The sequence below is a fragment of the Elgaria multicarinata genome, chromosome 14 (genome assembly GCF_023053635.1).
Source record: "Elgaria multicarinata webbii isolate HBS135686 ecotype San Diego chromosome 14, rElgMul1.1.pri, whole genome shotgun sequence".
In the NCBI taxonomy this organism is placed as follows: Eukaryota; Metazoa; Chordata; class Lepidosauria; order Squamata; family Anguidae; genus Elgaria; species Elgaria multicarinata.
The window spans coordinates 25,931,725-25,992,672 of NC_086184.1; the positions used below are offsets into that span (position 1 = coordinate 25,931,725).

The 60,948-nt window shown below is 45.6% G+C and overlaps 1 protein-coding gene across 1 annotated transcript; it reads left to right on the plus strand.

Moving 5' to 3' along the window:
- Nucleotides 1-21,898: 21,898 nt before the first annotated feature.
- On the plus strand, nucleotides 21,899-60,440 carry LOC134408723 (galanin receptor type 1-like). Its single transcript, XM_063141117.1, has 3 exons — nucleotides 21,899-22,588; nucleotides 39,267-39,332; nucleotides 60,123-60,440. Exons 1-3 carry the CDS (start codon nucleotides 21,899-21,901, stop codon nucleotides 60,438-60,440), a joined length of 1,074 nt encoding a protein of 357 aa, XP_062997187.1.
- The last annotated feature ends 508 nt before the right edge of the window (nucleotides 60,441-60,948 follow it).

Consider the following 60,948-nt stretch of genomic DNA (forward strand, 5'->3'; position numbering starts at 1 on the left):
CATAGAATCATAGAATTATTGAGTTGGAAGGGACCACAAGGATCATCCAGTCCAACCCTCTGCAATGTGCAGGAAAACCAATTAAACCATCCATGAGGGGTGGCTGTCCAGCCTCTTCTTAAAAACCTCCAGAGATGGAGAAGCCACAACCTCCGTAGGTAGACCGTTCCACTATTGTAAAGATGTTACCATCAGGAAGTTTTTTCTTATATTTAACTTATACCTGTTATTTCAGGTCCTGCTTTCTGTGGGTGTGGAAAATAGTTCTTGACCACGTTCCCCGTGACATCCTTTTATGTACCTGAACCCTTCTAACGTGTCTCCCCTCAGTCGCCTTTTCTCCAGACTGAACATCCCAAGTTCCTTCAGCCTGTCCTCAAGTCCTTGTATCATCTTAGTCGCCCTCCTCTGAACCTGTTCTAAACTGCCCATGTCCTTCTGGAAACGGGGCGCCCAGAATCGTACACGATACTCCAGGTGTGGTCTCACTAGTGCCGAGCAGAGAGGAATAAGGACTTCACACATCTTTGATACAATGCTTCTTCTAACGCAGCCCAGAACTGCATTAGCCCTTCTAGCGGCTATCTCACACTGCTGACTCATGTTCAGATTGCTGTCGATGACCACACCCAAATCCTTCTCCAATGTAGGGCTTCCAAGCCATCTTGTATGTTTTTCCTCCCTAAATGTCTTCCCAGTCTTCCACCCTGTCCTAATCAGATGGCAGTGTCATTCTGTCATCATGGGTGATGGCCACACCTCCCAGTTTTGTGTCGTCCACAAATTTTAAAAGAAACCCACCAATCCATTATCCAGGTCTCTCCCCTGCCAGCGCTCCGCAGCAGTATCCACTTACTCTACCATAGTCTGTAGCACACTGAATTTTGGAACCAGCATGCTAGTAAATGGGCTATGACATTTTCCTCCCTGCATGATTATTTTTACCAAGCAACACAAAAATATAACCAGCCTCAGTTGGCAGATCAATACGAAAATATAATAGAAAATGTTACCCATTAAGACTGCTCCCTCTTGTTGTTTTTAATAATACAAAAGTTTTGTTGTTTTATTCTGCTAGGGACAGTTCTAAAGGATTTTTTAATTTTATTTCACAACAGTATCCACTAGATTGCCATATGAAAAGATTGGAGGAAATAATGGAAAAGGCCAGCAGTGAAAGAACAACTATTAAAACCTTTAGGGCTCATAGGCACATTTGGAAAATTGAGAAACTGTCCTAGGCACAGCCACAAAATGGTTGCCGTGGGTAGGCATGGCTAGTCATGAAGGACACGTAACCTCCCAGGGGCATTCATGGGAAATTAAGATGGCAGCGTCTGAAGGCTCCTGCTTTACTTTGAAGCAATCCCAGATGCCCGTTAGAAAATAAATAAACATTTTAAAATGAAAATTGGGAGGAGTAGGGTGTGTTGGTGGGCACCAAGGAAGGGGTCTGGGGCAGATTGGTGCCCACAAGCATCATGTTGCCCCAGGTGTAGATCATGGATGGGGAAAGTGTGGTCCTCCAGATGTCATGGACTTCAGGTCCCATGATCCCTCACCATTGTCTATGCTGGCTAGAGTTCCAATCCAACAACATCTGGAGAACCACACATTCCCCATCGCTGGTGTAGCTGATACTGAACTAGGTGGGTCAGTGTCCTGAAATGATATAAGGCTGATCCCTAAGTTCCTAAGGACTGAGGGGCAGAATCAGGTGGAGGTAGAGATAATTTTATTTATTTATTTATTTATTTATTTATTTATTTCATTTATATACTGCCCCATAGCTGAAGCTCTCTGGGCAGTTTACAAAAGTTAAAAACAATGAGCATTAAAAACAGATATACAAAATTTCAAACCACCAAAAGTTTTAAAAACAATATCCATTTAAAACAACTATTCTCGGGCCAGCCAAAAACTTAGCATATGCTGTTAAATGCCTGGGAGAAGAGAAAAATCTTGACCTGGCGCCGAAAAGATAACAAGGTTGGTGCCAGACAAGGCTCGTCGGGGAGATCATTCCATAATTGGGGGGCCACCACCGAGAAGGCCCTCTCCCTTGTTGCCATCCTCCAAGCTTCCCTCGGAGGAGGAACTTAGATGTTGAGCTTAGTGTATGGGTAGGTTCATGTCGGGAGAGGCGTTCCATCAGGTATGGTGGTCCCAAACCATGTAAGGCTTTATACATTAGAAACAGCATCTTGAATTGGGTTCAGAAATGCATAGGCAGCCAACACAAGCGGGCCAGAATCAGTCTTATATGTTTGAACCTTCTGGTTCTGGTTATCAATCTGGCCGCTGCATTTTGCACAAGACAAAAAATAATAAGAAGGAGCAAGAATAATTACATGCACTTGAAAGTTAGGGCAGGATTAGGGTGACCAACTGTCAGGATTTCCCCGGATTTGTCCTGGTTTTTGTTCTTTGCATAGTGTCAGGGGGGATTTTCTATAATTTTCAATAATGTCCTGGAATGACACACCTTACCCTTTAAGGCTGCCATTAGCATGGCAGGAGGGAATGACATGCTTTCTTGAGGCACATCATTCCCCCACCCTGAGCTCCAATTGAAGTCTTAAAGGGGAAAGTGGGTCATTCATGGACATTATAGAAAAGGCCCCAATTGGAGTGGATGGTGGTGGTGCAGAATGAAATCCTTTCCCCTCCTCCACTCCAATCAGGTTCTTTAAGGTGGCGGGGGAATAACGTACTTTCTGCAGGACTCAGAAAGCTGCTTCCCCCCCCCCACACACTAGGTGTCCTCTTTTTTGGTTTCCCAAATATGGTCACCCTAGGCAGGATCCAAATAGATCTACCAGCTACAGGTATTAGAAGTCCCCTTGGGCAAGACACCCTCAATGGGTCCCTCCTTCATCAGTGTTTCTACCTTCTCACCACCATTGTCACCGGCTGCTGTTGCTCCTCCTCCTCTTCTTTCTCATCATTGTTTGGCAAGCGGAGAGCTAGAGAACAAATAGGCTGTGGTATCTCCTCTTCCTCCTCCTCCTCCTCACCACTACCTCCACAGTGTGGGCCAGAGCAAGTGGCAGGTGGACAAGTACAGGTTGAAGGAAGATTTTAGATTGTAAGCCATATGGCAGATTGTCTTGTTTTGTTTTATTCTGTACATCGCCTTGAAAATTGATGGTGCTTTATAAATAACAACAACAACAATGTCAGAGGGCTTTTGTCAGTAGGTCCCTGCTGGAGTTTGGGCCCTCATGCCTACCATTGATGCTGACCGTACATGGTTGCCATAGATATTAGGGAATTCAGTGCTGACTGAGTATAGTCTACACATCTGGAAATAATAATAATAATAATAATAATAATAATAATAATAATAATAATGATAATGATAATAATAATTTTATTTTTTACCTGCCTCTCCCTCTGGATTGAGGCGGTGAACAACATCAAATATAAAAAATACTATACGTAAAACTGATTAAAATCACATAAAACTAATACGTTAGTCAAGTAAGAGCCAGGCATCTTAAAATTCGACTGCATAGGCCTGCTGGAAGAGGTCAGTCTTTACAGCTTTTTTTTTAATTTCAGGAAGACAAGCTGGCGAAACATTGTTCCAGTTGACAATGCACCTCAAGGTCTTGTTGCTGCAGAGCAGCTGTTCTTCCTCCAGATTGCTAAAACAACTTTTATTGTTAAAATCATAGCCAGCCTTTCCCAACCTGTGTCGTGTTTCTCTTTAATCTCCTGCCTTCTTGGGAGACAATAACAAGGCCTGCTTTGTAATCCGCAAAGCTTTATTCAAGCAATAAACATCTCTTCCTGCCTGAAGAGAGTCTAATCTCTTGGAACTTTCCACTAGGCAAAACTACGCAAACTAAGTGAGACGATTGTCCATTCAAGAAGAAGAAAGTCTTTCTCAAAATGTGTTAACTTCAGAGAGACTAGTTCTGAGACAGCTTCTGATGGGACGACAGCCGGGCTGACTTTCTCTCGCCTTCCTTTTGCTCCACCCATTTTAGTCTGTGACGTACTCTAGGATCGGCTAACTTGTCCATGCTCTCTCCTTCAGAAGAATGTTGGCTTCCTACTGACTGTGTATTATTTGCCCTTGATGAGATAAGCTCTGGAGAGGGTTCACCACCAGCTGGTGAAGAGTTCGTGAGATCTTTCTCCAGCACTGATTCAGGCTGGCCTGTGTCTGGCGCCGACTCCTCTACATCAGAGTCTGATTCAGATTGATTACTTGAAACACCTTCTTCCAAACTAGGGGGAGCAGGGCTAGACATGGCAACCTGGTTCTCTCCAGATGTTTTGGATGTCAACTGCCACAATCCAATGGACAGGAATCCTGGGAGTTGTAGCCCAAAACATCTGGAGTGCACCAGGTTGAGAAAGATTGTCATACACTCTCTGTGTCACCCTACCTCCATATTATCTTGAGAAGCAAACTTCCCAGGCTGTTTGACATCGACTGCTGACATTCAGGGCTGGTGTCAAGGGTAGGCATGGTTGGGCACTTGCCAAGGGCCCACACCACAGCAGGGCCGATGGCTTGCTGGCTTCTCTCCTCCACCACTACAACCTGCTTGTTCACCTGCCTCTCACTCTGGCCCAGACAGCAGTGGTGGGGAGAAGGAGGAACAAATGCCTCCTTGCTCCCTGGCCCTCAGCCTGTCAAGCAAGGAAGTGGTAGTCATGATGAGAAAGATGAGGAGGAGCACATGCAGCTGTTTACAATGGTGGTGAGAAGGTGGACTTAGTGAAGGAGTGGTCCATGCAGGGTGTCTTGCCTAAGGACCCTGCAAAACCTGGAGCAGGCACTGCTTACATTAAAGAGAAGGAACAATTACATGATATGAAGAAGAAGACACACACACATAAGAGAAGAATGAATGGCAGAATGACTGACAGCAGGTACGTGGAGCTAGAGTGAGTGATCGGTGGGATGGGAAAGTCAGTTGTGTAAGAAGAGAAAGTTAAAGACAGTTAGAGGAATCAGAGGAGAGAGAGGGAGTAAGAGAGGGATGATTTGGAGGATGAATTGAAAGGCTTGTGCAGCCTTCTCCAGTTTGGTGCCTTCCAGATGTTTTGGACTTCATCTCTCATCAGCACCAGCCAATGGTTAGGAATCCTGGAAGTTGTCATTAAAACATCTGGAGAACATGAAGTTGGAGAAGGCCAGGCTAGTGGTTAGGGGTAGCTGTCAAAGAGGGGAGCCAGTCGTAGTAGGTGAGGATGTTAGAACTAGTATTTGTTATTCTGTGTCAAATCATTATTTGTCCTGGTCGTTATTTTCCATCCATGGATATACTGTACTTCTGGATTTAAATTCATGATGTATGTTCTGGGCTGGGGGATTCTGAGGGTAGCAAAACTCTCTGCAGCTCAGTTGGTGGTGCTGGATTATTTTGTGGGGGGATAGTAGGAGAAGTCTCAATTACTGTAATGTGTTCAATGTGGAGCTGTTGTCAAAGAGTGTTTGGAAACTTCAGCTTGTGCAAAACGTACGGGCAGAGCGTTATAGATAGACCACATAACATTGGTGTTAAAACAACTTCACTGGCTTTATAGTTTTAGGGAAGAACCAGCATGCGGCCAGGATATCTGAAAGACCACCCATTCCTGTATTAATCTGCCTGGAGTCTTTGTTCATCTTCTGAGGTCGTCTTAGGTGACTCACCTCCTAGATAGGTGAGGTTTTTGGGGTCCTTCTATGTAGCAGCATCCCTGTGGTGAAACTCCCTCCCCAGGGAGTTAGCTTGGCTCCCTCATTATTGGCCTCTGGGGACTGGTAAAAATGATATTGCTTTGCTGAGTTTTTTGTGATGAATGCCAATCCTTGATTTTAGAGGGGTCACCTGTTTTGTTGTAATGTCTGTATTTAGTCTGCCTTTTGTGATATTTGCATTTTACCTTTCCATGGTTTTAATGTACATCAACTAGAGCACTCATGAGTGGAGCGGTGATTACAGAATTCTACAGGTGGCCTAGCAATAGATTTTAAATAGATCCAGAAAAGAAAGAAAGAAAGAAAGAAAGAAAGAAAGAAAGAAAGAACAATCTGAGAAATTTACTTTATGACTTCTAGGGGCCAAAGACTACAACATTGGGCCTTGCTAGACCTACCTGTTAATCCGGTAAGGAGAAGGAGTGAGGCCGCGCTGCAGCTAGCGTGGGCCGTCGCCCCTTTCTACACGTGAGACGCGACGGGGTAAGGGAAAGCCCTGTCGCGTCAGCCATTTTAAAAAAAACTTAAAGGGGCCATGTGCGCAGGAGCGCACCAACGATAAGGTAAGTCTTTTTTTTTAAAAAAAGGGTTCCCCACTCCCCCCCCCACAATGTATGATGCCCCTCGCTCACTCGTCCGCTCACCCCCTCACTTGCCCATCCATCCGCTCGCCCCCCTTGCTCACTCACCCGCTCGCCCCCCTCACTTGCCCATCTGTCTGCTCGCTTCCCCCTCACCCGCCCATCCACCCCCCACTTGCCATGTCCACCCCCCGCTCACCTGTCCACCCCCCCACTCGCTCACCCGCTCACCATGTCTGATGCCCTCTCCGCCCCCTGTCCGTGATCTCCCCCCCCCCCCAGCCCGATGGGCACAGCACGCCTATGGAGCAGCCGGGAAAAGCCACGGAACTAGCTAGACCTTCCGCAGCCCTGGGCCCAGCCTGGGGCTGCGGAAAAACCGGGCCACAAGCGGATCCAGTTATCCCGGGTCAAGGGAGGGTTTAGCCCGGCCTGACCCTGGGATCCCCTGTGCGTCATCTGCATGCACAGCAGGGAGCCCGGGCCTCCCACCGGGCTAAACCCTTGTCTAGGAAGGCCCATTGTTTATAATTGCTTTAAGATGTATGTTCCCGTGTGTGTTTCATGTTTTTGTGGTTTTAAATTTTGTATATTGTTTTTAATTGTTTTAATTGTATGTAAACCACCCAGAGAGCTATGGCTATGGGGCCATATAGAAATGTAAAAAATAAATAAGACTGCTAGGAGACCCCCTAGAATAACACAATGAGAAAGAAAAAAAGGGAACAGGGATGAAATTGGCAGAGACAACAATAATAAACGGTTAATAATAAACTGCCCTAGGTAACAGCAATGGCAGCATGGAATGCCATATACCGGCTGAAATCTGGGAGAATTACCTCCGTATCGCCTTTAGTGACAGCCACATATCAAATTCTAATCTGAGACTGCCACCTGACTCCCCTAACTGGCCCAATGTCGATATCAGCACAGTAGAGGACTGAATACTACAGTCAAAGTCAGGTAAGGCTCCTGGACCAGATGGCATCCCCTGAGAGATGCTGAAAAGCAACATGAGCTAGTGGACTGCCCTGTTAGCGCCTCTTTTCTTCTTAATAAATAAAACCGGGTTAATTCCCGCAACTTGGCTAAAAGCCATTGTCATCCCAATATATAAAAAAGGACCCAAAGATGACCCATCCAACTATCGGCCTATTAGCCTTTTATCTGTAGTTGGTAAGGTCTATGCCAATTTCTTGGCCGTGAAAGTAAAAGCATGGATCCTTGATAACAATATCTTGGGAGAAGAACAGATAGGCTTCAAAGCAGGCCGCTCTACTCTTGACCATTGCCTGGTACTGGCTCACCTGGTTCATAAATATTCTACACCCAATGGAGGCAAATTATTCACTACTTTTATTGATCTTAAATCTGCCTTTGATTCAATATGCTGAGCCCATCTCTGGAGCAAACTGGAACAGCTTTCTATCGAAAGCAGGCTTTTGTTCCTGATTCAATCTCCGTATCATAAAACATCTGCCCAGGTTCGTTGCAGTAGACAAGGACATCTCACAAATGAGATTGTCACTTCACTTGGTGTCAGACAAGGATGTGTTCTTGTCCCCATTTTGTTCAACCTTTATCTGGCAGACCTCCCTGCCTGGTTGGCGTCATTACCATTGCATGCACCCAAGATCGGGTCAACAAAAGTTTTCGTTTTTCTCTATGCTGACGATGCCGTTTTGATCTCCCAGACTTGACTGGGCCTCAAGAGACTATTAAATGGTTTTGCCAAATATTGTGAGAAAAAATTGTTGACAATCAACTATTCGAAAACCAAAGTGGTAGTTTTTGCCAGGAGGAAGGTAAGATTCCCTTGGTCCATGGGGGGAAACAGAATCAACCAAGCTGACGCATATAAATACCTGGGCATATGGTTTCACGAAGCTCAAACCTGGAGGGCACATGGCAAACACACCAAGACCAAAGCTGGAAAAAAACACTCATAATAATTTTAAAAAACAAAAGATAAAAAGATTTTTGAAAGACTTAAAAAGATAATAACATGTTTTAAAAGATAACAAAAGATTTTAAAAGAAAATATTTTTTTTTAAAAAAATAAAAGGATAAAAAGATTTTTTTTAAAAGAAAAGATTTTAAAATAATAACAAGATTTAAACAGATTTTTTAAAATAGCAGACAGAGAAAAGCATAAAACAGTTGTCCCCAGTTTACTCAGCCAGTCTATAACATAGCTTCCACGGAAAGCACACGCTGATTAAAAAAAATAATGTCCGGCTAACATTTTGTTCCAGATTCTACTGCTAACAGCTGTGTAACTGGAGGAGTCCTCTTAATCATTCTCCCATCTCCATAGTGAATATGTGGAGCACTTTTGCCACTAAAGCGTTGTGAAGTGCCAGGCATTATTTTAAAGTGCTTTTGTGAAACTCCAATGAAGGGGAGCAGAGTACATAATCAAATCCAGGCAGAAAAATAGCTTTTCAGAAATTGGAGACTCCTTTTGCTCAGGTAAATAGCTTCGAAAAAGCCAACGCTATATTATGGAATTTTCCAATCAAAATTTGTTTTATGCATAGAAGCTGTTGGGGCCTGTCTGCCTTGACATTCTATTGTAAAGGGGAAATACATAGAAAATAAACCTGATGGATTAAGCCCAAGGTCCATGCAAGCCCACAGTGGCCAACCGGATGTCTTTGGAGGCCACGCGCATAGAATCATAGAATAGCAGAATTAGAAGGGGCCTACAAGGCCATCGAGTCCAACCCCCTGCTCAATGCAGGAATCCACCCTAAAGCATCCCTGACAGATGGCTGTCCAGCTGCCTCTTGAAGGCCTCTAGTGTGGGAGAGCCCACCACCTCCCTAGGTAACTGATTCCATTGTCGTACTGCTCTAACAGTCAGGAAGTTTTTCCTGATGTCCAGCTGGAATCTGGCTTCCTTTAACTTGAGCCCGTTATTCCGTGTCCTGCACTCTGGGAGGATCGAGACGAGATCCTGGCCCTCCTCTGTGTGACAAGAGGGCAATAGCTGCCCCTCTTGCCCTGCAGAAACTGGTATCCAGAGGTGTACAACTTCTGAAAATGAAGGCTCTGTACACCTATCAAGGCAAATAACCATCAGTACCTGTCACGACCCACTCACCTCATGGCTTTTAAAAAAAAAACCTTTCTCTTTAAAGGAACTCAACCATGAACGCAGCCAGTATATAGCTTCCCACTCTGTGGATTGTTTTCCCCCCTTTTTGTGACCACCTCTGGGCATCACCTTGTTCTCTCCCACTGATTCTGTGATTCTCTGCCCCCTTTTTGCTCCCATAGCAACCAACTTGGCACTTTGTGTACCTTTTATTCACCTTCTACTCTACCGCTGCCATCATATAAATCAACACCTTACCATAGGTACTTAAAGAATCCAGTCCAGAGTGTAACAAAATAACTTTTATTTAACAAGAAGTAAGTTCATGCATTTTATCAAGCTTATGGTTTCATTTGTTTCAGTACTTAGTTGTTACAACAAAGTTTTCTTGTATCCTTGCCTACTCTACTCTTTAAAGTCCTAATCTCACTCCTCCTGCTCCCTCTTATTCCCAAAACAATAAAATGCAGACCCTACACTGATCTATCCTCTACAGCAGACTGACCCCGACTTTCTAACTACCATCTCACTTCAACTGTCATTTCCCCTCACACATTCAAATCCAACAGCCAATCAGCATCCACTCTAACATCCTATCCACTCACTCCCCCTCCCAACAGAATTAACTACTTACCAGACTTATCATATGAAGACCAAACAACATTTACATAACAGATAAATGACATAAAATAGTGAAACATCAAAGTAACGGCTAAGATTGACTACTGCAAAGCATTGTATGTGGGGCTGCCTTTGAAGACTACTCAGAAACTTTAAGTTAATTCAAAATATGGCCACTAGAACATATCTCACTTGTATTCAAATGACTTCACTGGCTTCCTGTCAATTTGAGGGAATAATTCAAAGTGTTGGTGCTTACCTTGAAAGACCTATGCGGCTTAGGACTCAGGTACCAGAAGGAACACTACTCCTATACCAACTTGCCCATATATTGATCTTTGGAGGATCTTCTGCAGTCTCCCTGCCTCATCAGAGAGTGGGGCCAGATCTATACCTTTTGTCAAATCATTATGAATGTGGAATAAAAAGCGGAGGGGTGGACACTTTGAATGCATAAAATGGAATGTGGGGCATCATCAGATGAATGTTTTATTGCACGCTCATTACTGGGCACTCATGGATTTTCACGGGTCCCTCTCACATCATCGTTTGCCTCCCACGTGCCTCCTGCCCCTTCTAGCCTTCTTTGTGTGACAAAAAAATACCCTGGTAAATCCAAATTATTTTTGAGACAGAACTTGCAGCTGTCTGCTGCTGTATCCAGGAGAAGCAGCGGAATCAAAATGGCCCACTGAATGGGCTATGTGCATGTGGTTTACTTCCTCTTTCAAAAGAGGAAGTAATGAGGGACAAGTGCACTGGAGGAGAAGTGATGGTAAGGAAACGTGATTTCTCCCTGTGTGATGACGCTTGTGGATCATGCCCCAACAGTTACCAGTGAACTTCAATACTGCTATAAAGCAGTTGTGTAGATCTAGAGAGAGAGAGAGAGAAAGAGAGAGATTGTCAATTTGTAGAATTCTGTTGCCAGAGAGGCTGACTCAGTGCCAACATTATTCTGTTTTCAGTGCCAGAGAAGCATGTTTTTATTTTAACAGGGTGTTAAAATGTATTTAATGACTCTTTTGAAATAGGTTGCTTGTTTTTATTTCTGTTTATCTTGTTTTTGTAACCTGCCCTGAAAGCTCTGCTAAAGGATGGCTTAGAACATTTTTTAATCCACCAATACAAACAAGCAGCCCATTCGCCTCCATGGATTTGTCTCATCTCTTTTCGAAACCAACCAAATGAGGAACTGCCTCCATGATGATGCTTTCAATTCAAATCTGTGTCGTGTGAAGAGGGACGTTTCCTGAATTTACTGTTGTGTCCATCACTTTCATTGGGTTACCGGCATAGCACTGGGTGCCATGACGGAGGGAGAAAAATGGTCTCTCAATTCACTTTCTGTTTACTCCACTACAATATCCATGTCTTCTGTTATTATTATTATTATTATTTATTTATTTATTTATTTATTTATTTATTTATATAGCACCATCGATGTACATGGTGCTGCACAGACCACACAGTAAATAGCAAGACCCTGCCGCATAGGCTTACAATCTAATAAAGTTGTAGTAAACAATAAGGAGGGAAAGAGAATGCAAACAGGCACAGGGAAGTGTAAACAGGCACCGGGTAGGGTGAAGCTAACAGTATAGAGTCAGAACAAACTCAAAGTTTAAAAGCTATAGGGAAAAGAAAAGTTTTTAGCTGAGTTTTAAAAGCTGTGATTGAGTTGGTAGTTCTCAAGTGTTCTGGAAGAACGTTCCAGGCATGAGGGGCAGCAGAGGAAAAAGGACGAAGCCGAGTAAGGGAAGTGGAGGTCCTTGGGCAGGCGAGAAGCATGGCATCAGAGGAGCGGAGAGCACGAGCGGGGCAATAGTGTGAGATGAGAGAGGAGAGATAGGCAGGAGCTAGACCGTGAAAAGCTTTGAAGGTCAACAGGAGAAGTTTATATTGGATTCTGGAGTGAATTGGAAGCCAATGAAGAGATTTCAGAAGCGGAGTAAAAGCCAAGAGGGAGAACGTCCTTTTGCTAAAAAGATATGCTAGAAAAATGGAATCACCCAAAACTGCCTTCTCAAAACCTGGTGCCTTCCAGATGTGTTGGACTACAGCTCACATCAGTCCCAGCCAGCAGGCTTGGGATTATGGGACATGTAGTCCAACACATCCGGCAGGCGCTGGGTTTGGTGAAGGCTGGACTATGATAGGTTATCAATAGTTCAAAATATACCTGAGCAGCTGCAGGGTGTGAACAGATCTAGATCCAGGAGTAAGCAAGGGCTCCTGTTGAAATTACTTTACTCAGCTCTCTATTCAATTATCCACCTAATATCCAAATAAATAAATAAATAGTACAAATAGTTTACTTAGAAATCCAGCAACAATGACTTCTATCACTAGTGGTGTGTTAATATGTGTGTGTGCATGTTTCTAACATCAGCGCCCATTCAACAAATGATATTGACAGATCTATCCATGCGAATGTATCATCTCGTATGACAAGGATGAATCATATCTGCACATCATGCATAAAAATCATGACAGCATTCTGTCTGGCCCACTGTCCTCACTGAGCTTCTGAGCAGGCAAATTTTAGCTAGCTTCCATCTACCATCTTGTAAACAGGCTTAGTTATACCATACTGCAAAGAAAATATTGCATTATTCGGGTTTAAATTAGCCTTCCCCAGCCATGTACCCTCCAGAGGTCCGGGATTTCAACTCTCATCAGCCCAAACTGGCCTGGTAGATAGTCGAGAGTGATGGGAGTTGTAGTCAAGCACATCTGGAAGGCTGTCCTAACTGGCTTGGGACCAGGTTATTTGAAGGTCCATCTCCTCCAAAGGGGGGAACTTTATTTTTGTATATTATAGTGGCAGCGAGACTGTTATACGCACAAAACTGGAAAAATGAAACAACACCAACAACAGATGAATGGATGTTGAAGATGCTGGAATTGGCAGAGATGGCAAAACTCACAGCAATAATGAGAGAAAGAGCAACAACTATGTTTATGTTGGAATGGAAATCTTTGATAGAACATTTGCAAGAGACAGAGAAAAATGATGTATTTGTTTGTGGATTTTAGTATTAAGACGGGGAAAGAAAAGAGAAAAGAAAAGAGAGAAGTAAATTTCATTGATATATCCATTGTAATTAAAGAATTAGAGAGAAATGGAGTATGATTCCGTGAATCCAATGTATGAGATTCAGATAAGTCATAAGAAAGAATTGAATTTGATTAACATATTAATAGTAATGAAGTTAGTTAGCATTCCTGGCATGAAGAGGGCCAAATATATACTTTAACCTTATCCTTAATTTTTTTTAATTGTATTTTAGTGTAGTTGTTTTGTGTATACCTTTCTTTGTATGTGTTATAGGTGGTGTAAAGATTGTGTGTTGGTGATGTTTGAAATAATAATAAAAAAGAAAAAATTGAAAAAAGAAGAAAAGAAGAAGGTGCCTCTCCTTCCAAATGCTTCTCCACCCAATGCAACCATAATTGGACATGCAGCCTTGCGTTCTTTTGCCTTCGGGGGTTCTGTTGGCTAGGATGCAGGTCCTTCTCCGTAGAGGCACCATGATTGTGGGACACCATGCCACAGAAAGCCCTGATGGCTCTGTCTCTTTAGCCTTTAGGTGAACTGCGGCTTACATTCTTGTTTCATCAGCAACTGGATTCATTTAGATCAGGGTTGGACAGTAGATCTGGATCTCTGACTCTGTACTGTTTAACAATAGTAGCAACAAAATGACTTATTTTATTTATTTATTTATTTATTTATTCATTCATTCATTCATTACATTTCTATACCGCCCAATAGCCAGGGCTCTCTGGGCAGTTCACAAAAATTAAAACCATTCGAAGTATAAAACAACAGTACAAAACCATAATATAAAATACAATATAAAAGCTCAACCAGATAAATGCAAAATTACAACTTTAAAACACCAAGTTAAAATGTATTTATAGACTGTTAAAATGCTGGGAGAATAAAAAGGTCTTCACCTGGTGTCTAAAAGCATATAATGTAGGTGCCAAGCGAACCTCCTTAGGGAGCTCGTTCCACAGCCGGGGGGGGGGGCACAGCAGAGAAGGCCCTCCCCCTGGTAGCCACTGGCCTTACTTCCTTTGGAAGGGGCTCATGGAGAAGGATCCCTGAGGATGACCTTAGGGTCCAGGCAGGTACATATGGGAGGAGGCGTTCCTTCAGATAGCCTGGCCCCAAGCTGTTAGGGCTTTAAATGTTAATACCAGCACTTTGACTTCCCTCCTGCTTTGTATTAGGGTGACCATATGAAAAGGAGGACAGGGCTCCTGTATCTTTAAGAGTTGCATGGAAAAGGGAAGTTCAGCAGGTGTCAAATGTATATATGGAGAACCTGGTGAAATTCCCTCTTCATCACAACAATTAAAGCTGCAGGTGCCCCTAACCTCTTTTAAATCTGGTTACTCTAGTATAGCTCCTGCAGCTTTAACTGTTGTGATGAAGAGGGAATTTCACCAGGTTCTCCATATATACAAATGACACCTGCTGAAATCCCCTTTTCTATGCAATTCTTAAAGATACAGGAGCCCTGCCCTCCTTTTCATATGGTCACCCTATCTGTATTAGACTGCTGAAATGAAGAAAGCTTGAGATAATGAGAAGTGGATTTTTGTCTGGAAGTACTGTGAGCTCTGTTCAGTTCTTGGGCTCAGAATTCTTTAATTCTGTGACTTTTGCACAGAAGTGCTCCAGTTGTTGTTATATCTTGGGGCTGTAGTAAACAAGAAAAAGTAAATCCTGCAAGCCCGAAGTCTCCCATCTCCAGATTTAGATTTATTTTCCCTGCTGCTATGAATGCTTTCGCCTGGCTCTCGGTTTTCTTCTTCTTTTTAAATGTTGTCTGGGTGGTTTTTTTTACCATTTGTATTTTATTTCCATGAGTTTATTGTGTTGCATATGGTTCCTAACTTCAGCATAAGCTTCATGGTTGAAAGCAGGAAAGAAATGTTCAAATCAATAAATAAATTATCCCTCTCCTCCATGTCCAATGTTCACACCTGAGTGCTGCTGTTTATGTAGCCAAAACGCCTGGAAAAGCCGCTTATTCAGCCATTTAAACGTGCAATAAATCATAAATAAGCGGAAAGGCACCATCCATACATGAGAGCAAAGTATCAGCAGGCTGGGAAAATCTCAGGGTTTGCAGAAGTACAAAAACAATCTTTGGTGGGGAGAACCACTAAGGACAATGACCCCCACCCCCACCCCCAATGTGGACTAAGGATGCTCAGTGGCCAGGTAATGTTGAGGTGTGGAGGAATACACAGACTGTTGGGGTGTGGAGAGAGACACAGAAAACTGGGTAGGGTGAGGAATGTAATGGAGTATCATTGAGGAGGGCATGGCTGGCTGGAATTCTGAAAAGGGAGCACTACATGCTGCAACTACTTGTTGAAGCTCCCATGTGTTATCTTATTTTAATAACCGCCAATGTATTAAGAACATAAGAACAAAAGAAGAGCCAGTGTGGTGTAGTGGCTAAAGTGTTGGACTGTGGGTCGGAAGATCCGGGTTCTAGTCCCCACTCGGCCATGGAAACCCTCTCAGTGACTTTGGACCAGTCACAAACTCTCAGCCCAGCCTACCTCACAGGGTTGTTGTTGTGAGGATAACATGGAGAGGAGGAGGATTATGTACACCGCCTTGGGTTCCTTGGAGGAAAAAAGGCAGGCTATAAATGCGATAATAAATAAATATAAATAGATAACATAAGAAGAGCCATGGTGGATCAGACTAAGGGTCTATCTGGTCCAGCATTATGTTCACACAGTGGACAACTAGCTGCTCATGGGAAACCCACAAGCAAGGCATGAGCACAATAGCAGCCTCCTGCCCATGTTCCCCTGCAATTGTAGTCTATAGGCTCACTGCCTCTGATACTGGAGGTAGCATATAGCCATCAGGACTAGTCGCCATTGATAGCCTTCTCCTGCTGGAATTTTTCCAATGCCTTTTTGAAGCCTTCCAAATGGATGGCCATCACTACATCCTGTGGAAGTGAATTCCATATCATACAACCAGTGATGTCCATTACCTCTCCTTCCACCAAGGTTGCAATCCGCCCTAGTTACACTGCTGCTATCCAGCCTCTCTGCTCAAAAGCCTTACAATGTCTCAGTCTTTCCACTGTCCGCACCACCTGCATGCAGGAAGAAATCGCAGCTCCTTGATGGCCTCTGATACGCACATATAATTGCACTAATTGGCCCCTTATTATCTCTATGATTCTCCACTACTGACATCCCCTCCACAGAAATCTTCATTTATTTTAGCCAGGATGGGATGAAAGTGAGAGCTATATGACAGCGAAATATATCAGAAACCTTCTTCGGAGAAGTAGCCATTAGGACTCTGGCCTTTTTCAAGATGTGAACAGAACGTACAGCCCCGGGAGAAATTAAGGGATGTATCCAATGTTAGTCCCATGGAACTATAACTAGTACTAACATTCGATAAAACCCTAAGGCTGCAATCCTGTACCCCTTAGGGGTATCCCTGGGTTTTTCCGGGCACCAAAAGAAACATCACTCTATTTCAAGCGAGATTTGGCCGTTTTAGACTTCCGTCATGAGCCAGGACAGAAGCCTAAAATGGCCAGATCTCACTTGAAAACAAGTGAGATTTGGATGCTTTTCGGGGAGGCAAAGCAGTGATGTTCTTCCCACCACTCTCAGGGAGGAGTGTAGCAGGAGCTACACTACAGCATGGTGAGGGCTGCTGTACCTGTTCCTTGAGAATAAGCCCCCTTGAACCCATTGGGACTTATTTTCAAGTAGACTTGTATAGAATTGCATTGGTAGAGGACACCTGAGCAATGAAATAAGCTACCTCCTCCTCTTCCTCCTCTTTCTCCCCCTCCTTCTTTTCAAATAGTATGACAAGCTTGAACTTCTCTTTATTTATTTATTTATTTAGAAATTTTAGAAAATTAATACTCTATTTCTTCCACCCACCCCCTACATGCAACAGTCCAAGCATTCAGTAATTATGATAAATCAAGGCAGAAAAATACAGAATACATCATTCACATGAACCAGAGAGCCTGATATGCTACAGCAGAGTGTTATGAAATTGAGTGTTACCAACGTGTGTAATAAACTGATACCAATCCATAGCGAATGTATCGTGTTTCCTCCTTCCTTTTGTCAGTTGTAACTTGTTTGTTAATTTTTCTGACAAAGCAATCTTCCAAACCCAAGTCCACCAGGCATCCAATGAAGCTCCTCTTAGCTCCTTCCGAAACTGAGCAATGTCCAGTCTGGCAGCCGCCAACAAAAACCCAGGCAATGGCTTAAAGGAACAGTTTTTGTTATTTTCCAGGAATAGTCCTAAAAGTGCCAACTCTGGTGTTCTCTCCAACTGCTGTCCAAGTATCTTATCTTATCTTATTTATTTATTTATTTCATTTATATCCCACCTTTTTTCCTCCGATGAACCCAAAGTGGCATACATAATCCTCCTCCTCTCCATGTTATCCTCACAACAACAACCCTGTGAGGTAGGTTGGGCTGAGAGTCTGTGACTTGCCCAAAGTCACCTAGTAGGTTTCCATGGCTGAGTGGGGACTAGAACCCAGATCTCCCGACTTTAGGCACTACACCACACTGGCTCTTATCAATTTCACCAAAGACTTCAGTTCAAAACTTTCCCACTTGTGCTTCTGACTTGTGGACTAGCCAATGGCAGGGTCTATGCTATATGGAAAGGAGGACAGGGCTTCTGTATCTTTAACAGTTATATAGAAAGGGGAATTTCATCAGGTGCCGTTTGAATGCATGCAGCACCTGGTGAAATTTCCTCTTCATCACAACAGTTAAAGCTGCAGGAGCCCTGCCCTCTTGACCAGATGCAAAAGAAGGCGGGTCCTCTGCAACTTTAACTGTTGTGATGAAGAGGAAATTTCGCCGGGTGCTGCATGCATTCAAATGACACCTGCTGAAATTCCCTTTTCAGTACAACTGTAAAAGATACAAGAGCCCTGTTCTCCTTTCCATATGGTCACCCTACTGTATGCTACCTCCAAGATTGGACGCAGCATATCTCTGAATGCCAGTTACTGGGAAACAACTGGTGGAGAAAAGCTACTCTACTTATTTTCTTTTCCAGAGGCATCTGGTTCTCCACTGTGGGGAACAAGAAGCTGGACTTGATAAGTTTTTGTCTACAAGAATTCACTTTGGCTGCTCTTATGTTCTTGAGCTTTTCTACATGAGGCTGTTCCGTCACATAATTGAGATATGAGTGCTACACAAGCAGCATTTCCTTTCCTGCTTTTCTACAACATAACCTGTAGGTGGCAATGTGGTATAGTGGAATAGTGCAAATACACAAGAGGAAATCATGCTTCCTTTCGCTTTCACAATTCAATTTCACATTTCCCTGCTCTAAAAAAAAAAAAAAAGCTTTTGGTTCTGCACAGCGCCCAACCACATGCCTTTGGGAAAGAACATGAGCAGAATAAGTCTTCTGCTGTTGTTTCCCAGCAGCTGGCATTGAGAACATGTTGCTCTCCATCTAAGAACTCCTTTAGAGTTCTGACTGGTTGTGGCTGAAACCTGGAGCAGATTTACTGCCCCACCAGCTTCCACTGGAGCACAGTGAATCACAAGGCTGACTGTTAGCTGTTCTGGAAACAGCTTTCTATTACGGCAGAATGTGCTACATCTTGCACAAAGTTTCTCTTCCACCAGTTCACCCAGCCTCCCTGCAGAGAAGAGGCGCAGGGGCCCTGGCATAGTTTCACGCTGCGAAAATTTGCTAAGACGCTTTTAGAGGTGGCTTTCGACCCTCTCTTTCCCTTGGCGAAAGATGGCCCTTGAGATTCGTGATGCTTTTCTAAAGGCCGCTTAATGATGAATGCCAACACGTACGGAGGAGCAGGCAAGCACATACAGACCATGCTGGTCCCTAACGGGCAGGGCCGGCGCTACCATAGAGGCCACTCAGGCGGCTGCCTAGAGCGCCAAGCTAAGAGGGGTGCCGGGCACAGCGCAGCACTCACACGCGATGGCTGTGAGCGGCCTGAGGATTCAGCTGGACCTGGGCAGGCAAGATGGCGCCCCGCACCTGCCCAGCCGAAGCGAAGCCAGGGACGCTGGGGTGGGGTGGGGCAACTCCACGTTCGGACTTCCGGAACACGCCCGGAAGAGAGAGAGAGAATGTATGGGTGAATGGGGTGCACGCAGGGGGTCTTTGAGTGAATGCATGTGTTCATGCGTATGTTTGTTTGGAGTGAGTGATGCTGAGTGTGTATGTGTGCGCGTGTGTGAGTTGGGGGGGGGATGATTTGGAGGTGATATTCCTATCAAATAATGCATTTTAGACCCATAGATGATCCTTTCCAATTGGTTTGCTATAATTGGCATGACGTATTTCTTGCACTTTAAAATAAATTTAGCAGTTTCAAGTTTTGTGCTTCTTATTTTTTCCAGGAAACATAGGTCCTTAAAAATCAAAGTTGGCATTTTTTGGTGTGTGTGTGTGTGTGTGTGTGTGTGTGTGTGAAAGTAGCTCACCTTGCCTCACCAGCCCTGTTAACGGGGCACCAGTTCCCCAACGGCAAACAGGCTGCTCTTAGGACCCCAGCCATTGCTGCTGCTGCTGGTGGGGAGATAATGCAGACTTTGGCCTCCTATAGGGGTTACATTGCACCTGCCAAACTGTTTCTCTCCGTTCCCAATGCCAAGTCAAGCAATGCATAAATGTCTACGCTTCTGCCTGCTACTTAATGAGCTTCATCCCACGTACCTGTTTCCCTCGAACTATCCCCTACAGCGCTAAGATGTCGCCGTTGTTATTAGCGGCTAGATCCTTTGCATACCAGGAAATGGGTTTAAGGGGGGAAATGTAAAAAAATCATTTAAAAAATCAACGGATGACACAATCCGATTCAAATTTGGTATGCTTAAAGCTCTCCTTAATATCTATTACTTTGCCCATTTTGATGTCTTTATCTTTAAAGCTTACGCAGATGTAAGCATTTGTTTCATTTTTCTTCAAATCCTGCTGCTGCGCCCCAGTGCAGGATGATACGCTCAAAAACTAGTATCAAAATACAGTGAGTCTTTTGCCTTTATAGCACAATTAAGGCAGGATGTATGGGAGTACTTCACAATAAAAGCAGATTATAAGCTGGAAAACTTGTGAATCCTTTGCACACAATTCGCAGTGATTGCACAGTGTAACACTGGTGTGATAAAGCTAAATAGCCACCAACTCCCCAAAGCCACTGAGCAAACATTTTCAGCTCGTAAACCATGCAAAAACCTTCGGGGAAGGATTAAAAACCAGTTCCAGATATACCTGTCTGAAGAGTTGTTCAGTGTAACTTTAAAGATTGCTGCCTTTCTTTCTCAACAAATATGATCTAATACAAAAATAGTATCTGACAGATATGCACGAGGAATTCAGTCTTTATGAATTCTGATGCAAACTGACTTGGTCTACAACTAATTTGAAGATCAGAACATAATTATCCTTTAGATGTTGTGCTTCTCTGGATTTTGTAATGCATTTCTTTTTTTTTTTTGGCCTCAAAGCTCATTTAAAAGCACATTAGCAAATGCATATTTTAGGACTAAAGAAAACGCTTAGAAATGTATACATTCTGATAAAATACTCTTAGAAGTGCCTGTTTTATGACCAAGGACATGCACAAATTCATATTTTAATGCATATATGAATAATTGTGCAGGCTTAAAAAGAAATTTGCACATTCATGTGGAATTGGGACAGAACGGATTTATGAATGAACAGATGTGAAATTGACACCAGTGGGATATGTAGACCAATCCAGCCAGGTGGATTCTGTGTTACAGGACTTCCCCGACCTTTTGCCCTCCAGATATTTTGGACAATTTCCAACATTCCTGACCATTGGCTCCGCTGGACGGGGCTGATGGGAGTTGAAGTCTTAAACATCTGGAGGACAAACGGTTAGGGAAGGTTGTTAAACTTAAAATATCACCTTCTTTTCCTGCACATCCTTCCAAGGAATTCAGGGAAACATCAAGGTGGTCATCCTATTTGATCCTCACGACGACCCTGCTAGGTAGGTCAGTCTGAGCAATAGCTTCCTGGCGGTGTTCCTCCTCACTACTCTGTGCCCCCACCCACCCACATGTGCGCTTCCCTCCAGGCTCACAGCTCTGAGTCCGCTGTGCAGCATGTTCTCCTTGTGATCTATGAACTTGTCATGCTAATAATAATAATAATGATGATGAAAGCTTCTCATGTGTGGCTGCTCTTTAACATGGCACAGAAATTGGGGTAGAGAGATTGTCAGACCAAGTTAGCCAGTTTGGGGTTTTCCCCCCAGTTTGCATTGCAGGTTTGGAAATGGGGAGAAAAGAAGTAGCCCGTGCAAAAAACCCAGTGCCGTGCCTGGCTAGCTGAGAGCCCCTTCCCCTCCCTCCAACTACAGAGCAAGAGGAGGAGCTGGAAGCAGCTCAGCCTGCTTGCCTGCCTGCCTGCCGCTCTCAGCCCAGCTCTCAGACCTCTTCGGCTGCTGCTTCTTTGGAAGACACTCCAAGCAGCCAGCCTCTCCAGCCTCTGGCTTTGAATCTGCCCTCTCTCCTGGTGCTGACCTTTGGATCTCAGTGGCAACTGGAGAAGAGCAAACCCGGAAGATTCCCTCACAGCTGCCTGGGGCTTTTTCAGGGAGGGTCAACACCTACATTGGCCACAACACTGGAGGAGGGATCTGGAGAGAGACCATCCAAGACCCCACAGGTCTCCATCCTGGAGGAGAAGCCTTCGGCACGGGGGCTACGAATTCCTGAACCTCCGGACAAAAGTCCTGGTTTTGCTGGGGGGGGGGGGACCCAGGAGAGGCAGGGCCTCAGACGTGCGTGGGTGTGGGTGGGTGTCCCATGAAGTGACCCAGATCCATGGAGGAGAATGGGACCAATGCCACCGCTTGCGCCGATAACTTTGACTTCAAGCGAGCCAATGGTTCCTCTTGCTGGCCAAGCATGTCGGGCGGCGGCCCGGAGACGGTGATCGTGCCAGTGTTGTTCGGACTGATCTTCTTCCTCGGCATGGTGGGGAACAGCCTGGTGCTAGTAGTGCTGGGGCGTCTCCGTCCAGGCGGCCGGCCGTCCCGCAGCGCCACCAACATCTTCATCCTCAACCTGAGCATCGCCGACTTCTCCTTCCTCCTCTTCTGCGTCCCCTTCCAGGCCACCATCTACTCCCTGCCGGAGTGGATCTTTGGCGCTTTCTTCTGCAAGTGGGTGCACTACCTGGCCATGGCCACCATGCTGGTCAGCATCTTCACCCTGGTGGCCATGTCGGTGGACAGGTACATCGCCGTGGTGCACGCCAAGCGCTCGCTCTGCATCCGCAGCAAGCGCAACGCTAGCCTTGGCGTGGGGGTTATCTGGTTCCTGTCGCTGCTCATTGCCATCCCCGTGGCTCAGCACCAGGCCCTGATGAGCGGACACCAACAAGCGCCAAACAGCTCCTTCTGTTGGGAACACTGGGCCGACAACCCCGCCGCCAAGCAGGTCTACAAGGTGGCCATCCTGGTGGTGGGTTATCTGCTGCCTCTTCTGCTCATCACGTGCTGCTATGCTAAGGTGGGTGAGGATGGCGGGCAGGAGGGGAAAGAGGATGGGTGGCAGCAGGTGGGTGGCAGCAAGTTTTGAATAACCCTCCAGCATGTTTCTCAGCATGGCTTAGCATAAGGCAGGACTACTTCTGGGTCTCAGAACCTCTTTGGATCGCCCAAGTAAGGTTCAGCTCCAACATAGGTGGCTTGATCATGGAGTAGGCAGTGTCCCTGAGCATGCACAGAAGACCTCCCCCTCACTTCTAAGGAACCACTGCTTTGAACCAGTGGTTCAAGGGTGGCTCAAATCTTCTCCACAGGGCTTAGTTTAAGCCAGGGACTACTCGATCTAAGAACCTCTTTGGATCGCTCTAGTAAGTTTCAGCTCCGACATATGTGGCTTGATCATAGAGAAGCCAGTGCCTCTGAGCATGCACAGAGGACCTTCTCCTCACTTCTAAGGAACCACCGCCAGCCCATTCATGCTTTGAACTGTGGGGTTAGGAAGGGTGCCTCAAATCATCTCTGCATGGTTTATGTTAAGCTAGAACTACTTAATCTCAGAACCTCTTTTGATGGCCCAGGTAAAGTTCCACTCCGAAATATGTGGGTTGATCACAGAGAAGGCAGTGCCCTTGAGCATACACAGGGGACCTTCCTCTCATTATTAAGGAATCAATGCCAGCCCATTCATGCTTTGAACTGTGGAGTTGGGAAAGGGTGTATCATATCTTTTGGATTCGATGAGGAAGGTTCAATGAGGCAGAGGCATTCTCACATAGCGAGTGGCACCCTAGATCCCTTGCCATGTTGCAGGTAGTTGAATCAGGTTTGCAGGGAGCTAACCATGTCCAGGTAGCACTGGGGGGGGGGGGTAGCTCATAAACTGTGGCACTCCCAGGCACTGGTCTTGTCTCCCAGCCACTGGACTTGTCTATCCACCCACCTCCCCTGCCATGCTGGGGAGGTGGGTGGTTCAGCTGCATATCAAGAATGCTGTGGGGTTTCCAGACTGAGCCCCAGCACCTCTCCCTCCCTCCCTCCCTCCCTCTCTCTCTCTCTCTCTCTCTCTCTCTCTGTCTCTCTCTTTTTCTCTGTTTAGAAATGAGCTCCCTTCAACTTTCTTTCTTTGCTGGGGGCACAAAGTCACTGCAACAATTTCTCCATGTGTGCATCTCAGGAGTAAAGAGCCAGCCCTCCGTGCAGGAGAGAGAGAAAGAGTTTATTTTTCTAGTTTTGAAATCTAGAAAATATACCAATGTCATAGTTAACCCGTGTCTTTAATGCTACCTTAAAACAAAAGGTGAACAGTCCTGGAACAACCCCCACCCCCACTGGAAATCCAACATCCCTCTGAATATAGAGACTAGGATTTATTATTTATGTGTGCCGAAGCAGCCTGGAGATATTGCTGTATGTCAAGGATGACCGAGTGTGGCTGTTTGATGAAATTGGGAATACTTTTTCAGACTGCTTCACTGCATATTCCTTCCTTCCTCTCTTTGCTCAACTTACCCCTAATTGATTTTGTTTTGCTTATCAAGATTAATCTTTAACGATGAGAGGAAACGAAAGCTGTTTTATGGTGATACACCAACGTTGTTTGTTTTCCAGAGTGGCAATTACAGTACTATAGATATGAAAGTAATTTAAAATGTGGTTTTTAAAAGACAGACTGGGAGAACCTGCATGCTGTCCTCTGAAGCCTTAAATCAGCCTTCCTCAACCTGGGGCGCTCCAGATGTGTTGGACTGCATCTCCCAGAATGCCCCAGCCAGCTGCTGGGGCATTCTGGGAGTTGTAGTCCAACACATCTGGAGCGCCCCAGGTTGAGGAAGGCTGCCTTAGATCTTTGTTCCCAGTCCCCTCTGGATCAAGAGAAAGTATGCAAGGCAAAGGACCATGTGTAGATAGTGGAATAAAAACAGAGAGCAGAGCATGGGATGTAAACTAAGGGTGCACATCCCAGATTGTCTTCTGGACAGGGGGTAGAAAAGGGAGAGGACGGAAGGAATGCATGAAAGGCTGGCATTAGAGGGGCCACTTAACACATTGCTGAAAAAATAGAGAGGACAAAAGAGGATATGGATTTGCATAAAACGTGTTCTCTTTTCTTCAGTTTCTTGAAACAAGGCTTGGATTGGACAGCCTTCGAACAGAGGACTGGCCTCTCTAAAGTAGGACACATGGCCACCACGCGGGCTTCCTTACCAGGCTGTCCCAGGATGTATGAAGTATGTGGTCAGACCGCTTGCAAACCTTAATTTAAAAGAGGGAAAGAATCGGAAGAGCTTTCTCCAGCTCGTGCTACCTCCCCCTTAGTTCAATTTTCACACGTTTTCTTTCCTTTGATCTTCAGCAGGCCTTCCTCATTACTTTCTTTTATGAAATGCATCCCCCCCTACCTCTTGCAATCCCTTTCTGATATTGCTCTGCTTTGATCTCTCATTCACTGCCTTGCCTCAATTTCTCTTCTACATTCCTTTCAGCTTCACCCAGTATGTGTTCTCCTTTTCTTTGCTCGTCCCCTTCACAGTCCTCTAGGGCCTCATCTACACCAAGCAGGATATTGCACTGTGAAAGCGATATATTAGGGTGACCATATGAAAAGGAGGACAGGGCTCCTGTATCTTTAACAGTTGTATTGAAAAGGGAATTTCAGCAGGTGTCATTTGTACATATGTAGAACCTGGTGAAATTCCCTCTTCATCACAGCAGTTAAAGGTGCAGGAGCTATACTAGAGTGACCAGGCTTAAAAGAGGGCAGGGCACCTGCAGCTTTAACTGTGGTGATGAATTTATTTATTTATTTATTTATTTATTTATTTATTACATTTTTATACCGCCCAATAGCCGAAGCTCTCTGGGCGGTTCACAAAAAGAGGAGATGAAGAGGAGATTTCCCCAGGTTCCCCATATATACAAATGACACCTGCTGAAATTCCCTTTTCAATACAACTGCTAAAGATACAGGAGCTGTGTCCTCCTTTTCATACGGTCATCCTAGGTATATAAAAGGCAGGAGCCACACTGCTGCTTTATAGCACTATTGAAATGCACTGACAACTGTTGGAGCCCATTAATACAGACCATATACCACTCTCATACCGCTATACCCTGCTTGGTGTGGCTCCTGCCTTTTATATACCATTTTCATACCGCTTTCATTGTGCAATATCCTGCTTGGTGTAGATGAGCCTAGGAAAGGTGTGAGCACAGGGCCAGATTATAACATGCCTAGGGTGACCATATGACTGGATTTGCCTGGATTTGTCCGGAGTTTTGATGACAAATCCGGGAGTGGGAGGGGAAATCCGGATTTTCTCCAAAGAGCAGCTCTAAAGGGAATTAACAAAAAGGCTTATAACTCTGTCATTTTTTAAGATAAAGACATGAATCTTGTCACGATGGTAGCTCTTAGGAAGGGCTTTAGTCATATCAAATTTGAAACAGATCTGTTCATCCGTTGATTTTTTAGGGATTTTTTTTAAAAAATTGAGGTTTTAAAATTATTTTTAAAATCGTCATTTTTAAAGATAAAGAGATGAAAGTTGGCACCATGATAGATTTTAGGTAGAGCTTTAGCCATACCAAATTTGAAACAGATCTGTTCATCCATTGTTTTTTAGGAATTTTTTAAAATGTGAGGATTTAAAAAAAAATTTTTAAGTGTTATTCTTAAAGATAAAGTGATGAAACTTGGCACCATGATTGCTCTTAACAAGGACTTCAGCTATGCCAAGTTTGAAACAGATCTGTTGATCCATTGAGTTTTAGGATTTTTTTTTAAAGTTTGAGGTTTTAAAAATATTTTTTTTAAAATAATTTTAACATGGCGACTATGTTGTCCTCCTTTTTGGTTTCCAAAATATGGTCACCCTAGATACAGGAGCCCTGTCCTCCTTTTCATATTGCTACCCTACATTTGTGCATAGAGCATTTAGCCACTGCTCACTGTGTGACATGCAGGGGCTCCATGTGTCTGACTTGACAAAGAATATTCCTCTATCTGAAGGCATCCGAAGGTCTGTCCCATCCATGTCCACCTGGGCATTAGACTGAACAGCCACACCTGGGACACACAGTCTTCCATATGATGGTGAGATGGATTGTCTCTCTGTTTTAAGAGGCTTTCTACAAAGGGCATTTATTGTGCGCTCATCATTCCCTATTCACAGTTGTTTATGGGTTTGTTAGACAATGTTGTGATCCTTCCGTCTCGCTTCTAACTAGCAATTTCGGCAAGTTTTTTTAGAGCAGGGAAAATGCAGCATTTCATTAAGAAAGTGAAAGAAAGAGCAATTTCCTCTTGTGCATTTGCACTATTCTGTAATGTCACAGTGCCACCTATGTAGTGGAAAGGCAGGAAAGGAAATGCTCCTCATGTTGTGCTCAGATTTCAGTTCTACAACGAAATGTAACGCAGATACAGCTGATTAACTGCCAGTTAACAGCCTCATATATAAAAGCTCTAAATTAGAGTAGTTTCAAGAGCCATGCACCCACCTAGAGTTAACCCAGCCTGTCTGAACCTCAATACCAACCAGTGACGCAGTGGAACAGGTCAGTCAGGGACACATCACAGGTACTTTTTTATTAGCAGGGTCTCTGATGTCATCTGCCACCTGCCTCAGACTTCCCTATTCCCTCTGAGCATAGCTGCAATCCTCACAGTAGCTGGCAGAAGGTTACTGGTGGATTTTTTTCAGCAACAATCTACTGTTTCTTGTTGTACTACAAAGCATTTTGGGATGGCTTGGTCCTGAATGGGCAACTGAGACCCATGAGCTTACAAAATATACCTGGAGTTGAAAACTGCTAGAATGGATGTGTTGATTATATGGATCCCCACAGCTGCTTGCATTTGGAACTCGCCTTGAAGGAATTGTACTTGAATCATAGAATCATAGAATAGCAGAGCTGGAAGGGGCCTACAAGGCCATCGAGTCCAACCCCCTGTTCAATGCAGGAATCCACCCTAAAACATCCCTGACAGATGGTTGTCCAGCTGGCTCTTGAAGGCCTCTAGTGTGGGAGAGCCCACAACCTCCCTACTAGGTAACTGGTTCCATTGTCGTCCTGCTCTAACAGTCAGGAAGTTTTTCCTGATGTCCAGCTGGAATCTGGCTTCCTTTAACTTGAGCCCATTATTCCGTGTCCTGCACTCTGGGAGGATCAAGAAGAGATCCTGGCCCTCCTCTGTGTGACAACCTTTCAAGTATTTGAAGAGTGCTATGATGTCTCCCCTCAATCTTCTCTTCTCCAGGCTAAACATGCCCAGTTCTTTCAGTCTCTCTTCATAGGGCTTTGTTTCCAGACCCCTGATCATCCTGGTTGCTCTCCTCTGAACACGCTCCAGCTTGTCTGCATCCTTCTTGAATTGTGGAGCCCAGAACTGGATGCAAGACTCTAGATGAGGCCTAAGCAGGGCTGAATAGAGAGGAACCAGTACCTCACGTGATTTGGAAGCTATACTTCTATTAATGCAGCCCAAAATAGCATTTGCCTTTCTTGCAGCCATATCACACTGTTGGCTCATATTCAGCTTGTGATCTACAACAATTCCAAGATCCTTCTCGTTTGTAGTATTGCTGAGTCAAGTATTTCCCCATTTTGTAACTGTGCCTTTGGTTTCATTTTCCTAGGTGTAGAACTTGGCATTTATCCCTATTAAATTTCATTCTGTTGTTTTCAGCCCAGCACTCCAGCCTATCAAGATCACTTTGAAGTTTGTTTCTGTCTTCCAGGGTATTAGCTATCCCACCCAATTTTGTGTCATCTGCAAATTTGATCAGCGTTCCCTGCACCTCCTTGTCCAAATCCTTAATAAAAATGTTGAAGAGCACTGGAAAATAAAATAATAACATAAGCTGGAAAATAAAATAAGAAGTTTGCAACTATAGGGATGCTTACTTGGAAGTTACAGTATATCATCAAAACTAAAACTATCACCTACTTTATTGTTAATATTTATTTATTATAACATTTATATCCCGCCTTTTTTCCTCCCTAAAGAACCCAAGGCAACGTACATAATCCTCCTCTCCATTTTATCCTCACAACAACAACAACCCTGTGAGGGAGGTTGGGCTGAGAGTCTGTGACTGGCCCAAAGTCACCCAGTGAGCTTCATGGCCGAGTGGGGACTAGAACCCGAATTTCCTGTGTCCCAGTCCAACAATCTCACCACTACACCACACCGGCTCTTCAGAGGAGATATGTTTAGAAAGGGAACATGAAATATACAACATTCTGTTATTTCTCCTTCAGAAATCTAAGATGAATTTTCCCCCATTTGTGGTCTCCCTGATATTTCCCCCCCCCCTGGTGCTACCACTGAAGAAGTACAACCAGATAGGTAGGTATTCTACTAAAAACAATAAAGAGACTTGCTGCACCTTAAAAGCTAACACGCTTTATTATGGCATACACCTTCATACGTGGGTGAAAAGGATACATGTGTGTGTGTATTATATATTTATTTATAGTATTTATATACTGCACCATATCTAAAATAGATTCCAGAGCGATGCACATAGGAATGAAACAGTAAAAAAGAAAGAAGAGCAGCAAATTAAAATTGTTCAATTTAAAACAAAGGGCCAATAAATATATTAAAATTTTTATTATTATTTATTTAAGGATTTTTATGCCGCCATTCAGCCAAAAAAGGCTCTCACGGCGGCTTACAAAAGTATTTCTTGACAGTCCCTGCCCACAGGCTTACAATCTAAAAGACATGACACAAAAGGAAAGGGGATTGGGAGGGAGGAGGAGGAGGAGGGGGAAAAGGAAAGCAAATTCAGGCACTACAATCTTAGTTGCAAAGTTCAGCAGTTACAGTTGACAGCAGGAGGGAGGGGGCTCTCAGCTGGAGCTGAACCCAGGCACGGTGGAGAGGTGCCTGGCTGCTGCTTCCTCCCTCACTGGTGGCCTCTGCAGAGACAGTTGGTAGCAGGAGGGAGGGGGCTCTCAACTGGAGCTGGACCCAGGCACAGTGGAGAGGTGCCTGGCTGCTGCTTCCTCCCTCACTGGTGGCCTCTGCAGAGACAGTAGGTAGCAGGAGGGAGGGGGCTCTCAGCTGGAGCTGGACCCAGGCACGGTGGAGAGGTGCCTGGCTGCTGCTTCCTCCCTCACTGGTGGCCTCTGCAGAGACAGTTGGTAGCAGGAGGAAGGTCAGAGAGAAATGCAATGCAAGAGACAAAACAAACAAACAAACCCCAGACAGTGACAAAACCAGGCGCGGGAATTGTAAATAGTGAGGTCATAAGGAAAATAAATGCAGAAAATACAAACAGTGACAGTTATATGATTAACAATGGCCATTCACAGTGCAGTAGCTGCTGATAAAGCAGTTCTTCTTTTGCCTCCACCGAAAGTACAGTATATAAACCTGAAACTCTCTATAATATTCCATGTGTCTGATGAAGTGGGATCTAGTTGCTGAAAGCTTCTTCCAGAAGAAATGCATTAGGCTTTAAGCCGTGATGGTTGTGTGCTACCTCCAGTATCCGAGGCAGTAAGCCTGTGTGCACTGGTTGCTGGGGAACATGGGCGGGAGGCTGCTGTTGCCCCGTGTCCTGCTTGTGGGTTCCTGGTCAACAGCTGGTTGGCCAATGGGTAAACAGAATACTGGACTAGATGGTCCCTCGGTCTGATCCAGCATGGCACTTCTGATGTTCTTAAGGTGCCATAGGACTCCGTGTTGCATTTGCTGCAAAAGACTAACACTGTGATGATTACATTAAAACGGAACGGTCTGGGGTTGGATCTGGGTTTATGTTGGATCAACTGTGGTGATGGAAGCGGACCTCTGTGCAACTGTCTTCCCACGGCAGCCCCTCCTGTCCCCTAAAACTGCTACATACAGAGACTCAGGAGACTGTGCTGAATGAGGAGGGGGTTCCAAAAACTGAGTGGAGGGAGCTTCTGCAAGCAGACTCCTTCCTCTCACAAAAGGGCCCTTCCTTTTGCAGGAATCAGATCCTGGATCCAACTCATGTAAGCCTAGTGACCACGATTTTTCATTTAAAGCATTTTTATCTCACTCTTCGGCCTTCACAAAGAATTCTCCCGTTCACAAAGCAGCACTGTTGATAACACAAAACATCCTGGCATTGATAAGTGAAGAAATACTCAGAGCGGTATTAACACCCGTTCTCTCCATTCAGGCCAGAGGTGACAGAACTGAACTTCTTGATAAGTTGTCATTCAGCAATTTTGTGCTGGAATCTCCCTTCGAAGTGCCTTTATTCCACTGTGGCCTTGCCACTTCCAGGTCAGCCACAGGGCATCCTGGAGGTTGAAAAGTTCTCCTACTGGTCTCTGAATAACTGCCCATTCTGGGATCAGTTTTGTGCTCATTTATTCTTTTTGTCCTACGTAGAACGCAGAAGGACATTGCTGGCAGGTGAGGGTATATCCTTAAGATGATGATGATGATGATGATGATGATGATGATGATGATGATGATGGGAAACAGTTGTGATCAGTTTATAAAACAGCCCACGTTAGAAGCCAGTGCAGGGCCTGCTGCTGCAAAGGATATTATCCTGGTAGGTGCAGAAAAGCCTTCAGTAAGCAATTTGTAATAGGGACATTCAGGCAATGAGCTCAGCTTTTGTGTGAGAGCTGGGCTGTTGTAAAAATACACCACTTTCCCCTGTTTTAACCAAGGGAGAGTAGGAAAGTGAACAATCCTCACTGACACCTGTGGTGTGTGTATGTGTGTGTGTGTGTGAGTGTGTGTGTGTGTGTGTGTGTGTGTGTGTGTGTGAGAGAGAGAGAGAGAGAGAGAGAGAGAGAGAGAGAGAGAGAGAAGCCAGTGGAACAGGTAATTTCCACTGGTAACAGTGGATTCACAACCTCACTGACATTGGAGCAACCAGCCTCCACTGTATGCGTTTGAGAGATTTTTATCAGAAATATGGCATAAAAGGTTAAACCCACCCACCCCCATCCCTATTTCTATGTCATGATCTCTGTCTGGAATAGGGGCCCTTGATGCTCCTTTCGGAGGGGAGGAAGTTCCTGGTAGAGATATTTAAGACATTATCTTCTTTGGCCCCTGCCCTGGGTTTAAAGAAATGAAGGGGAGGGACCTGGGAGTCTGGACCGGAAGATTTAATCCTCCCCCAATCTGGATCAGGCCCCCATGTACTTAGACTAAAGTAAAAAAGAAAGAAAGGAATTAGGCTCAGCGTCACACTTTGCATTCCACATGATATGTAGTTTAACCTCAAGAGAGGTGGGGGTCTGCCGGAGGAGGGGGAAATTGCCCCCAATCCAGCTTGGATGTAATTTAAGGAAGTTGAAGGAAGGGAAGGGGTGTTGCTAGGGCTTGGAACACGGGGTCCTGGGCCTTGGATCTTTTCCTATGGGCCCCAAGGTCTATGTCATGTTTCCCAAGACCTCCCACCTTTTGGGGAGACAATAAAGAGGCCTGCTAAGTAATCCACAAAGCTTTATTCAAGCAATAAACATCCCTTCCCACCTGAAGAAAGTCTAATCCTTAGGAACTTTCCTCTAGGCAAAACTATGCAAACTAAGCGAGACAATTGTCTTTTCAAGAAGAATGGAAAGCCCTTTCCCAGAATGTGTTAATTTGAGAGACTGGTTCTGATGCAGCTTCTGACGAGATGCTAGCCAGGCTGATTTTCTCTCACCTTCCTTTAGTTCTGCCCATTTTAGTCTGCAGCATACTCTAGGAGTGGCTAGCCTGTCCGTGCCCTCCCCCTCGGAAGAATACTGACTTAGAATCATAGAATAGCAGAGTTGGAAGGGGCCTACAAGACCATTTAGTCCAGCCCCCTGCTCAATGCAGGAATCCACCCTAAAGCATCCCTGACAGATGGTGGTCTGACTTCCCACTGACTTCCCACTGACTGTGTGTTGTTTACCCTTGAGGAGATAAACCCGTGAGAGCTGCCTCCTCCACGGGTATAATCTGGCATGTTTCTGGCGCCGTCTCCTCTACTTCAGACTCTGATTCTGATTGATCACTTGAAACTCCTTCCCCCAATGCAAGGGGAACAGGGCTAGACATAAGAGCCTATTCCCCAGAGTCTTAAGTGTCCATTGGTGCCAATGGCAGGTTTTGTCCACCCCCTAAACTTAACTGTCATGCAGGGGGGTGGATTTCTCAGCAGGATCACAATTGGGGAAGGACAGTTTAACACTTTCCTCCCTGTATCCCCACAACTTCCCTTTCCACATGGTAATTAAGCTTAGCCCCCCCCCCCCCCCGAAAACCTCCCTTTGATGCTAGTGGAAAAACTGGGCCCCATATTTTTTAAGTACCTGGAAGAAAAGGGGGGTTCTTGTTCCCTCCTTCCCACACCAGCTCAACTCAACCTGGAAGGAAAGTCAGGAGGACCCCTGACTTTCCTTCCAGGGTGGCTTGCTCTGTTGATGGTTCCCCTAATATTTTGCATCAAATAAGGTGACCTTCCCTGACCTGGTGCCCTCCGGATCTGTTCAAGTACAACTTCAAGCACCCAACAGCCTGTCATGGCTGTCTGGGGATGCTGGGAGTTGTAGTCCAACACATCTGGAGGGCACCAGGTCAGGGAGGGTGGTACTAAATGCACCTCACCTCCCTTATTCACAACCGGGTTTCCCACACACACCCTTCACACACTCTAGCTGAGATCTCGGCAACTTCCTCCTCTCCCTTCCTGTGGGGCAGCAGGAAGCGTCACCACAAATGACAAGGTGTCGGGCGTAATACGGACTTGGTCCCCAATAAAATGTGGTGTTCATGGCACAGACGGAGTCGGTTTTGCCTCCCACTGAGGCTGGGAGGACATAAACAAATTTATGTTCCCAACTCTCTGTTTGCCGGGTAACGATAGTGCAGTGGATTATTGAGCTGAAGTCAATAGGAGCTGGTTTTCTCAGGGACTTTGCGCACATGGTGCTCAGGGATGGTGTCGAGAGTAGGCATTGTTGGGCATCGGCACTTCGAAAATTACTACTACCCCACTGCACAATTTTTATTTATTTATTTCTTCCATCTATATCCCACCTTTCTTCCATCTTGGGACTCAAAGTGGCTACATGTGGTTCCCAGGGGGTCTCTTTCCAAGCGCTGACCAGTTCCAGACCTGCTTAGCTTCAGCAAAGTGGTTGCCTCATGTGCCTTCAGACCATGTCCTGGTCATTTCATATCCATTTCATTATTATGTATTTCTATACCACCCCATAGCTGGAGCTCTTCATAGAGTATATAGCCATGCAAGTCAGGACATAAAACAGGTGGCACACACAACATCGACATGTATCTAAAACCATTTTAAAATCATCAGCCAGAGACAATCTAGGACCTGATCAAAAGGACTCATTCTATGCTGCCAAACACCTGAGAGAAGTGGGCAAAAAGATGCCAATGTTGGCACCAGGTGGGCTTCGTCAGAGCGATCATTCTCTAAATGGCTGGGCCACCACTGAGAAGGCCCTCTCCCTAGTTGCTGTCCTCTGAGCTTCCCTTGCAGGGCCTTATATACAGCTTTGCATGCAGACCGTAGCATACGGGTCAGTTCAGGCCAAGAGAGGCATTCCATCAGGTACTGTGGTCCTAAGCCATGTAAGGCACCTTGAATTGGACTCGGAAAGTACAGGTCAGAAGTTCATACTCTGTCTGTAGCCACTGGAGTAGCTGCCATGGGAAGGAGGGCAAGTCCACTTCTGTCCATGCAGCTAATCTAGTGTAAATCTGGATCCAACTCCCAATGTCATGGGCAGAGTGTTGGAGCCAGGTTCAAATCCCCAGTCAGTGGGAAAATCATTAGGGAGCCCTGGACTAGTCACTACCACTCTTTTTTTTTTTTTTTTGAATATTTTTATTATTAAAACAACAAACACAAATCAAAATCACTTAATACAAGATATTATCATACCTTACTATCATATATTCAATATTAACCTATTAAACATAATATAATAAACATAACAGTGCTCCCCCCACCTCGGGATCTCATTCTTGTTTCCAAAAACTCATAGTTTCATCTGTTGGTGGAACCCCCCTTCCTTTAGAAAATACAAACTCCAGGAACTTTTTCCATATACTCTCAAAATCATTCGTTTTTACTATGCCTCTTTGCATTTTTATATTACATGTCAATTTATCGTTTATAGCAATGTCCCACACTTCTTTATACCATTCTTCAATACAATAATCTCCTGTTATTTTCCAATTCCTAGTTACTATCAACCTCGCAGCTGTCAGTAGGTTCGTTATCAATTCTTTCATTTCTTTATTACATTTAGGATCATCATGCAGTGAGAGTAATGCAATCCTTGGTGTAACTTCTACTTTAAATCCCACAATCTGTTCAATCTCATAAAACACCATCTTCCATAACTTTTGCACATGTATACAATCCCACCACATATGTAAATACGTTCCCTTTTCTCCACAACCCCTCCAACAATCTGCTGAAAGCTGTTTATTAATCTTATTTAATCACTACCACTCTTAAACTAGCCTACCACGCAGGGTTGTTGTGAGGATAACGTAGGGATGGGGTGGGGGATAAATGCCTATGAAGCCTTGAGCTCCTCGGATCATCAGCCCTGCTTTGGGGCAGGTGATGGAGTCCAATGGACTCACGGTCCCTTCCAACCAAATAATTCTACAGTATGATCGCTTGGGATTTGGTTTTCTTCTGCCTCACTGGCTTCGGGTGAGCATGCCAGTAAGAGGCATAAAAGTGACATTTAATAGATGGATTTTCTTTTAATTAATTGGCTTAAGTACTTTAGGTCTCCTGGCTTTAATGGCTAAGTACAGTCATTGCTTGGTTACAGCAGTGCTGTAACTGTGTTTTCGAAAGGTTAATCTCAATTATGTTGGAGCACTGGATAAATTCCCCCCTCTTAATTGCTTTCGTTCTTTTCTTTAAAATCTCCTATGGATCTGTCGGCAACATTCTGAATTTGGAACGGAACTCAACAAACCAACCCTAACATAGAGATGATCACCTCAAAGTAAACAGTGGGCAGTTGTTTACCAGCAATAATTTGCCAAGAGAGGAAAGGAAAAAATTCTTGCTGGTACCCGCGGCTCTTGGTAGCTGACACATTCTCTGTTAACAGCCACGAACAGCAGGAGTCCGGAAATCAAAAGCTAGGACGCCAGGGATTGGATTTCAGGAAAGGATTTATCTAAAAGAAGGAAGAAAGGAGCAAAAAGAAAGTACTGGAACTTCTGAAAAACAATGTACACAACCAACCAGGGCTGGCGCAAGAGATTTTGCTGCCTGAAGTGATTAGGACAAGACAACACCCTCACCACCCAGTCCAAGTACAGAAGTAAACTGGTTTGGCAGTTCAAACTAACTTCAACATTGGTGAATGGCCAGCATCTTCCACTGTACCTGAGAGCAGCAGGCTAGCTTAGGGAGATGTGCAGTGGAAATGCGGAGGACCGTTACATAGTGAGAGGTCAGTGGTGTACCAGTTCTCTTGCCCATGTCTAGAGTGCTATTGGGTCTATATGTTGAGCTGATGTGGAGAGCCAGCTGTGCTGGTTCCCAGGTTTAAGGCTATTGATGCTGTGCTCAGGCTGGTAGATAAAGAATTTGGCAGAACGTCAAGGCCAGCCAAGAGCGGAGATGGGAGCTATTTGTATTGGGCTGCATGCCTGCTAATAGGTGAGGCTGGCTGTTTTCCAATCTATAAGGATGAAGAAGTCCTGTGTCATAATCAGGCCCAGTCTGGATCCCCTGGTGTGAATCCTGAATTGGACTCAGAGCCTTAAGAAGAAGTAGACCAGACAAGACAGGAAGCTGGGGTAGAAATTCTCTACACTCTCCAGGAGTCAAGGAGGAATCCTCCCAGGAGCTTATCAGACAGGAGGCCCAGGCTCAGAGATCATCCTCTCCCCTCCCTGGGAACTCAGTATTTGCTGGAGGGGGAAGGAGCATTGGAATTGACAGATCCCAGAGTCTACCACAGGATCAAGTAGGCAAAGTTGAGAGGAGGTGGGAGGTGGTCCGCTAGACTAGTCACTGGCCAGAGATTACAGTTTGAAGACCCTCCCTCAAGGAGGAGTCTGGTAAAACCCTGTTGGACATAATGGGAAACTACCCATTTAGTTGATCAGCAATGGCCTTGCTTTGTTAGGCTAATTTAGCTTACAGGATAGCTCCTAGCATTCACACACCCATTAGGTGTGAAGAGGTGTCTATTTACTGAATAAAGCTTTGTGGGTTGCACAGGAGGAATGCAGCTGCCACACAAAAAATAATGGTGGAGAAAATTCTGAAAAGGTGTCCTTTTATTCCTAAAAGGTAAGAAAAGAAAAATCTCAGCGATTTCCTGAAAGTTTTCTTTCCCCATAAAAGAAGCTTCCATTTTCCTACCTCTTACTCAGGGAAGTTTATAATTTATTTTGAATATGTGTTGGTGGGTTTTTTTAGGGCTGTGCACGGACCCCCCCGATCCGCTTCGGATCCCGATCTGCAACTTTCGAATCGGGTCTGCTCTGCGCTGATCCGCCAGTGGTCCGCTTCGCTTCGCTGTGGAGCTCCGGATCCGAATCAGAGCTCCGCAGTGGCGGCGGTGCCAGGTAAGGCCCTCCTCCCCCTTACCTGTGTCCATCCACAGTCTGACGGCTGCTTCAGCTGAGCCCGAGGACTCAAACAGGAAGACCAGGCTGCCGGCCTGGTCTTCTGGTTTAAGTCCTCGGGCTCAGTTGAAACCGCTGCTGGACCACGGACAGATGCAGGTAAGACCCTTCCTCCCTGCCCCCTTACCTGGGTCCGCCACCGTCGCCACGAGTGGCGGCGGCAGGGCCAGGTAACCCCCCCTCATGCACACAACTTACCTGGTCCATCGTGGCCCATCGCCGGCTTCACTAGAGCCCATGGCTGCGGGCGCTAGTGAAGCCGGCAATGCTGTGATGGACCAGGTAAGACCCCCTCCCCCCTGCCCCCTCACCTGGCTCTGCCGCTGTCGCTGCACGGGCGGTGACAGCACCAGGTAAGGCCCCCTTACTTTTTTTTGGCGCTCCGGATTGAGGCAAAGGATCCGCCTTCATCTCGATCCGCTCCGCTCTGCTGCCCCCGATCCTCTTCGCCTCTGCCTTATCCGCACCCTTATCCGCTTCTGCTTCTCCGATCCGAAGAGAAGTGGAGCACAGCCCTAGTGTTTTTGACCTAATCACTGTGAGTGGCTGAGAGTACCGTTGATACATTTTTCTTTCTATTACACATCTCACCATTGCATTATAGTCTCCCAGGCTGCCTGCACTTCCTGATCAGAAAAGGCCCTAAGGGAGGAATACATTCATGATGTCGTCCCATAGGGTGGGAAGTGTGGGCTGTCAGAGAGGTGACTGTACAAGCAGACAGAACAGTCACACACACACACACCTCAGCCATCTCATAATTAAGGTAAGCACGAGAACCCTGAACCCAACCCATGAGCATTTCTACTAAATTTCTTCTTTTTTGAGTTTCTTTTCGAAAGCAATTTCTTTTCTATTGGATTGAATGGAAAAGGTCGGAATTTTTATAGGAGACATTTTCTACACAGGACTAGCTGCAGCTGCCAATTCCCAATAAGCCATCAATGTAAGAATGTAAGAATTAAATGATTTGAATTAGGAGTGAGCAGTGAAGTGGCCAAGTTTGCTGACCAACACCAAATTATTTAAGGTTGTTAAAACACAAAGGGATCTCTCCAAGCTGGGAGAGTGGGCGTCCAAATGGCAGAGGTGATTCAATGTAAACAAGTGTAAGGTGATGCACGTTGGGGCATAAAAGCCCAACTTCAAGTATAACCTAATAGGATCTGAGCTGGCAATGGCTGAACAAGAAAGAGATCTTGGGATTGTGGTGGATGGCTTGATGAAAATGTCCACTCCGTGTGCGGCCGCTGTAAAGAAGACAAACTCCATGTTAGGCATTATAAGAAAAGGAATTGAGAATAAAACGGCCAGTATCATACTGCCCATATACAAATCTATGGTGCGACCACACTTAGAATACTGTGTACAGTTCTCGTCACCACACCTAACAAAGGATATTATAGAGCTGGAAAAAGTGCAGAAAATGATTAAGGGGCTGGAGCATCTCCCCTACGAGGGAAGGTTACATCAAATAGGATGGTTTAGCTTGGAAAAAAGGAGGCTAAGGGGAGACACAATAGAGGTATACAGAATTAGGCATGGTATAGAGAATGTGGACAGGGAGACATTTTTCTCCCTCTCTAAAAATACTAGAACCCGGGGTTAATTCCAAGAAGCTGATTGGTGGGAGACTCAGGACAAATAAAAGGAAGGACTTCTTCACACAGCGCATAGTTAAATTATGGAACTCGCTACCACAAGATGTAGTGATGGCCACCAATCTGGATGGCTTCAAAAGGCGGTTGGATCAATTCCTGGAGGCAAAGGCTATCCATGGCTACTAGCCCTGAGGGTTGTGTGCTATCTCCAGTATTCAAGGCAATAAGCCTGTGTGCACCAGTTGCTGGGGATCATGGGTGGGAGGGTGCTGTTGCACCATGTCCTGCTTGTTCATCCCTGGCCGATGGCTGGTTGGCCACTGTGTGAACAGAGTGCTGGACTACATGGACCCTTGGTCTGATCCAGCATCAGGGCAGTTCTTATGTTCTGCATACAGCAGGAGTGGAGGGGGGGGGGTAGGGTGAGAACCCACTATTCTGCTATGAAGCAATACGTTCTCTTTTTCTTTTCTTAGGTGTTATATCATCTGCATAAAAAGGTGAAGAACATTTCGAGGAAATCAGAGAGATCAAAAAGAAAGGTAAATTAAAAGCAGCAACTAACAGCCAGTCACCCTGGAATGCTGGGATGGGTTGTGGTTCAGAAAAGCACTAGCAAAACATTGTCTATATCAGAACTCTAGTAGAAGTGATACGTCAGTGCTCTAAAATGTATTATGCCCGACTCGTGTTTCATTGAAAGCTTGTAGCGTTTATACACTTTGGGCTGTGCTGTCGGGTGACTCATTATATAAAACTCTAACGATGGCTTGTGGTTTCGGTCCATTTCCTTGGCAACGGAGTATGAAATGATGGTGATATAATCAGGTTGTAACAGACAGTTGTCTCTTCGTACAGGTACGTGAGGCTATTTTTTTTTCAAGCTGTACAGAAGTAAAGCTCTTGTGAGATTGCAATGTGTCTGTAGGGTGACATCTTTCGACCTCAGCAGCAACTCTCAAAGAAGGCACCATCAGAGCAAGGTGTACTCTGTGTTAGCATACAAGCCATGAAAAAAACATGACATTTATTATTAGCCACCCAGTTCAGCACCAAAGGAATCTCTGCTTAATTTTTGTTTTGTTTTTAAAAAAAATGCAATTGGCTAGTCCTTTGTGTCTGCAAGGACAGATCTGAAAATTTGCGGACAACATCAGGGAACTCAGAAAGCAGAGTAGGTAAAAATAGCTTGCATATAATGTACAGGTCCAGTGTACAATGTCAAAGAACAGTTTGTGCAGTCCATTTGTGTACTATAACACTGGCACAAGAAAGAGAGAGCAAACACAACTGCCCCCCCCAAAATGGAGGAGGTTTAGGAGGGGAGGAAGGGGAGGAGCAAAAGATGCAAGCCACAGAAACCACACTGGAGGTTATACAGATCTAAAGGCCAGCTGTGGCCTAAATCCCCATGAACTAACTAATTGCCACACTGCCTCCTTCCAGTAACTTGCAGATGGGTTACAATATTCCCAGCAAGAGCATAGGAAGCTTGGTCCATTTAGCGCTGTGTCGTTGATATTGACTGACAGCATCTCTCTAGGCTTTCAGGCACGATTCTTTCCTGGCCCTTCCTGGAGAAGCCGGGGATTGAACCTGGAACCTTCTGCATGCAAAGCAGATGCTCTACCACTGAGCTACAGGCAGGTGAGCTAGTGGAACTATCCTAGCAAAAGAAGGCCCCAGAGGGAGCAAGCCTTTCTGAGATGATAATGGCCTCAGCATCCGTCCAAGGATGCCAATCTACATTGTTTGCTCTGAATTACTGATAGTAACGTTTTTAGGGATTTTGCTACTTGATCTTAAGAACATTAGAACAGCCTTGCTCGATCAGAGCAAGGGTCCATCTAGTCAAGCACTCTGCTCACACAGTGGCCAACCAGCTGTTGACCAGGGACCCACAAGCAGGATGCAGGTGCAACAGCACCCTCCCACCCATGTCCCCCAGCAACTGGTGTATATAGGCTTACTGCCTCTGATACTGGTGGTAGCACATAGCCATCTGAACTAGTAGCCATTGATGGCCTTCTCCTCCAGGAATTTATCCAACCCCCTTTTAAAGCAATCCAAAGTGGTGGCCATCACTACATCTTGTGATAGTGAATTCCATAATTTAATTATGTGCTGTGTGAAGAAGTCCTTCCTTTTATCTGTCCTGAATCTCCCACCCATCAGCTTCATGGAATGACCCTGGGTTCTAGTATTATGGAAGAGGGAGTCTTTTTGATTGTGGTGGGTGGGCGGGTGGGTGTGGGAGAGAGAGGGGAGGGCTTTCTTCTTATTATGTATTATAGTTTTAACATTTGTCATTAGCTGCCTTGCAGTTCTACAGATTGAAGGGGAGGGAGGGTGCAAAAATTCTAATAAATAAACACCCAAGAGTCTTGTGGCACCTTAAAGACTAACAGATGGCCAGAATAAATGTGTTAATCTTAAAGGTGTCACAAGACACTGCTGTTTTTTTGCTGCTGCAGACCAACATGGCAAGCCCTCTGGAAATAATAAGAAACTATTATGGTGAGTCATGCCAGCTTGGAGACTTGGGATACATTCACATATTAATGTCCTCATGATGAAATAACTGAGTCCTCATTTGCCTGCTTTAAAATCTCCCAGAAGAGGAGCGGACAAGCCCACTCTAACTCAAGTCAGTGACCCAAACGGAAAAAAAATATGCAGAGAGACAATTAGAACCAGCTCGTCAACACAGTAATTGCATGAATATCTTTTTTTAAAAAGCCAACAGCAGGTGCAAAGGGAAGGCAGAAGGGCTTTCCTCCCCCTGCACAGGCTGTTCTCCCAATTTAGTTTCCCCCCCCCAGGACCTTTTAGAGAGGTGAGAGGAAGCTTCAATAGATGTGGATGGGAGCTTCCCTTCCAATATGAATAACAACTGTGTGTGGGGGAAGCAGGGAGATGGATCCAGATCTGGGTCGTAGCAGGGACCAAAGGGTTAAAGCCCCTACCCCTGCCAGAATCCCAACCTAAATCTCTCAGCACTCCAGCGCCTGCTATTTACTTTTTAAAAACCGTCCATGTCATTTGCTAATTGCACAAATGGTGTCTCATCTAGTTTGGCCCTCGTTGTGCTGCTGATTGTGCAGAAATGTGATCCCCTGAAGGCTAAATGTTACCGGCGAAACTGTGTTTCTAGGGCAGCTTATATTTGAAATGCAAAATTATCCGGTGGCCGAATTTCACGGCTTCTCTGTACTGGAAGGAAAAAAAACAGGAGAAAAAGGGGGCCAGGACCAGCCCTGCTATCATGCAGAGTGAAGCAGTTGCCTTAGGCGGCAGATGCCGGGAGGTGGCAGCAAGGTGTTGGAGGAGAGACCTGTGGGCCAAGCAGCCTGCGCTGCACCCCCTAAGTTAGCCTGCTGCCTTCGGGCATGATGGAAGATGCTGTCCCATCATCAGCGCTGAAGTCAGATTCATCTGTCCATCCAGTCAGCTTCTGAACATGGGACAGGAAAGGGCGCCATCTTGTTTCCTGCCTCAGGCAGTGAAATATCTTGGGCCAGTCTTGAAAGGAGCCATCGTTCCTTTTGCCTCATATACAGAACATACTTTCCATCTGTGCACAAGCCCAGGACCGGGTCTTCTATTCATCACAGAGGCTGTGTTCTTTCAGCTCCTAGCTTTAAATATTTAAACAACTTTGAAGGAGGAAAAATGAAGGGATTAACTGTATTAAAAGGGAGTTGTGGGGGAGGGATGGCGGAAACTGGATGTGAGCCTTATTGCTGGAGCTGCACTTCTACATTTGAGATCATAATTCAGAGCACGCCATCCGAGGGATAACATATATACAGCTTCATGGCTCATGCCAGAAATAACAAATGGCTTCTCTTCCCTTTAGCATAGGCTGAGGAACAGGCAGGCAGGCAGGCAATTTATTTATTTATTTATTTATTTATTATTTAGAATATTTATATACCGCTCCCCATTGAAAAATTTCGGAGCAGTGTACAAGATAAAATGAAAATAAAAACAGAATAAAACTGTTAAAACAAAATTTAAAAGAAGCAACAAACAGAGATCCAAGGCTGCATATTAAGGAAAGGCTTCTTGGAATAAAGATGTTTTCAGGAGGTGCTGAAAGGAGTACAAGGTCGGCACCTGCCTGACCTCCAGAGGCAGGGAATTCCACAGGAGGGGCACCACCACGCTGAAGGCTCTTCCCCTGGTGGATTCCCATCGGAGGATGGATCTATGTGGAACCACCAGGAGCAGGCCCTCGGATGACCTCAGTGACCGGGCAGGTTGGTAAGGGAGAAGGCACTCTCTCAGGTATCCTGGTCCCAAGTTGTTTAGGGCTTTGTACACAAGTACAAGAACCTTAAACCTGGCCCAGTAGCGAATAGGCAGCCAGTGCAGTTCCCTCAGCAGAGGAGTTCCATGCTGGAAAGGGGCAGCTCCAGACAACAGCCGAGCTGCAGCATTCTGCACTAGCTCCAGCTTCCAGAGCAGCTTCAAGGGCAGCCCCACATAGAGTGCGTTGCAGTAATCCAGTCTTGAGGTTACCAATGCCTGTACCACCGTGGTCAAGCTATCCCTGTCCAGGAGAGGCCGTAGCTGGCGAACCAACCGAAGATGGTAAAAGGCACTCCGAGCCGTGGCAGCTAAAATGAAGCAGGTCGGTGCTTACCAGGTGCAGCGAATGGTGGCCGAAGTCCCAAGCACTGCAGCAGCCCAGCTGCGGGCTTATCCTGTGGTAGCATTTAGGATGGCCACTTCAGTCTGGCCCCAAAAGTGGAACTGCGTCATCCAGAAAGAGGACACCGATTTGCATAACATGTGCATATTCTAATTTATATCTAGAGCTGCAAATTTAGACCCTGTGACAATGCAGTGGTCGTGATTCCAAGCCCTCCTGCTGAGATGTGTGACAATTAAGAGACCTGCCGTGTAATTCACAGAGCTTTATTTGGCCAATAAACATCTCTTCACACCTGAAGGGTGTGAGAATGCTGGGAGCTTCCCTCTAAGCTTAATTAAGATCACTAAGTTAGGTAGTTGCCCTTTCAACTAAAAGGGAGAGTTTTCCATGCAGTCCAAGAGCCACTTTAGCTCAGGGAGAGTCTTTCTGGAGAAGTCTTTGGTGGATGGCTGGCCTGGCAGACCTGCTCTCACCTGCTCTCAACTCCACCTGCTTGATTCTGTGCCCAACTCTGAGATCTGCCGACTTCGAAGTCCCCTCCCTCTCCAACGGAGGCTGAGTTCCCAGGGGCTAGGAGAGGATGGGCTCTGAGTCATTGGCATTCTCTCCGATAATCTCCTGGGAAGATACCTCCTTGACTCCTAAAGAGTCTTGGATAGGGTGACCCTATGGAAAGGAGGACAGGGCTCCTGTATCTTTAACAGTTGCATAGAAAAGGGAATTTCTGCAGGTGTCATTTGTATATATGGAGAATCTGGTGAAATTCCCTCTTCATCACAACAGTTAAAGCTGCAGGAGCGATACTAGAATGGCCAGATTGAAAAGAGGGCAGGTCCCCTGCAGCTTTAACTGTTGTGATGAAGAGGGAATTTCTCCATATATACAAATGACACCTGCTGAAATTCCCTTTTCAATACAACTGTTAAAGATACAGGAGCCCTGTCCTCCTTTTCAGATGGTCACTCTAGTCTTGAAGGATCTTCTTCCCTGCTTCCTGTCTTGGCTGGTAAATTTCTAGTCCTCCTCCTCCTCCTCCTCCTCCTCCTCCTCCTCCTCCTCCTCCTTCTCCATCTTCAGATTCTGACCTCCTGAAACCACTTCCCTCACACTAGGGAGAACAGGCCTGATCCTGACAACAGCTCATGATAGTGGGGAAGAGAGTGACTAAGAGTGATCTATACTACTGTTTTAAAATGGTTTATAATAGTAGTAACAACTGTTGGGGCCCAGGTCACACTCTACTGATGGGCAACTTCAGGCCCCTACTGCTCTCTCATTTTAGGATTTTTCTTCTTTAAAGCAGATTTGGGCTGGATAGTTCTTCAAATATAGGATGCCTTCCAAGAGAGGGCCTCTTCTGGGATCCCTCCAGATGGAGGACTGTCCTCTGTAAAATAGGACATATGGCCACCATAGCAACCATAGGCAGCTACAAAGCCACCATTATAAATTTCACCCAATGCTCCAGACCCGTGCTACATGGGAGACATTGTGGGAAATTTAAAATGGTGGCTTGCAGACCCAGCCGTTCAGTTTTGGAGGCCCAGGGCACGCGTCAGTGCTGGTGGGGCCCATCCAGCACTGGAACCTTTGCAGCTGCCCACAGGTGCTGGGTGCTGCTCCGGGACAGCATTGATCAGGTTGGACTTGATGAGGTTGGACTTGTTGGCCCCTTCCAACTCTAGGATTCTATGAGTCTATGCTTCTATGATAACATTAAAGAGTCACACATTAAGAACGAGAGGCTCAAAACATAGAAGCTATTTTCAAAGGTTCACATATCTGAAAGATAAACTAACTTACTTGTTACAATGTAAGGGATATCAACTCCTTCATAACCCCTAGGGCATGTCTAGACGGGGCGATATCCCAGGGATCATCCTTGGATCGTCTCTGTGCGTCCACATGACGCACAGGGGATCCCGGGATCAGGGAGGGAAGGTCCCTGCATTTCCCTGGGATATTGCCCTACACTTTTGTCGCAGTTTTTCCCGTGGTCCCGTAATGATCCCGAGACCGCGGGATGGTAGGTGGCCGCCCCGGCTCCTTGCGAGTAACCACAAGGAGCCGGGAACCGGGCACGGGGCACAGGAGCTCTGTGCCTATTGAGGGTGGGGGGGAGTGGGAGGGTGTTTTTTATATATATATAATTACCTTTGCCGCTGGAGCACTCATTTTCGATAAAAAAACCCCAAAAAACAAAATGGTGGGCGTGACGTCCTGTTCCTCCAGGGCTCCACATGTAGACTGGGGGGGGGGGGAATCTAGCAATCAGCAATTTGCGAAATCCTCCCCCTCCACCCCCCTGGTCTAGACATGCCCCTAGTTTCCTATGCTATGTTCACTTCAAGAGAAGACACCGACAGGTGTGATAACACCCAATACAACAAAACCCTATGTGAAAAAGAGAAAGAATATAGACATAGCAATGTTGCAAACACAGAAGTCTCAAATGAGAATATATGATTAGCTATCTTCAGGAATGCAAAGAGTATAATATCTACCATGCAGTAATGAGTACAGCTCAGAAATGTGTCTGTTTAACAGATTATGATGATGATGATGATGATGATGACAGTAAACAAAAATAATTTATGCCTATCTCGCAAGTATAACTGTAATTCAGCAATGTCTATTTATGATAAAGGTTACCAATAGCAAATCTGCTCATACGAGAATGAGGATTTCTCCCAGATTTAACACCAGTTCTGTGCTTCATCAGTAGATAAAATGTTTGTTTATACGTAATCAATATGTAGCCAGGTGGTATTCTCAAATACCTAATTCTGAGAAATTGGAAAGAGGTTGTTGAGACAATTGACTGCAGTGCGCTTCAAAAATCGTTTGTCAGATGCCATGTAAACTCCAAGGAAAGAAATATTTCTGTTACTGAAATATATTCCCAATCAAATCTTGCTCCTAGAAGAGAATAAATCCACGGACAACCTCCCACGGACTCGGTTTTATTTATTCCCAGACATGAATAGTCCTATGTCAACTTGAGATCTTGTGCTTTTACTTGCCACAACAAGATTAGGGTTTTTATATATATTTTTATATATTTCAAACATATTCTCATCTTGAGTTTCATGTGTTTTTTCTCACAATCATAGGTCCATTGATTTATTTGGTGGTGGTTGTAGAAGAAACAAATGCAGAATAAGTAATTGTACACGAGAAAGAGCCTTCAATAAGATGTGATAGTTAAAGGCATGTGGCTCATGAAATGATGGTTGGTGTAAAAATGGGGATTTTAAGAAAGCATGTCCCCGATTTGGTCTGTGAAATTTATTCATTTCTTGGCCACCTTTCAAGGCGGGAACCCTCTCAGGGCAGCATACAACAATAATAAAAAGATGTTGGGAGGGTATGGTGTAATAAAGTCTTAAGAACATAAGAAGAGCCTGCTGGATCAGACCAAGGGTCCATCTAGTCCAGCATTCTGTTCGCACAGCAGCCAACCAAGCAGGACATGTGTGCAACAGCACCCTCCTGCCCATGTTCCCCAGCAACTGGTATCCCTAGGCATACTGCCTCTGATACTGGAGGTAGCACATAGCCATCAGGACTACTAAGCCATTGATAGCCTTTTCCTCCAGGAATTTATCCAACCCCCTTTTAAAGCCGTCCAAATTGGTGGCCATCACTACATCTTGTGGCAATATTGTGGCACCTGCCAGGTGTATTGGACTACTACTCCCATTATCCTCAAAGGCTGGGGGTAATAGGAGTTGTAGTCCTACACATCTGGAGGGCACCAGCTTGGCAAAGTCTGGAGTAGACAATACTGAGACAGATGGTCTCATTTGATATATGGCAGCCTGCTGTGCTCTCTATTCTGTATGGGACTCGCTACCTGTATGCAACTCACTACCACAAGATGTAGTGATGGCCAGCAATTTGGATGGCTTTAAAAGGGGGTTGGATAAATTCCTGGAGGCGAAGGCTATCAATGGCTACTAGCCCTGATGGTTGTGTGCTATGTCCAGTATTCGAGGCAGTAAGTCTGTGGGCACCAGTTGCTGGGGGAAATGGGTGGGAGGGTGCTGTTGCACCATGTCCTTCTTGTTCTTCCCTGACTGATGGCTGGTTGGCCACTGTGTGAACAGAGTGCTTGACTACATAGACCCTCGGTCTGATCAAGCATGGCATTTCTTATGTTCTTATCTTCTTATGGGATGAGACAGTGCAACTGTGCATTGCATCATTGTATACACCCCCCCAAAAAAATTCAGAACACACCTTCCCAACAGGTGGAGTAGACTTCAGCAGATTGCATGTAACACAGAGAAGTTAACCCCCAGATGATCTTCTGAAGAGCTGGTGATGTTTTGTTTGAACATTCATGCCTGCATCACTAAGAAGGGTGCAATTTTCTTCCTTATTTCAAGCCATGTTAGGAGGAAAGCTATATTGGCCCCATTTTAAAATGCATTGTTTTGATCCAATTGCTCTTAATCAGTTGCCCCTTTCTTTTATATAAAAACATGTCTTGGTCTGTGACTGTAAGAAAGAATTCACTCACAACCCCCGTTCAGACGACATGCTAAACCATGCTGCTTAACCACAAAATGGTTAATGGAATGCTTAACCATGGTTAACGGTGTCATCTGACACACATTTTCCCTAACCATCTGCCCCGTTAACATGGTTAGCGGCACTAACCAGGGCCAAAAGGGTTGTTTGACACATTTATTTATTTATTTATTTTATTACGTTTATATACTGCCCCACAGCCGAAGCTCTCTGGGCGGTTTACAACAATTAAAAATGGTAAACATAAAAAATATACAAAATTTAAAAAAAAAACCATAAAAAACATAAAAAACACATGTCTGTGGTTAAGGGGTTAAGGCATGGCGCTTCCAGTACAGAGTTGCCTAACTAGGCAGGGCCACTCTAGCCAGCAGGCTCTATGGCTGCTCTGGACTGCTGATTAATACACTCGCTGCATGGCTGTCATTTTGTGTTTCGCATTAGCTTTTTGGAGCGACTTTTGCTCTTTTTAGCAGAGCGTGCTTACAGTAGAGCTTTTTAAATCCCCACTTGCAATTTCCCCATATGAAGCATCCATTTCTCCTACCTTGTTGAAGCGCCATTACACCCCTCAGGTTCTGATTACTGTGACGGCGCTGCCTGATGACGCACAGCTGTCATGGAAGGTTTCTGCCTCCCCTGTGATGACTGTAGAGGTATAGCAGGCATGGCGATGCAGAAAGCAAAGGAACCGCTCACTAAACGGGATGAGGCATGCATGTAATTGCTGATTTCATTGGTGCCTGCTCTAAAATGACGGGCGTAACTGCCCGGGCTCCTAGGGCTGATGGGATACAGGGTGGATCAGTTGGAGGAATCAGGTGCTCCACTAACCCCTTTGTGGTTAAGTGTGTGGTTAAAGAAAACTTAACCACAAAAGGGTTAAAAGTGTTGTCTGCCAGCATTCCGCATGTGGTTAGTGTTAACCACAGCAGAACATGGTTAAGCGAACCACAAATACCAGAGTGTCATCTGAACCAGGCCACCGAGGAAGTAGAGGGAAGCCCAGCTAACCACCTTAGGTGCCATCAACAAGGTGCCGTAATAAGTAGGGCTGTGCTCCACTTCGCTTTGGTTCTTAGAACTGATAGCGGAGCGGCCTGATTCACCTCCAACAAAGGCGGAGATGGATCAAGTTGGGGGAGCTGCAGATCGAGACCAAGCGGATCGAGACCAAGCGGATCCTTTGCCTCGATCTGGAGCTCCGAATAAAAAGGTAAGTGTGGCAGGAGGGGGGCTTACCTGGCGCCGCCACAATCCATGCAGCGACGGCAGCAGAGAATGGTAAGGGGGCAGGAGGGGGCTTACCTGCCTCCGTCGTGGTCCAGCAGCGGCTTCAACTGAGGCCCAGGCCTCAAACCGGAAGATGCGGATCTGGTCTTCCTGTTTGAGGCCTTGGCCTCAGTTGAAGCCGCTACCGGACAGCGACGGAGGCAGGTAAGTAGTGAGGGAGGAGGGGGGCCTTACCTGGCTCCAGATGCTCAGATTTGCTTCAAACTGGGCATAAATGTGGATACATGTGTAAGCTCTCATGGTGCCGATTTTGAGGTTTCTAACATTAACAGTAAAACAGTTATAGGTGTTTGATTTTCAGTGCAAGTCTATGGGGGGGAACAAGGAGCTTCGATCCGGATCCAGAGCTCCGCAACGGAGTGGAGCATAGGCGGATCAATGCGGGGCGGAGACGACCCAATCTGGAAGTTGCAGATCAGGATCCAGAGTGGATCGGGTGGGAGGGGGTCTGTGCACGGTCCTAGTAATAAGTAAGCCAATAAGTTTCCAGGTTTCATCTGTGCAAAGTTGGAGGGCGGCAATGCGTTAGCTGCCTCTGCCAGAACCGGCAGCTGTTTTTCATATTTCCCATCGGAGAAGCAAGATTTATGGGACGCTCTTGAAAGGATGACTCAAGATGAGGCCTGTGAACTCTGATTCCCCCAGGGGAGCGTTTCTTACACTTTGGATTCCCCTGGCTCACTGATGGCCAATTTTGAGCCAAAATGGCTTGTGCTTGCCGTGCCGTCTTCCGCAGCGCTTGGCGTCTGGCTACCGCAAGTCGGATGTAATTTTAAATAATTTGCTCCTGCCTGTATGGACTCCAAAATCAGTTCTCATTGGAGGCACTTTCACCAGAGTACCTTGCTCTAGCTTCCTCTGGCCATTAGCTTTTCAGCTTCCTATTCTTGCAATATTACATCCAACAATGTCATAATTACAGGCCTTGTCACGCATTATTCTGACATAGGCGAGTGTGTATGTGAGCGAGTGAGCAGACGAGCGAGAGCCATCAGCACAGATCTTTCCAGGTATCAGGTCAGCCTCCAGATGTGTTTGACTACAATACCTATCATCCTCAGCCAGGGGCATTGCTTGGCACTTAAAAAGATTGAGTGCCAATCTTTCCATTAGCATCAAAGGAAGGGTTCCCTTCCCCACCTTTCTGGAAGCTGAATTGCCAGGTGGAGGGGGGGGGAATCTGGATGGCACGTGGCTCACAGGGAATGGAGAGCAGTGCTCCCCACCCCGACGGCGATCCCCCTGGAAATCTGCCCTGCAACTGGTATTACCAAGTCTTGAGGAAGACAATTGCAGATGATTATACATTTTGCTGCCTGGTTTTCCATTCAAATTTCTTGAACAAGATTTAAACTGGGGCTGTGCACGGACCTCCCGAACCGCTTCGTGGCCCAATCCACAACTTTCGGATCGACCCGACCCTCCCTCGCTCTGCTCTGAGAGGTCCAGAGGAGCAGATTGAGATTTTGCCCCCCCTTCCCTACTTACTTGCCTCTGCGGTGGGCGGCGGAGGCAGGTAAGTGGGGAAGGGGGGCAAAATTGGGGCCGAATAAGCCCCCCTCCCCCCGCCCCCTTACCTGGCTCCTCCGCCATCGCTGCACAGACTGCAGCGGCAGCAGCGGAGACAGGTAAGCCCCCTTCCCCCCCCCATTTACCTGCCTCTGTTGCGATCCGGTGCAGGCTTCAACTGAGGTCCAGGGCTCAAACCGGAAGAGCAGGCCGTGGCCTGCTCCTCTGGCTTGAGGCCTGGCCCTCAGTTGAAGCCTGCACTGGACCATGCCAGAGGCAGGTAAGCCCCTCTCCTCCCTGCCCCCTTACCTGGCTCTGCCGTCGTTGCCGCACGGACTGCGGCAGTGGTGCCAGGTAAGCCCCCTCCCCCCACTTACCTGCCTCCGTTGTGGTCTGGCGTAGGCTTCAACTGAGGCCTAGGTCTCAGTTAAAGCCTGCGCCGGACCACGACGGATACAGGTAAGCCCCCCTCCCCCCCTGCCCCCTTACCTGGCTCCGCTGCCATCGCCGCATGGACTGCGCTGCCGCCACCACCAAGTGAGCCCCCCTCCCCCCTTACCTGCATTCAGAGCTCTGGATGGAGGCGAACCGATTCACCTCGATCCACAGCTCCCCCGACCCGATTCGGATCCACCTTTGGCGGAGGCAGATCGGGTTGCCCTGCTCCGGATTCACGATCTGAATCGGAAGTGGAGCACAGCCCTAATTTAAACTACACAATTAATGACTTGGGGCCCGGTTATCTGAAGGATCGCCTCCTCCCAGATGTACCTACCCAGACCCTAAAATATTCTTCTGAGGTCCTTCTCCATGAGCCCCTGCCAAAGGAAGTGAGATGGGTGGCTACCAGGAGCAGGGCCTTGTCTGCTGTGGCACCCCAGCTGTGGAACGAGCTCCCTAGAGAGGTTCGCCTGGCACATACGTTGTACTCCTTTCAGCGCAAGATGAAGACCTTTTTATTTGCCCAATAGTTGAGCATTTTATCATCCTACTGTTTTAACTCTGCTGTTTTACAAATCTGTAAAATCTCTGCATTGCTGCTCAGTTTTATTCTGGTTGTACTTTTATATTGTGCTTTTATATTGTGATTTAAGTTTCCATATTTTATACTTCAGGCTGTACTCTATGGTTTTAATTTCTGTGAACTGCCCAGAAAGCTTTGGCTACTGGGTGGTATAGAAATGAAATTAATTAATTAATTAATTACATGTTGACGATGATGATGATAATCGTGAACCAGAAAAGGCATAAGAAGCAGCCAAGTTTCCAACAATTAAGGAGCCATTGAGAATTTCTTTCTTTCATTTTTTTTTTAATTATGCTTGGCTACTACAGCACCCATACAAGGATGTTGCCAGGTAGACTTTGCTAGGGTGACTCTTCCAAAATTGCGACATCATCACAAAGAAGCTGGAGAGCGCTCTCTCTCTCTCTCTCTCTCCCTCTCTCTGATATACAGTATCAAGTCTAGCATCGCCAACTGGTGAAAATTCTAGAATGTTTGGTGAAAATGCCAGAATTTTGGACTAGTTTCCAGAATGGCATTTATTTATGGAGTAAAGCTGGAATATTTGAAGGAAAGATAGCAGTGCCATTTTGCCTGTGCGCATGTTTGAATTGGGTAAACCAGTCTTCCCCAACCTGGTGCGCCCCAGACAGGTTGGACTACAACTTCCTTTGTCCGCAGACAACGCGGGCAGCGCTGGCTGGGGACGATGGGGTTGCAGTCCAACACATCTGGAGGGCATCAAATTGGGGAAGGCAGCTGTAAACCATACATACTTGTTAAGGATGTTTTGCTCAGCCCTGTAGCTCAGTGAAGCAGCATGTTCTTAGCAGGCAGAAAGTCCTACATAGAATCATAGAATAGTAGAGTTGGAAGGGGCCTATAAGGCCATCGAGTCCAACCTACATTCAGTTCCTGTAATCTATGATTTGACAAAAGGGTCAGGGAGCAAGTAATGGAGGAAACTCCTCTCTTTGCCCGACACCTTGTAGTACGTGGTCATCTCTCATAATCTCTCTCTCTCTCTCTCTCATAATGGAAATATGGAGCTGGAGCACTTGCAGAGAAGAATTGGGGTCGTAGCAAAAGGAAAGTGACCAGGATGGTGAAGGTTCCTCGGAGACCACACCCTACAAGGGATGGTTCAAAGCATTGTTACTGAATATACACCTGGTTAAGTCCGTCCTCTTCCAGCCGTCGTTTCATATTTAACACGTTGCTCTGATTATAAACTTTAATGCTTTAATGTCATGATAGTTTTATTGTAGTATTTATTGTTTAAGGGGGCAATCCTGTTGCATGTTTAGACAGAAACACATCCTACAACTTAAGTCCTAGGACTTATTGTAGCACTTATTTCTGTGTAAACAAGTCCTTGTAGGACTAACTGTGTTTAGAATGAAATTAGTCCTACAACTCCTAGCCTCCCCAGCCAGCAATGTTGTAGGACTTATTTCTGTCTAAACAGGCATAGGACTACACCCTGAGTAGTTGCTTTACAATTTGGATGATGATGATGATGATGATGATTATCCACCCAAAGGGTGGTTGGGTGGCATATAATTAAATCAATCAATCAATCAATCACTGGGTGTGCTTAGCCTGTAGAAGAGAAGACATAAGGGGAGACATGGCAGTGGTCTTCAAATAGTTGTACAGTGTGTACTGTTCTGGTTACCGCACTTAAAAAAAGATATTGTAGAGCTGAAAAAGGGCAGAAAAGGGCAACTAAAATGATCAAGGGGCTGGAGCATCTACCCTATGAGGGAAGGTTACAACAGCTGGGACGGTTTATCTTGGGAAAAAGAGGTTAAGGGAAGATGTACAAAATTATGCATGGTGTGTAGAATGTGGGTAGGGAGACATTTTTCTCCCTGTCTCATAATACTAGAACTCCATGGGGTCACCCCATGAAGCTGTTTAGTGGGCGATTCAGGACAGATAAAAGGAAGTCCTTCTTCACACAGCACATAGTTAAACTATGGAATTCACCACCACAAGATGTAGTGATGGCCACCAATTTGGATGGCTTTAAAAGTGGGTTGGATACATTCCTGGAGGAGAAAGCTATCAATGGCTACTAGCGCTGATGGTTATATGCAGTAAGGCAGTAATCCTGTGTGCCCCAGTTGCTGGGGAACACCAGTAGGAGGGTGCAGTTGCCCCATGTCCTGTTTGTCTCTGGTCGACAGCTGCTTGGCCACTGTATGAGCAGAATAGACCAAATGGGCTATTGGTCTGATCCAGCATGGCTCTTCTTATGTTCTTACATATTATATGTAATGCAGACTTTGCAGAGTTATTATCTGTTGCTCTAGAGGGCAGGACTACAGCCAGAGGGTGGAAATGGCAAGACGACAGATTTTAGGCTGAAATTTCCTAAGAGCAAGAGCTGTTCAACAGCAGAACACACTACTTTGGAAGGGATGTATGGGGATTTCATTTCAGTCTGCAAATAATCTAAACCTGCCCCATTCACAACCCTGAACGTGAACAGGAGCACAGGTGGTTATTATTATTATTATTATTATTATTATTATTATTATTATTATTATTGTTATATTTATTTGTATCCCGCATTTTGCCCAATACTGGGCTTCAAGGTGGCCTTACAAAGTTTAAAACATACATTGAAAAAACACACACATTTAAAATACACAACAAAATTATAAGTCAATTAACATAGATGAGGGACAGATTATTCTCCAAAGGCCTGCTGGAACAAACGAGTTTGTTGTTGTTTTTAAAACCATTTGCACGTTCCCAAACTTGTGACCATGTTCAGAAAAGGGGCACTTTGAAATTTGCGTTTTAAAAACATACACCCACACCTTCACATTTAGTCCATGGACTTCTGCATTGCTTTTAGTCAGTACACTTTTGAAAAATGTGCACAGGAATGTGCACTTTCCCCACTCGAAACGTGCACTTTTCCTATTTGAATGAACCGGAAAATGGGTCACAATGAAACCGGGCGCAATCTGAACCAAGCTCAGAAATGGCTGGTTCTGCCATCCCTCTGCTTTGGGAGGTGGCAGGCTCTCCATCACTGAAGGCATTTAAGCAGAGGCTGGATGACCACCTGGCAGGGATGCTGTAGTTACATGCTGCATTGCTGATCTTGCATTGAGTGGAGGGTGGGGTGGGGTGGGATGGGATGGGGGCTAAGTCGGTGGAGACCAGTGGCTCCAATTTTGGTGGGGCTGTGAATCCATTCTGGGTTTTAGTCAAAACCAGCTAAGGGAGCTGTCCAAAGTGCTGGATCCTAACCACCCCATGGGTTCAGCACATTGGATAGCTCCTTCAAGTTGCCTCCACTGCACTAGGCTTGATGTCCAAGGTCCTTTCCAACTTTATGAAGTTATAGGTGGGGAAAGGGGGGGAGGTCATCTGGAGAATCACAGGCATTTCCCTACCATATTTCCCTACAAATTCCCCCTCCACCCCAGCATTCACATTGCCTATGGTTTCATGCAATTTCATCCTGAGGTTTTTGACCTTTCAGATGCTGGTAGCTCCTGTAGGGTGACTAACAGCAGACCTCCTTTTTTTCAGGCGTCCCACTTTTCTCTCTCTCTCTCTCTGTTAGCTGTCCTGCAATTATTTTTCAGAATTATCGAAACAAATCTCAGTGGTGTGCTGTTGAATAGCTATTCAGCTTGAAATGACTCAATGTTTTCTGCACCAAATAGAGAGTGCATTTGAGAGAAAATACTTGACTTCACGGAAGTAACCAAGAGCAACATAATGAGAGTCTGTTTCCAACAGCTCTTTATCAATGGAAGCACCGGTGTGGGATTCGAACTTCTGCGATGATGTTTAGGTGATAAATCAGATTGAGACCTGGGGAAGTCATTGTGAGCACCCAAAAGGAACCCGTGTTAAAGGTCCAACATCTAAATTAATGTAATACAGATGTGGACAACCTTTTGGGGTGATGGACACATATGGCAATTAGAGAAGCTGTCCTGGGCACTAGCACAAAATGGCTGCCATGGGAGGTGTGGCAAAGGACATGTAACTTGCCCGAAAGACTGAGTACAAGGCAGAAGTGGGGGTTGAGCTTCAACACAGTACACAACGCCTTTGAACCCACAGATTTCAGCACCAACAGAAACCTTCATAGAAATCCCAGCTGCTGGTAAGAAAATGTGCTATTTTTTAAAAAAAGAAAGAAAGACGGGGGTAGGGTGACCATGCTCTTTACATCTGGTATAATACCTTTATCAGTCCTACCAAAAGATTACCAAAAAAGTGCAAGCTTTCAAGTTCTGCAGATCTCTTCATCAGGATCTGTGAAGATTTGAGGTGTAAAGAAGCAAAATGAAAAGATCAGGCCTTAGAGGGCTGGAGTTTTTCTGTGGGTCAGGTCTTAGAGGCCTGGTGTTTTTCTGTGGTTTCATTTCTGTGGTTAAGATTCATTTCCCAGCTATGTTTCATTTTTCCAGCTAAGTTTCATTTCTTCAAATTTGAAACACTACTTTATGTTTTTTGGGGAAAAGGCTATAAAAAAAGAAAAGTGCCAGAAAAGACCAGAGCAGGAAAAGTCCAGAGTATGAGGAAGGAGCAGAAAGAAGCAGCCTGAAGAAGTCTAGGTGAAGCTTAGGGTAAAACAACTTGCATTTTGGCAACTTCCCCCACACCTTTTAATGCCTTTTGTATCACTCAGCTCTATTGACTAAATACCTTTAGTTGTAAGTTGGTCATTTTAATATATTACTAAACTGTTCTGTTAAATCGAAAGTGTCTGGTGTGCCAGTCACCCCAAGTTTACAGCCTAAGCCCCATGTTACTGGGAAGGTAAAGCTGACAAGATGGAAGGTGGGACTCTTAAGGAGGCAAGGGATCCTTAAAGAATTGCTGAAGGAGTCCAGGACATACAAGGAACCCTGACGGTCTCCCTGACCCTCCTGATTTTTTTATTTTATTTCTTAAGATTTTTTTTTAATGGCATCCTGCAAAGGAAAGTGCTTTTCCTCCAGCGCCATCTTTATGTGAGTTCAAGAGAGTGTTTTTGGAGCTCACTTAGGTTCTTGGGTAAATAACCTTCCTTTTGGTCTTACCAGTTTGCCTTTTGGGGGGGGGAATGAGTTGGCCACATCCATCATGGCAGCTGTTTTATGAATGTGTAAGGCCTCCCATTGCAGACATTTTGTGAGAGTGCCCACAACCTCCTCTCCAAACACAAAAGCTCTCTTAGGAACCCAAATAAAGATGTTGCTAGAGGGGAACATTTCACTTTGCAACCTGCCAGCCTCCAAGTAATAAAGACAGATGGGCAGACACAGACAGACGGACTGTAAAAATCAGAAGGGAGAAAGAGCCTGGTTGAAACCACAGGCTGCACCTGCCGTGCATCGCTTCGATCATTAGCTGTTAGCAATGTCTAGCTGTGCTTGTTGCTGCGGCTTCCAGAAATGATAGCAAAAGGGGGAGGAAAGAAGGCAATTTATTTTCCTTGTCTTGACATGTACAGAGAAAATAGACCTAATATATTCTCTGTCTGCCAGTGACGCTAATTAATGAGGTGTTAGTCATGTATGTCCGAAGAAGTTTATATAAGAGCAAAGTGGCCTCCCCATGGTCAAGCACTTCAGTAAACTGGAACAATTTTACACACTTTACACACTCTGGATAACGCCGTTGGTCAAGAGGCGAAAAGTCCACGTTTTGAGGTTCCTCGTTTAGTGAGCATCTTGTGACCCTTTGGGATGTTTTGACTCTGATTTCTTTATAGCATTCTGCCGTGGAATGGGTGATGCAAGGCAGATTGTTTTTATCAGGCACAAAGTTCTTGTGAAATGCTTCCTGCATATTTATTACTAGGGATGTGCTCCGCTTCTAATCGGACTGGAGAAGCAGTAGCGGAGCGGGGGGCTTCGCCTGCCCTTAAGGCGGAGGCGAAGAGGATTGGGGGGCTGGCGGAGCATGGCGAAGAGGATCGAGGTGAAGGCGGATCCTTCGCCTCGATCCGGAGCTCCGCCGGAAAGGTAAGTGGGGTTTACCGGGCCCTGCCGCTGTCGCTGTCGCCCATGCGGCGACGGCAGCAGGGCCCGGTAATGCCCCCCGCCCTCCTCTCCCTTACCTGCCTCCGTCCGCGGTCCGTCAGCGTCTCCAATTGAGCCCGTGGTTCCAGCAGGAAGTCTGGGCCGCACTTGCGGCCCAGACTTCCTGGTGGAACCGCGGGCTCAATTGAAGACGGCGACGGACCGCGGACGGAGGCAGGTAAGGCCCCCTCCCCCTTGGTCCCTTACCGGGCTCTGCTGCCGTCGCCGCATGGGCGGTGATGGCGGGAGGGCCCGGTAACCCCCCCTATGGGGGGGGACCAGAGCTCCAATCCGGATCCGGAGCTCCGAGCAGAGCAGAGTGGGCACAGGCGGAGTGGGGGTGGGGCGGAGCGGGCCGATCCGAAAATGGTGGATCTTAAAGTGAAGCGGAGTGGGGGGTCCGTGCACACCCCTATTTATTACGTGAATAAATATTGTTCTTGCTTTCTGTGTTTTGGGGGTTGTGATTTGGAGGGTCCTCTAATTTAAAACTAGAGACAGACAATAAAGGGTTGTAGGCCGTTGAAAAGGGAGAGGACTGACTTGGCATCTTCCTCCACCCTCTCCCCATTTCCCCTCTCATAAATTGTTTGCCATTGTTGGCTATAGGGTGGCCTTCAGCAATGAGGTCCCTTCTACATCAATGGACCCAGCTGTGAGCCACCATTTTGAATTTCCCATGATCCCATGGGACACCTGTCGTTTTATTGCTCCAGGGCATTGTGGGAATTTAAAATTGCAGTTCCCAGAAGGAGGCCACCATTTAAATTCCTCACAGTGCCACAGGGCGATGCAACTTCAGGGTGCTCTAGAGAACTGTATGAAATTTAAGATGGCAGATCATCGCCAAACCCAGGGCAGGTATCAGTGGTGGTGAGCCCTGCCAGGGTAGTGCATGCTGGGAATATTGCAACCGCATCTGCTAGTTACTGGAAGGGGGCAGGGTTGGAGTTAGTTAATTCATAAGAATTAACTAGCTATAGGATAGCTATAGCCTACAATGTGGCTTTCTGTGATTTTGTCCTTTTTGCTCCTTCCCTTTTCTCCTCCTCCCCTGACTTCCACCATTTGCTGGGAAGCACGTGTATTTGCTCTTTCACTCCTGCCAGTGTAATGGAACACAAAATGGACTGAACAAACTTTTTTTTTTAAAAAAAAAAAAATCCTACACTGTACCTGCATTTTTATGCAAGAACATTTGTGAGCAAACCTATTTTACCTATCTTCACTAAAGAAGATTGTGGTCTCCTTTCTTATACAGTGTGCATGTGAGACTGGTAAACACTCATTCTGCTTTGCCTTGTTTGTTTGTTTTTCTGTGCTAATTGCCTTTCTAACAGGAATCATCATTACTAAATAATCCCATCAGTGTGACCCCAGCAACAGTCTGAAGAATTCCAGGGGCTGTTGCCAGCTCTGTTTTTTGTAGGCTTGGGTGGGCTTTCAAAAATATATACAACCCTCTTGACCAGAGATGACAGTCGGATAAAGAAATGCGTGTATCGTTGCAAACTTGATCACTGTGAACGGTTGATAGAAGCCCTGACAAAAGAACATTCCTGTTTCTTAATGCTTAATGCTTGGTTCCCAAGACAGGCAATTCACTTGGAGGGGTTTGAGTTGAGCACTTTGGGATAAGTTGCGCTTAGAAAGAGCAAGTAAGAGCCAGTTTTATACTTGCCTTCCCAACTTGATGCCCCCAGATGTGCTGGACTATACTTTCCATCATCTACACCCAGAATGGCCACGTTGGCTGGGAATTATGGGAGTTGTAGTCCAGCACAACCAGAAGCCACCAAGTTAGGGGAAGCTGTTTTATACATTCACCAGGATCACATATATGTAAAAGATTATATACGTATTGACAATGTTTGGTTGTTGTTGTTGTTATAATAATAATAATAATTGTTATTGCAGTATAAATATTACAGAATGAACCATAGGATGGGGAGGCTAGTAGAGTTTTTGAGGCGGGTGGACTCTAAAGTTCTTTTGTTTTGTTTTTAAATCCATATAAAAGACTATATAAGCCATGTTGCAGTGCAACTGCAAGTGAATTGACAGTTCACATTGACAGTTCACACTGCTTGCAAAGGAAGCCATGCATATTCCTGTATATTTGCCTGCAACTTCAGAACGGTATTCCACAATAGCAGAACCCCAAATTTTGGCTCCATCTCTATTTTGGCTGAAACGTGCTAGCAATCGTATGGTATACTGAGGCCACATTTTGCACGGAGTGTGTTTTTAATATCTGTGTGCTTCTTTCCTCTCCCACCAGACTGCACAGACTGTGTTGCTTGTGGTCACTGTATTCCTCATCTCTTGGCTGCCACACCACGTCATTACCATGTGGGCTGAGTTCGGCCAGTTCCCCTTGAACAACACATCCTTCACCTTCCGCATCATCTCCCACTGCTTGGCTTATGGGAACTCCTGCATCAACCCCATCATCTACGCTTTCCTGTCGGAGAATTTCCGCAAGTCCTGCCGGCAAGTCTTCACGTGCAAGTTCCTCCTCCCACCGGCTCCTGGGGAGAAGCTGGTCAGGATCCGCATGGATAACTTTTCCAGCACTCACTCAACGACCAACGTGTGAACCGGGGAGTGGAAACCAAAGCCTTCCCCAACTGTGGGTGCCCTCCAGATGTTTTGGATTTCAACTCCCATCCACCCCAGCCAGCATGGCCAGCATGAACATGGGGAGTTGTAGTCCAAAACATCTGCAGGGACACCAGGCTGGGGAAAGTTGCTACCATCAGGGAAAGGAGCAAATGGAAGAGAATGCAAAGGTGTGGAGAAACATCTAGTGGAGAAAAGCAGGAAAAGCAGACTGGATCTGGACATCTTGCTGGTTGTGTTAACGGTGGTCACAGAAACCATCCATTCTTCATTGCCGCCATTTGGGCCATCTTGCACAGCTGGTCCAGTGGTATCTTAAGATGGACCATGTTCTAAGACGCTTCCAATATTGTGTGACAGGGACGTGATCTCAGTTTCTACAGGCTGAGATACAGAGAAAGGTATGCCCGTGTGTGAAATGGGTCTATCTAGCAGTGACAGAGAATAAAGGCAAACAGGGGTGGAGGAGGACAGACCAGCCCAAG

Bases quoted from the DNA above. Each gene is read 5' to 3' on its own strand.
- LOC134408723 (XM_063141117.1), top strand. From the start codon at position 21,899: ATGGAGGAGAATGGGACCAATGCCACCGCTTGCGCCGATAACTTTGAC. The intron at 22,589-39,266 runs GTGGGTGAGGAT...TTCTTTTCTTAG, and splicing joins TCACGTGCTGCTATGCTAAG to GTGTTATATCATCTGCATAA. The intron at 39,333-60,122 runs GTAAATTAAAAG...CTCTCCCACCAG, and splicing joins CAGAGAGATCAAAAAGAAAG to ACTGCACAGACTGTGTTGCT.